This window comes from Cryptomeria japonica, chromosome 3 (assembly GCF_030272615.1).
Source record: "Cryptomeria japonica chromosome 3, Sugi_1.0, whole genome shotgun sequence".
In the NCBI taxonomy this organism is placed as follows: Eukaryota; Viridiplantae; Streptophyta; class Pinopsida; order Cupressales; family Cupressaceae; genus Cryptomeria; species Cryptomeria japonica.
The window spans coordinates 615,945,611-616,017,699 of record NC_081407.1 but is presented as its reverse complement, the minus strand read 5'-3'; positions in this window follow the sequence as shown (position 1 = coordinate 616,017,699).

The following is a 72,089-nucleotide window of genomic DNA, read 5'->3' as shown; positions in this document are numbered from 1 at the left end:
GATTTACTTATAAATTGTTTTTATTGTAATATCTTTTAGAGCCAACCTACTAAAATTGGTCTTAGGTTATGGTATATATGTAAGATCTTATTTGTAAGATCGATATTTGAATGTGAGAAGAATTGTAATTTGATATATGTGAGAATAAGCAGAGCTATACATGCATACATCATTTGAAGGTGAAGCAAGATTTTTGTGAAGGCATATCAGAACTGAACCGGTACTGAATCCAGCATATGAAGATGCTATTTTGAGTAGTACATCATTATTGGATTTAACCATCCAATTATAGTCAGTGTGACTCCTATTTGTGTTTGAGCAGTGAGCTCTAGGCACTTGGTCTTTCTGCATGTGTAGACCCTATTTGTATACACATACTATCTTCAGTAGTATCATCTAAATGTGGGTAAGGTTTCCCACCATGGTTTTTCCCATTACAGGGTTTCCACATACAAATATTGGTGTTATGTGTTGTGGAAGTTATTGTCTTTTTGTTTCATGCATTAATCTTTACTTGTACTACAATTAACTAATAAATTGTCTATCAGCATAAAGTTTGGTTTACTAGTATTAAGCATTAAGGTTGGTTAAGTAGTTTTTGGTTTGAATTTATTTGAAAATAGATTCACCCCCCCCCGTCATCACAGTTGTCTCTAGGACCTAACAATTGGTATCAGAGCTTAGTCCTCTTTTTGTAAAAGTTTAACAGCTTGAGGAGATCCATTGTCTACTAACTATTTCAGGAAGGACAGTCCTAAACTTGATGGAACCAACTATGGCATATGGAAGATCAGGATGGAGACACATCTAAATTGCATTGGAAAGGACATCTGGGATGCTACAAAGAATGACTATACTGCTCCTACTCAAAATCAACCTAATCCACCTACCTTAGGAAAAGATGAAGAAAATGATTGCAAAGCAAGGGAAGCAGTTTTGAGTGCATTATTAGATCAACAAATCATGGGATTATCAGATAGATCTACCACTAAAGCTATTTGGGACCATTTGGAAACATTGAATGAAGGAGATTCCATAGTCAAAATTGCAAAATTGGAAAGCTTCTGGGTCAGCTATGAAAATCTGAAAATGGAAGAAGATGAAAGGATTTATGCTTTTATGGAAAGAGTTAATGAAATTGTTTTGGGTATTAAATATTGTGGAGTAACCTTAAGTGAAGATGAAATTGTTTCAAAAGTTTTAAGGGGATTGTCAGCGACATGTAAAATGAAATTTACTGCTATAAATGAGTTAAGAACAATGCCTAATACATCAGTAACTAGGGACACATTGATTAGAAAACTTTTAGCTTTTGAAATTGAGGAATTTGGTCTTGTTGCTACTATAAAAACAAACTTATCTTTTAAGGCATCAACATCATTTGCACCATCATTTGACAAATCTGATTGGAAATCCTTTTATGCAAGAGAAATTGAAGAAAGTAGGAGAGAAAATGAAGAACTTGAAGCAGTATTTGCAAGGAAAATGCCTAAAGGTCCAGTTGGAAGTAAGTATGAAGCTAAAACACCCTTTAAATGTTTTAACTATAATAAGATTGGTCATATGGCTTCAAGATGCCCTGATAGACATGCTAGATTGAGAGAAGAAAATAGAAGAACATACAAGCCTAACCCTAAATATCAAAGATAAAAATTTAAGAAGAATAAAGACAAGTCTTGTTATCTTGATGATGAAGGAGTCACCAATGATTCTGATGAGGATCCGACAAACAATGGATGGGTCTTTGTTGCTATAATAGAAGATCAACCGACACCTATTGTTCAACTGGTATATCAGGCTCTAGCAGCTAAAATTGAAGTTAAGGATGAATGGATCATTGATTCGGGATGTTCACATCATATGACTGGTGATAAAAGTAGATTCTTGAATTTTTAGGAATATAATGGAGGTCTGGTAAGATTTGGAGATGATAAAGCTTGCTTGATCAAAGGAAAAGGTACTATATCTCTTAATGGTAAGCATAATACTGACAATGTTTATTATGTTGAAGGTTTAAAGCATAATCTATTGAGTGTTGGTCAATTAGTTGAAAAAGGAGTTCAGTTACAATTCAAGAATGGAAAATGCAAAATTATGAACAGAACTGGTTTGGAAATTGCAACTGGTAATCAAACTAGACTTAATATCTTTCATTTGAATAACAATGAAAAGACATGCTTGATTGCACATATTGATGAAAGTTGGCTATGGTATAAGAGACTCTATCATGTAAATTTTGATTGCATTGTGAAAATCAGTACAACCAAAGTAGTTAGAGATTTATCTAAGATTGTTAAACCTCACAATCCGGTATGTAAGGAATATCAATTTGGAAAACAAGTTAGAGCATCTTTCAAAAGTATTCCAAAAAAATCCAATAATGCTCTTGACTTAATTCATACTGATTTATGTGGTCTAGCTAGAACTAAAAGCTTACAGGGTGATAGATATTTCATGCTAATCATTGATGACTATTCTAGAATGTGTTGGGTTACGTTTCTCAAAGAAAAATCAAAAGCACTTGGGAAGTTCAAACTATTCAAGGTGATTGTAGAAAATGAAACTGGTAAGAAAATTAAATGTCTGAGATTAGATCAAGGAAGTGAATTTACATCTAAGGAATTAAATACATTTTGTGAAGTGAATAGAATCAGAAGACAGTTATCAACACCCCAGACACCCCAACAGAATGGAGTCATAGAAAGGAAAAACAAAACTATCTTAGATGCAGCTAGAAGTATGTTATTAGAAGCAAATCTACCACATGTATATTGGAGAGAGGTAGTAAGCACAATAGTCTATACATTCAACAAAGTTCACATCAAAGGTGAAACTGGTAAGACCCCTCATGAACTATGGTTTGGCATTACTCCTACTCTTAAATATTTTAGAATATTTGCAAGTAAATTTTATATTAGCAGAGATGAGTATATTGGAAAATTTGATCCTAGAAGTGATGAAGGAATATTTATTGGTTATTCATCTAAGAGAAAAGCATATAGATGTTTTAACAAGAGATTGCAAAAAATTGTTGAGAATACAAATGTGAAGATTGATGAATAGTTTAGAGGAACTTCAAGGTATATAGACTCTGAACTGACAATAGAGATACTAACAAATGAACCTACATTGAACCCACCAATACAGAATGAAGATCCAATTACACTAGTATCATCTAAAAATTCCACTATAACTAAGGAACAACAGCAAACAAAGACACCTCGGTATGTAAGACTGAATCACTCTGAAGATCAGATAATTGGGAACAAGTATCAAGGAGTTATGACAAGAGGAAGACTGGAAAATGAAGAGGTATGTCTTATTTCTCAAATTGAACCATTATCAATTAATGAGGCAAGTGAAGATAAGATCTCGATTAAAGCTATGGAAGAAGAATTAGAACAAATTGAAAAGAATAACACATGGACATTAGTTCCCTGACCTAAAGACAAAAATGTAATTGGAACATGATGGGTATTCAGAAACAAACTTAATGAAGATGGTAAGGTAATAAAAAATAAAGCAAGACTAGTTTGTAAGGGATATTCACAGAAAGATGGAATTTATTACAATGAAACCTTTGCACTGGTAGCTAGAATTGATGCAGTCAGATTATTCTCAGCTTTTGCAGCACACAAGAACTACAAAGTATATCAAATTAATATTAAATGTGCATTTTTGAATAGATATCTTGAAGAAGAAGTTTACATTGAACAACCTGATGGATTTTCTTTGATAGATAACAAAGATATGGTTTGCAGGTTAAGGAAAGCTTTGTATGGGTTGAAGCAAGCTCCAAGAGATTGGTATGCTAGATTGGACAAATATCTTTTGAACATTGGTTTTTCTAAAGGTAATGCTGATAGCAACTTATATTATAAAATTACTAATGATGACATCTTGGTTATAGAAGTTTTTGTTGATGATATAATCTTTGGAGGAGAAGATGGGTTATGTAAAGACTTTTCTATTGAAATGCAACAAGAATTTGAAATGTCTATGATTGGAGAGATAAAATTCTTTTTAGGATTGGAGATTTCATAGATTGATAAAGGTATATTCTTGAGTCAATCCAAGTACTTGAAGGAGTTACTAAAGAAATTTGGGATGGAAAACTCTAAACCAGTAAGCACACCTATGAATACAAATGACAAATGATCACTAAGGAATGAATCTACACCTGTTAATCTGACTAGGTACAAATCTATGATAGGAGGCCTACTATATTTGACATAAACAAGACCTAATATTATGAATGCAGTATGTATTGTTTCAATAATTTAGAGTAATCCTAAAGAAAAGCATGAATCAATAATAAAAAGGATTTTCTGGTACTTACAAGGCACTAGAAATCTTTGCTTATGGTATCCTAGAGATGGAAACTTTGAATTATGTGCATACACAGATGCAAATTGGGAAGGAGATGTGGATGACAAAAAAAGCACCATCGACAGAGCATTTTTTCTTGGAAGCAGATTAATTTCTTAGTTGAGTAAGAAATAAAGTTGCATATCTTTATCAACAGCTGAATCAGAATATGTTGCAGCAGCAACTAATTGTACACAGGTATTATGGCTTAAGCAAATGTTGAAGGACATAAAGGTAAAATGTAAGGAACCTATAACTATCTATTGTGATAACACTGCAGCAATTGATATATCTAAGAATCTGGTACTACATTCCAAAACCAAACATTTTTCTATCAAACTAAATTTTCTAAACGAGAATGTTCAAGCAAAAGAAGTAAAACTGGTTTATGTGAATACTAAAGAGCAGATTGCAGATATTTTCACTAAGCCTTTGCCTAAGGAGACTTTTGAATATCTCAGAGATCAGCTTGGGGTCATACCCCCACCAATAGAGACTTAGATAGTTGATATTTGTCATCAACTGACAGAATTAACAAAGAAATCTTTTATTCCAGCTTTGATGAGGTGAGCTACTTCTCAGGGGGAGTAGTTGGTATACTGAATTGGTTGGTATTTTGTATTTGAATCTAATTTTTGTATTGGATTTGGTAGTTGATGTCAAAGGGGGAGAGATTGATATGGAAAAACAAAAGGAAAACTTATGTTACTCCTATGGGGAGTGATTTTTACTTTGGAGAGATTGATTACTCTCTATATCTGAATTTTGATTTTTGGTTATGATCTCTTTTTGGAGATTGTTGGTTTTTGGTATTTGGCATTTCTGTTTAGGCACTTTGATAGCTTTTCCATCTTGTGTTGCCATCAATGCCAAAGGGGGAGATTGTTGGTATTTTTGATATGTTGATATGGTTTTGTCATTGATGTCAACACCTATTAACACTTATCAACTCTGGCACTTTCGAGAATTGGCAATGTTCACCAGCAAGCAAGTGACTTAAGCATAGTCACTGGTATCTAGTTCACCGACAATATATATTGTTCACCGGCACTTGAAATGACATGGAAAACACTTGGTTATGTTGAAGACATCGTTTGGACACTTTGTCTTGGAGATTTGTTCATTGGTATATTCGTGTTTGCATATTTGTTGTTACCGGCAAATAGGTCCAGAATAAGCACCGACAGGCTTATCTATTCCAAATCAGCACAACACGCTTTGGAGATGATTTTGTTATTATTATAAATGCATTAAGCCAACATGTTGAATCAGATATTGCATCAATTATTGATTTACTTATAAATTTTTTTTATCGTAATATCTTTTAGAGCCGACCTACTAAAATTGGTCTTAGATTATGGTATATATGTAAGATCTTATTTGTAAGATTGATATGTGAATGTGAGAAGAATTGTAATTTGGTATATGCGAGAATAAGAAGAGCTATACACACAGACATAATTTGAAGGTGAAGAAAGGTTTTTGTGAAAGCATATCAGAATTGAACTGATACTAAATCTAGGATATAAAGATTCTATTTTGAGCAGTACATCATTATTGGATTTAACCATCCAATTGTAGTCAATGTGACTCCTATTTGTGTTTGAGAAGTGAGCTCTAGGTGCTTGGCCTTTCTGCATGTGAAGACCCTATTTGTATACACATACTATTTCTAGTAGTATCATTTGATTGTGGCTAAGGTTTCCCACCGTGCTTTTTCTCCTTTCAGGGTTTCCACATACAAATATTGGTGTTATGTGTTGTGGATGTTATTGTCTTTCTGTTTCATGCATTAATCTTTACCAGTACTACAATTAACTGATAAAATGTCTACTGACATAAAGTTTGGTTTACCAATATTAAGCATTAAGGTTGGTTAAGTAGTTTTTGGTTTGAATTAATTTGACAACTAATTCACCCCCCCTCTCATTTGTCTCTAGGACCTAACAAAAATAGTTTTACATGAGGTACTAATACAAGAAGATTTGATTAGGAATTGTATATCTTATCAAGACATTGTGTAGAGAAGAAATAAATGGCATGTTTTGATGAATTTGGAAGAAGAAAAGAAGAAAAAGGACCTCACTTTCATTAGAATTTTTAATGATGAAGAAGATGAATTGAAGGAAATTGATCTCTGTTTAGACAACTTTGAAAGAATTTATGGGAAATCAATAGGCGGTGGATCTCCACCAAAAAAGGCCACTGCTCCAAAGAAATCATAGGGAGTTATTATCCATGATGTATCTAATGATGAAAATGTACGTGATACTTCTCCTACTTGTCCCCCAATCAAAAACAAAGAGTATAAAATCAGGATCCCCTTGTACCCTATGAAAAATCAGAAGGAGAAGGAGACACTGATAAGGCCATCAGTGTAGTAAGGGCTCGAAAAGGAGATGAAGAAGTGGAACAATCATAGATGTCTCCACCAAGATATGAAGAGGAGACACATAGAGATGAAGCTAGGGTGGAAGAAGGCATAAAGTGAGTGAATCATGTTGATTAGAGGGTGGCCATGTCAATTAGGTTTATAGAGGATGATGTATTCATGAATACTCTAGAGTTCAATTTTTTTTAAATGAAAATAAAAATGGAGTGTGAGTAGACAAAATAGATGAACCTCATGGGTGTGGATGAATCTAGGAATGAGGAGGTTATCTCACAAACGTTCAAAGAGATAAAATTTGATCACATACATGTCACTCCAGTAGAAGAAAGGGAAGTGCTCCTAAAAAGTAACATGCTAAGTATCACAGGGTTAACCCTAAAACAAATGTTCCTATTAGACCAAGTAAGGCACCAAGAGGACCCCATGTGTTACTACTTATCAAGTTGCCATTAGTTTTATGTCAAAGTTATACTATATACTCTAGTCAGTTACTACTACAAAAATATTTAGTCGGTATGAACAATCTAGTCAGTTACAGAAGAGAGTAGTCTTAGAGCGCAGTATACACTAAGTTGTCCACCAAGTATCATTCCATGTCTACCGAGCAGCAAAGATGACACACTGAGTTGTTATACACTGAGTGAAACATGTTACCAGATTCATTGAACCTGGACATGCATATGAAAACGTGTTACAAGATCGAGGCACATAAAACCGTTATCGCATTGGAAATTGCACCTAAAGATTGTGTATGATTTTGAGGTCATCTAACCAATGAAATATTTTGCATGGTTATTCATTCGATAAAACATGTTTGCAAGATCGAAGCAATGAATTGAATCACTATCATAAGAGATCTATTTATACAACATGACTTGAGATCAGACATATACATGTAGCATGACATAAAGGAAGATATAGAGATATATGAATTAAGACATGTGAAAGCACCAAGTGTTATGACTGTTACAGAGACACAGAGGTCACCGAGAAGGATTTCAAAGAATAGTCAAAGAACAGAGTAAATAGAAGGCTTTACCGAGTTGCTATATGGGTTATCGAGGTATGCTATAAGCAAGGTAATCTATTATGAGCACATAGAATCTACTATAACATTCCAGATGTAAAGTTGCAGATATTTGTAATGATTTTATTGTAATATTTTGAAGTTGTAAGAGAAACCTTTAACAGGGTAAAAGACTCTAACCAAGTCTATAAATTGTAAAGCCTCTAACCAAGTGCAACATTTAGATTAAGTGTTGTAAAATATTTTAGCAAGGTAGATCTAATAGATCTTGTTACTCCTAATAGTGTAAACTATCAGAAATAGCTAAACATGTAGCTCTAACCGAACACTCTTTATTATTGTAGTAGTGAAGATGTGGGTGCCATCCCCACCGTAGTTTTCTCTCTAACCAAGAGTTTCTGCATAACCAAAATATATGTGTTATGGAGTGAATCATGTATGATTGTTATCTATTTGTTTTATCTTTATATTATGTTACTACACTATTCGGTTTATGCATAATAGTAAAGTTATTGTTGAAGAAATTTTTTGAAGTATTGATTCACCCCTCCCCTCTTAGTACATTAGCTTTCCATATTTAGCCTAACAATTGGTATCAGAGCTTGAATCTTGGAAAAGGGTTTAACTACCTAAAGAGAAAGATCTTATCAATGGAAGGCCATAAACAATCTCAGAGGATTGTGTATCTGCAAGAAGAACTGGATCATGCTAATAAAGTGATTGCAGACATGCAAAGGCAAATGCAAAAATCTCTGAAAGTGAGAAGAAGATTATCTGATTTTTTGCAGGATTCTCAAGAGTTAGTGGAATAAATTGAGACATCATCTGAGAATAGCATATTTGAAGAGACTGAAGAAATGATTGGAGTATTGAAAGAAAAGAACAAAGCACTGGTTGATCAACTAAAAGCAATGAAAAGAGATCATGAACATTTCAGCACACAGATGACTGAAAATCTTGATGCATTGAGGACAGCTGAAGATAAAGTAAGAGATCTACAAAGAGAGAAACAACAACTTGAAGCCTTAGTATCTGATAAGAATGATGCAATCACAAGGTTGACTGGAATTCAACAAAACCTGTCAGATCAACTAGGTTATGCACATAATGAAGCAAATCTGAAAGATGGTGAGAATCAAGCATTGAAAATTGAAGTATCAAGGTTAACCGATGAACTTGAAGAAGAGTTATGAAGCATCAAAGATGTTGGATGAGCAACTAAATACAAGATGACCCAACAAAGATGCAGGACTCGGTTACAAAGGAAAAGACTCTACCAAGAAGGGAATTCATACTACCAAGAGAGGAGAATCATCAAAGCAAGCTGGAAACAATAATAACATCAAAAGAAAGAAGCCTATTTGCAACTACTATGGAAATCAAGGTCACACTGCCAACATGTGCCAAATCAAAAAAGGTAAGCAACCAAATGTCATTAAGTCCAATGGTTATTGTTACAACTGCAAAAAATATGGTCACACATCTAATCAATGTAGGACAAAGTCTGTTAACAATTATTAGAAGGCAAAATTCAAATGGTTTTGTAAAAACTGCAATAGATATGGACATAGTATCGAGAAGTGTTAGTTTAAGCAAAAGAACTATATGTGGTCTTAACACCAAGCAAATGCTAGAGGTTACCAAACTCACACAAATCCTTACTAATAGTATTCTGCAGTACCATAGGATTACAATACAAGGATATGGTGTGAATGTTGTGGGAGATATGGACATATAAGTGCCAACTACTTTATAAGGTTTGGTATGTACAACCAAAGATCATGGAGAAATCTTGGTATGGCATGTTTTCATTGTCACAGAGTTGGACACTTAGCTGGAGATTGCAGAGATCAACCTAGAAAAGACACTGAAGAAATAAAAGACAAATTAAAGATGATTTGGAAAAAGAAGGAAATTATGTCAAATGAAGAAAGCACCTTACCTACCGAGTTAGGTGCTCCTATTCCAAATTAATCGGTAAAGGTATGAAGGGACTGCATTCTGTCAAGGTTAAATCTTAACAGTTCCTATTTTATTATGTACTTATTCAAATTTGCATAATTAAGATGTATTGGTGAGATTGAAGTTCTATCAAAGTCTTTTGAAGCACTTTACAGGAAACCTGTCTAGTCAGTGAATGAAGTTTGGTTACTCGGTTAAAGCAATAAAAGGAAAGAAAGTTAAGTGGAACCGAGTGCATTTAATGTTTTTGACCTAACCCGCATGGAGATAAGTTATATTGTGTACTTAAAAAGCATTTTTTGTAGTCATTTTCACTTACCAAGTTTTTGAGAGAGTAGAGCAAGCAAATCTAAGGCGACCAAACCTCCTACAAAGAAAATTCAAGGTATTTACATTAATCTCAATGCATTGTTAAGTTGGTTTACCAATCTTATCAAGTTATTATTATCTGCTAAGTATAAAACGTCAGTCGTTTGAAATCTTGAAACCCTAAGGATCCTTTGTTAGCTTTTATTTGAAATCTACAATGGTGCCCAAGATCCAATATCCCATTGTTGTCAATAATATAGAGAAGTCCTCATTAAAATACTCTTTGACTCCCAAAGTTGCTTCTGAACTAGATGACAAAACCACTTTTTCACTCATCCTGGATAGAGTGTTATTAGTCGAGGATGTGAGATTCTTCACCAAATGTCATGTTGAAGAACCCAGTCATGTTGAAATTAGAGACACCTATGATGAGTTGTGTACTGATTGTAAATTGAATAGCAAGTATGAGCACATTAAGATCAAGGGATTAACTAAAGCCCTAACCTATCCCCATGTGTTCAAACCCCAGTGGGTCAAGTTTTCTCTGAGTAGAGTTCATGATGATTTCATGTGGCTAGAAGAGAAACCATTTAAAATTACCAAGGAAATCATTCATCTGATTACCGGTTACCTCATTTATGATCATGCCCAAGCCCAAAAGATGATATCACAGAAGGAATTGATCAGTTTAACCAGAGTGGAATCAGATTGCAGAGGATTGAAATTGAACAATGTCATAGATGAAGAACTAAAATTTTCCATTAGTGTAATGGGCTACTGTTTCTTCCAATCGGCAAGGGAAAATAGTGTACCCTGTGCAGCAGTAGACCTGGCTTACAAAATTGTGAAAAAGGCAATGAAAATTGACCTACGTGAGGTGTTGCTGAAGAGCCTATTTGAGAATCTGAACACCATCAAGAAGCTGAAGAAGAACAAGTTGGTGAATACACTAAAGTTTGGATCATTACTGGTATGCAAGTTTTTTTATTTTGATAATTCTTTCCATCAGTCGGTAAAGTTATTTGGGAACTACATCGACCAATCACCCATCAGATAAATGACTTCATTAAGAAGTTAGGTGATAATTTCAATGATATTATGGATGATTACTTCAGTAAATTTCAAGAGAAAATGCATAACAGATATAGGATTCCACCCGAGCTAGTAGAGAAATACAAAAATGATATATGTTTTGAAGTTGACACCGATTACTGTTATCTGAATGCTGTGGAACCGAGAACTCAATCGTTGTCACCTATGGGTTAGGAGATTGATTTTGACATCACACAACAACAAATTGATGCATTTCTTACATTACCGAGGCATGCTACTGAGCTGAGGTATGGAACCTATGAGGAAGTGAAGGAAAAGGTAAAGATGAGCATTGTAGTACCCAAAGCTACAAGAAAGGCATCAAAGATGATAAAGGCATTATCAGAGAAATTTGGAGAAGACTCTTCCTCTACACCTATCAAAGGAACCATTGCCATTACCGAAGAGGAATCTGAAGCCCAAGAGGTAGCTATGACACTGAGCACTGAATTGCCTAAGGGTAAAGTGTTGAAAAGAAAGAAACAGGACACATCAAAGGCCTCACCAACTCCACGTCCAAAGCGACCTAACACTAGAGCATCTATAGCTTCACTGAGTAAGAAAACAAAGAGTGTTACTATTCCCAAGGTAACAAAGACATACAAGAAATCTACTTGGAGACTCATTTTGGCAAAAGAGTCTAGTGATACAGAAACTGAAGATGCAAGCAAATTTCAGATTATCAAAAGCAAGAAGGTAAATATACATAGTGTTGAAAACTTATGTGCTAATCTAAAAGAATATGGAGGATTTGGAGGATTCAAATATGTAAAGTATGAAACCAGGAATAATGATGAGAAGAGACAAATTGAAGAAGCTGTCATTTGTACACTTCTAAAATTCCGGTTAGCTCCATTGGAACTAGCTAAGTCACTCCCGAATGAACTTTATTTGCATATTGATAATAGGTGGAAGTATGCAATAGATTCAGAGAAACAGATCAGAGAAAGAAGTTTGGTACATCTCTTTCCTAACATGTCAGTAGCTAAAATAAAGGAACATGTGACAACCTACAACTCAAAGTTTCTTGTCAAACAAAGAGCCTTAAAACTAATGAATGGGCTATATATTGAAGTTGAAAATGAGACAAAAGCAAAGTGGCAAGAAATCTTTAAAATCAAGGATGTTGGTGAGAAAGCTATAGTTGAAATCATTGATGTCACCAAACAAGATCCTGATGTCACCGAGAAAGGTCCTGATGTTACCAAACAAGACCCTGTTGACACCATTCAAACAGATGAAGATGTCATGGATATAGAGGCACCAGAATAGGAAATGATAGAAGGCAATGCATATGAAAAAATTGTATCTAGTAAATCAATCTTGGAACAAGTTCAGCCTTATCCACTGGTCAACCAACCTGTCTCAATTGAAATCCCTCAAGATATGGATCAAGGCATTGAATGTCATAAGTCTATAGCAGGAGAAGGTACTACTCAAGAACAGACATCTCAAGCACCTTCTAGCACTACAAATGTTGAAACTGAGACACCAAGTACTGAGACACCAAAGGACTCTACAAAGGCTAAAGTAACCGATCAAAGTGTTGCCTCTACCAAGTAGCCTACAAAGGGTCATCAAGCCTCACAAGCCATTGTCTTAGTTCAATCGGTGAAAGGTAAAGAGAAGAAGATGAAAAAACATAGTTTTAAAGTTGATTTGTCAAAACCAATAGTGTTGCCCAATGTAGACATATCAAAATTAAAGGGGCAAGCACTCATTGATTTTGGTGAACTATGCAAAGCAAAGGCCAAACAAGAGAAGCAAATGGCAATTCAAAATAAAAATAAAGTACTTCAGAAGGTGAAAGAACTCTTAATAGATATGCTACCTAAAGCTATAGTGTCAACAGATGCAACCATCCACATTCAACTAGATGAAATCCTAACAAAGATAGAGACATCTGGAGTAGATGCATCAGAATATTTGAGTAAACTAAAAGATAAAGAGCTCACTTCAAAAATGATAGAAGAGGTACAGAAAGCTATAGCTATTGGAAAAGTTAAACTTATCAAATTTATTGCTGAGTTGACTCCTCAACTCAAGCACATTCATTATTTATTTCAGAAACTCTACACATTTTCTTTATTCATTAAAGACATCAAAAATCAAACAAAGGCAATTGAGAAAGAGATCACCGATCTCTCAAATAAGTTGACCACAAAGCCTAATTTAGTTCAAAAAATTTATACAAAGCTACAGCAGCTCATGTCTTAACAATTGGACCTAAGAAATGAAGAACACAAGATCCGGATGGACATAATGACACTTTAGACATTATTCCTTCCTCATCTTTCCTCTGTCCAAGAACAGATCAACTGAGCCACATCCCTATCTACTACACAAGAAGGAAGCACTCTAGATGGCTTAATATCATTATTGGCTAATATTCAAGAAAAGAATTATTTAATGGACAGTGTAAAGAATGCCCTCTCTGTCGCTCTCACCGATGCCCAGACCAAGTACAAATCCATTTTTGACCAACTACCACCCCCAAATGGTAATTAAGTTTTGATGTTTGTCAAAAAGGGGGAGTGATATAGTATTGATATAGTATTGGGGGAGCAATATAGTATTCAAAGTATCAAACAAAAGGAGTATAGTATACAGGGGGAGTATACTAAGTAGAGTAAGCAGAGTATCCAAGAGCATTGAACCGAGTAGTGTATAGAACAGTAAGCAAAGAATAAGAACAGATCACCGAGCATGCAAAAGTAGAGTTTTGCATAGTATATTGATAAAGGGAGTATATCTGGATATATTATTTTATTGACTATTGTATATACTATCAGTATAGTCAATTTTGCAAGTATATAGATTTTTGAGTTATAACTTTGAAATTAGTTTTTTGTAAAACATCTCAACTAATGTCAAAAGGGGAGATTGTTACTACTTATCAAGTTGCCATTAGTTTTATGTCAAAGTTATACTATATACTCTAGTTGGTTACTACTACCGAAATATTCAGTCAGTATGAACAATCTAGTCAGTTACAGAAGAGAGTAGTCTTAGAGCGCAGTATACACTGAGCTGTCTACCGAGTAGCAAAGATGACACACTCAGTGAAACGTGTTACCAGATTCATTGAACCTGGACATGCATATGAAAATGTGTTACAAGATCGAGGCACATAGATCCATTATCACATTGGAAATTGTACCTAAAGATTGTGTATGATTTTGAGGTCATCTAACCAATGAAATATTTTGCATGGTTATTCATTCGATAAAACATGTTTGTAAGATCGAAGCAATGAATTGAATCACCATCATAAGAAATCTATTTATACAACATGAATTGAGATTAGACATATACATGTAGCATGATAGAAAGGAAGATATAGAGATATATGAAGCAAGACATGTGAAAGCACCAAGTGTTATGACTGTTACAGAGACATAGAGGTCACCGAGAAGGATTTTAGAGAAAAGTCAAAGAACAGAGTAAATAGAAGGGTTTACCAAGTTGCTATATGGGTTACCAAGGTATGCTATAAGCAAGGTAATCTATTCTGAGCACATAGAATCTGCTATAACATTCCAGATGTAAAGTTGCAGATATTTGTAATGATTTTATTGTAATATTTTGAAGTTGTAAGAGAAACCTTTAACAGGGTAAAAGACTCTAACCAAGTCTATAAATTGTAAAGCCTCTAACTAGATGCATCATTTAGATTAAGTGTTGTAAAATCCTTTATAAGGTAGATCTAACAAATCTTGTTACTCCTAACAGGGCAAATACTATCAGAAATAGCTAAACATGTAGCTCTAACTGAGCACTCTTTATTATTGCAGTAGTGAAGTTGTGGGTGCCATCCCCACCGCAGTTTTTCTCTCTAACCAAGAGTTTCTGCATAGCCAAAATATATGTGTTATGGAGTGAATCATGTATGATTGTTATCTATTTGTTTTAGCTTTATATTATGTTACTCCACTATTCGGTTTATGCATAACAGTAAATTTATTATTGAAGAAAAGTTTTGAATTACTGATTCACCCCTCCCCTCTTAGTACATTAGCTTTCCATATTGGGCCTAACACCATGATGGTAGTAAATTTTGACTCTGAAGAAGGGATAATTGGCACAAGATATAATCCAAACACTAAAATACTAGTTTCCTGGATGAAATTCAAGAGTAGTAGCAAACCAAGTCTAGTGGATATGGTAAAAAATAACAAAAGGAACATCAATCCTAAAAACTATGATTGATACTTCCCCATTGGAGGTGACCATAATGACTATGGATTTTGTTATGTTTACAGGAGATGCAATAAAACATATGGAAAAAATAGTTGAGCTTGAACAAGGGCATATGGAGATGAATGACGAGATTAACAAATTGTATATTGAAAATGCTACATTGAAAGATAGGGTAAAAGGATAGCTTGATGACCAGAGAAAGGCCATCATCCTACATAGACATGCTCCTCTTGCACCTGTAGAAAACAACACATGAAATCAAGAGAAGAAAAAATATGAGAAGAAAATTTAGGACTCAAAAGAAGCCAATGAAGCAGCCCTACACAAAATACCATAGTGAATGTATAGCACTTTTGAGAAAATATTGGCTCATAGGGTAAAAGTGGTCCTTGAAAGGTTACATGATGTTTATAAGGGCTATGAGTCCCTATTGAAATGATGGATGTGTTTAAGAAAAACAAACTGAAGTTGGAATCTTTATCTAAAAGGTAGCACCCAACCCATCTTACTTTGATTACACTATTTAGAGTAACACAATGAGATCCTAATGCTCCACCCACAATAAAAGAAACTCAGAAAACAATCAGTGCAATCATTTAAGAGATAAGGTATGTTTCCAGTGAAGAGTAGAAAGTAAGGGCTAAAATTGATTCTTTTCATACATTCCAACATTGGAGCATACCTCATATCATGATAAGGATGAGCACTTGATGCATTTTGATGATTGGAAGATTGATTTCCATTAAATGGCCCCAAAGATAATAGCACATATGAAGGGGGAGAAAGATATGAGCATACAAAGTTTAAATTTATTCTAGGATAGGGTCATAACACTAGATGTTGGTTACACAAAATTTGTCATAGAGGTGTGATCAATGATAGATAAAAGGTGGAGGAATCATCTCACTAACATGCTTGCTATTCAGAGCTTTACATGGTCGAATGTTTATGAAGTGCACTAGTGGGAAACCACATATTTGAAGGTCTCAGATGATTAAGTTCTTAGAAGGTCCAGCCGATGAATGTGGAGCATGCCCAAATTAAAGTGAAACCTTTCCAGATGAAAGGGTCATGGGTTGCTACTCATATGGTCATGATAACGGGCTTACTCGCATTCACTAGCTATTCTCACATCTTATTGTTATGATATATTTTATGTTTGTTATAAAATTTACTCAAAAAGCATTGTAATGTTTAATCAAGTTTTCTTTTAGTTAAGCATTTATATAATTAGCTATGAAAAGTTGCAATTTAACAATCTAAAGCTTGTTACTTCTCCCCATTTTGGTATATAAGAGAGAAACTAGGACTAATTAAAAGGAGGAGATATAGAATATAAAAGAATAGGAGAAAATACTAAAACAAATTGTACTTCTTTGCAATTCCTAAATATAATAAAAGAATCCAAGTTTCATGTGCTCAGTTATTTTTTAATTGTGGAAGATAAAATATTGTGTGGTTGCCTCTAATATATTTTCTTTCTTATTTGTTTAACTTATAATATCAAGGATATTTCTAATTTATCAAAGAAACTTTCTTTGTTTTGTGTGATTTAGTTGATTCATATCTATAAGGAAGAATTGAATTTTATTTGATTGAATTACAACAATTTGGAAGATAATAATTGGATTAACAAGAAGAACTAGATAATATTATATTCCTACATGTTTATATAAAATTTAAACACATATGAGTGCCAAGAAACTTGAATTATCATGAGGAATTGGATGTATGTGACTTTGTAGCCTTGAAGGAGGCATTGGTCATAAGCAAATAAAATAATTTTTGTTCAAGATTTAGTTTTCTTTATTTATTATAGAAAAAATAAGTTGGAGTAGGATTAGTAAGGCATTAAGAATTCACTTAAAGTATATGTGCCATACCGAGTGGATCTGAAATAGGGTTTTAAATAAGATTATAAATTTGCTATATTTAAGGTATACCTGCCAAGGTTTTACAGAGCCTAAAGAGTAGAAGATACCTTCTTTTAGAAGATTCTTGTTCATTGGCCAAGTTAATTGGATAGCCTAAACATAGAACCTGGCACATTCTTAGGGTTTGTAATTTTTTGATTTGGGAACCAATAGATTGCATACTCTGTTTGAGAGACAATTGATAATTCTATTTGGGAAAAGAGTCAAGATCTTAGAAAAATATATGTCTGAGAACTGTTAAAGGTTAGAAAGGTGACTCTTCTATAGGAATAAAAAAGGAAAGAAATAATTCCCTAAAAAGGGTGCCAAATCTATCCCTGTTTATCAGAATCTTAGATATACTTAAGGAATTGATATAAAACTTTGAATGTTTGGAATGAGATCACTGCATAAAAAACAATCCTAATTATCACATGAAATTGGGACCAAAGAGAAATAAAAAGAAGAAGAAAAAAAAATTAAATCTAGAAGGGAATAAACCAAGTTGAGATGGAGCCTTAGATAGATAAGAATGGAAGGTATTACAACCAATACACTAATCCACTTGAAATGAAGAGGACTTCCATATAGAAGCTGAAAGAAATATATGAAGTCAATATGATGCAATGGTTTTACACCAAGCACATAGAGCTGCACACCAACATCAAGTGGGTGATGGTAATAATATGCAAAGACCTTTAGTGCTCCTCCAGGATTCTCAACACCTAGGAGTACTAGAAACAAATCATCCTCATCAGGTAGTTAGACACAAGGGTCTTTGGAGTGAGACCTGCAAGCTAAGATTGAATTTTTTGAAAAGGAATGAAGGAGATTGATGCTAATATAGAAGAGGGACATGATAGCTCAGGAAGTGGCCAACATGACTACACAATACATTCCCCATACATCTACCCAATTACAATAGAGTGTACCCATGGCCAGTAATTCATCACATTCTTCAATGACTACTTTAGTTGGAAATACTTTACAATACACCCAATATACCATGCCAATGACATTTGCTCCTGTTAGTTCAGCTGCAATTTCCAGACCATTTGCAACTAGTGTAGCCATGAGTCAAGGTGGAACGAGTTACCATAATAAGGGATATATTCCTTTTGGGACTAGATACTACATACCATAGTTTAATTATGGGGGGAATTATGAAAATCAGGAACATCAATAGTTCCAACAAGGTCCACAAATGCAAAAAACAAACACAATACCAACAATATCAATCAAATCAAAAGAAAAATCTATTTGCTAGGAGACCCATGAATATAACTAGGTTCAGATAGCTATATTTCTCTGGGATCCCAAGATAATCAAATCAGATTGACAATGAAATGATAAATGTGACACTTATATTTTTAAGGAAACCATGCCACTTCAATAAAAAATCATATTAGAGCCTTTGAAACAATCATGGATAATTTTTATGTACAATGTGAAGATGTATACATGAAGCTGTTTATCCAATCACTGGTTGAATATGCAAGAGATTGGTTTAACAATCTCCCTGATGCAACAATAAGTTCATGGAATGAATATTAAAGAGAAATATGTAGACCACTCGAACCCAAAATTTTCCTTCCATGAAATCATAAATGTTCAAAAAAAATCTCATTGAGCTAGTTTTAGAATTTAATTTGAGATTTATGAATCTATTAAATAAGGTTCCACCACACTTGAAATCTACTGATCCTATGTGAGTAGAATTTTACATGAATGTGTTTGACCCTAAAATGGGGTATGAATTGAGAATGAAAAATTCAAACGACCTGAATGAAGCATGCATATTTTCCTTGAAGATAGAAAATATCAAAAAAGCTTCAAGAAAGGTAGGAAAGAGAGAGGGAATAAAAATATTGTAGAACCCCATAAATAATAATAAAAAAAAAAACATAAGAAGAAGATAAGTTAGGAAAGGTTTGGAGAGTTGTAAAGGATTTATCTAATAAGGTGGCAAAAGGTGATATAACTACAACATATGGAAAACCTAATTTTCATAGACCAAGGTTTCATGATATGCCCTATAGGACTAATTGGAAAGATGACTAGCCTATTAAGGAAAACCAAACAATATCAAAGAGACTTTTGACCCAGTAAAAAAACATGGGGCAAATATGGTAGAGGATAACCCTGGTTGCATAGCTTGATAACAAAAGGAAGGAAACAAATGAAAGAGAGGTGATGAAAACCCCTAAAGTATATTTAGAAGACACCCTAACAAATAACCCTTCACAAATTGACCACTTTTATGCTACTTTGTTTATTAATAACAAATTGGTCAAAAATTGCATCATAGATTCATGAGCAGCAATAAATATCATGCCATTTGTAGTAATGAAGGAATTGTGACAGTGGGTGGATACCACCTATGGGAAATGTTGTGCCATGGACAAGTGGTCTATGCTGGTGATTGGAGTAATGTGGGACATAGAACTTAAATTAGCATCATACCCTAAAGCCTTTTATAAAACTAATGTTATAGTGGTTGATACTCCTCCATACTTTGGGATGCTCCTATCTAGACAATGGACAACTGCAGTAGGATGAAATGTCCAGTTAGATCTATCCTATGCAACAATACTAGTGAATGGAAAAGATGTAAAATTATATAGGGAATATAGGAAACCTAGAGTTGAACATGTAATTGAAAATGTTAATCCTAATTAGATTAATTTATTTTGTGATGTTGATTTAGCAAGCATCAATATCGAGCCTTCATAGCCACAACTTGAAAACACTCATCCAATTGATATAGAATTATAGTTGGATAAAGAAGGTGTGTGGTAGATGTATTTTGATGGAGCTTGCAACAAGGAGGGAAATGGGGCAAGTGTGATTTTTATTGCACCAAATGGTAAAACATTCAAATATTCCTTTTTATTATCATTTGAGTGCACAAATAATATAATTGAATATTAAGCACAAATGTTGGGGTTGTATTTGGCTATTAGACATGGCATATTATTACTAAGTGTTTTTAGGGATTCAAAATTGATAGTGTCACAAGTCAGATCTAAATATTCCTACAAAAATAAGAGGCTAAAGTAGTATAAACATGTAGTATGGGATTCAGTAAAAATGTTAGATTCTTTCTCAATTGATTGGGTTGATAAATCAAAAAACATAATGGTAGATTTCCTCAAAAATATTGCTCTAAGAAAAATGATTTAACTCTTGTTGGCATAACTAAGGTAGAAATTAAGACAAGGCCTTCAGTCCTAGATAATGTGTATTATTGGCAAGTCTTTAATGATGATCATGATTTATTTAAGTTTTTATAGTGTATGGACTAGTATGAGTCCCAAGAAATAGATTGTAATGCTTTAGTCCAAGTAGTGGATGGCAAGGAAACCACTTTTGGGAATGAGATAGTACAATTGAAGAAAAATAAAATACCTAAGGGGTTGGTAGTGTTAGAGAGGGCATTTGATGGAAATGATAGGATGAATACAAAAGTCACCCCGATTAACAATGGAGACCTAGAAGAGGTGAACTTGGGAACAAACAATGCTCCAAAGAAGGTCTATATTGGCATAAAAATCAGCCCAAAGGTCAGAAAGATGATTATAGATCTATTAATAAAATATAAGCATATATTTGTCTAGTCTTATAATAATCTAAAATCTTACAGAGAAAATATTTTTTAGCATGAAATACCAATGAAACCTGGTGCTAATCTGTTTAGACAAAAGAAGAGGCCCATTAACCCTACATTGGCCCCTAAGATGCAAGAAGAACTACAAAAACTCAGAGACGGTGGCATAATAAAACCAACTATGCATTCATCCTCTAACAAACAAAGAGGCCTTGTTGCAAAAGGTGATTGGGTGTGAATTGTTATCTATGATGGACGGATTCTCAAGGTACAATCAAGTTAAGGTTAAAGAATATGAACAATATAAAACAAGGTCACCACTCCTTGGGGAAAATAAGTTTATGTTAGAATTCCTTTTGGTTTGACAAATGCTGGTGCAACATTTCAAAGGGTGATGGATGTGGCTTTTGTTGATTTGATAAATATCATCATGGTACTGTATTAGGATGACTTGAATATGTATTCAAAGAAGGCTGAGGATCACAATATGAACTTGGAGAAAATATTTATTAAAGTATTAGAATATGGTATTTCATTGAATCCTAAAAAATATCATTTCATTGTTCTAGAGGGTAACTTGTTTGGGCACATAGTATCTAAGGGGTCAGGATTGATCCTGAAAGAGTTGAAGCCATAAATAAGATTCATATCCCCCAGATAGTGAAGGCTATCCAATCTTTCTTTGGACAAATTAATTTTGTTAGAAGGTTCATTTCTAACTTTGCATAAATTGTCAATCCAATATCAAAAATGTTGAAGAAAGGAGCAAATAGTGACTGGACATTTGAGGAAATTGAGGTATTTGCATCTATAAAAAGGGCTATTAAAGAAGCCCTTGTACTAAAATCACTAGACTTTAGCAAACCCTTCCAATTTTTTCATTTGCATCCTTTCACAACACTGTAGCTACCATGCTATAGAAGAATGATAGAAATGAGCAACCAATCTTGTTCCTTAGTAAGTCATTGCAGGAAACTGAGTTGAAATATGACATTATTGAGAAATAGGCCTATGCTTTGGTTAAGGCAATAAAATTTTTTTAGATCATATTTGGTAGGACCACAAGTAGTGGCTTATGTGCCAAATGCAATAGTTAAAGATGTTGTTTTTCAAACAAAGGTCATGTGTAGGAGGTGTAGATGGATAAATGGAATCTAGGAGTTCAACATCTGTTGGTATTTTGGTATGGTTTTGTCATTGATGTCAACACCTATCAACACTTATCAACTTTGGCACCTTGGAGGATCAGCAATATTCACCGACAAGCAAGTGACTTATGCATAGTCACCTATATCTAGTACACTGGCACTTAGAATGATATGGAAAACATCTGGTTATGTCAAAGACATCATTTGGACACTTTCTCTTGGAGATTTTTTGATTGGCATATTTGTATTTGCATATTTGTTGTTACCAGCAAATAGGTCTAGGTTATGCACTGGCAGGCTTATCTATTCCAAATCAACATGGCACGCTTTGGAGATGATTTTGTTGTTATTGTAAATGCATCAAGCTGACGTTTTGAAATGGATATTGCATCAATTATTGATTTACTTGTAATTGTTTTATTGTAATAACTTTTAGAGCCGGCCTACTAAAATTGGTCTTAGGTTATGGTATATATGTAAGATCTTATTTGTAAGATCAATATGTGATAGGGATAAGGAATTGTAAGAAGGTATATGCAAGAATAAGCAGAGCTATACACGTAGACATCATTTGAAGGTGAAGCAAGGTATTTTTAAAGACAATCAAAACCACACTGATACTGAATCTAGCATATGAAGATACTATTTTGAGCAGTACATTCTTATTGGATTTAACCATCCAATTGTAGTCAGTGTGACTCCTATTTGTGTTTGAGCAGTGAGCTCTAGGCGCTTGGCCTTTCTGCATGTGTAGACCCCATTTGTATACACATACTATCTACAGTAGTATCATCTGATTGTGGGTAAGGTTTCCCACCGTGGTTTTTTCCCTTACAGGGTTTCCACATACAAATATTGTCGTTATGTGTTGTGGATTTTATTGTCTTTCTATTTCATGCATTAATCTTTACTAGTACTGTAATTAACTAATAAAATGTCTACCATCATAAAGTTTGGTTTACTGGTATTAAGCATTAAGGTTGGTTAAGTTGTTTTTTGTTTGAATTTATTTGACAACTGATTCACCCCCTACCCCCGGCTCTCAGTTGTCTCTGGGACCTAACAATTGGTATCAGAGCCTAGTCCTCTTTTTGCAAAAGTTTAACAACTTGAGGAGATCAAATGTCTACTAACTATTTCAGGAAGGACAATCTTAAACCTGATGAAACCAACTATGGCATATGAAAGATCAGAATGGAGACACATCTAAATTGCATTGGAAAGGACATTTGGGATGTTACAAAAAATGGCTATACAACTCCTACAACCTGTCATCCTAATCCACATACCTTAGGAAAAGATGAAGAAAATGATTGCAAAGCAAGAGAAGCACTTCTAAGTGCATTAACATATCAACAAATCATGAGATTATCAGATAGGTCTACTGCTAAAGCTATTTGGGATCATTTGGAAACATTTAATGAAGGAGATTCCATAGTTAAAATTGCAAAACTTGAAAGCTTCCAGGTCACGTATGAAAATCTAAAAAATGGAAGAAGATGAAAGGATTTATGCTTTTATGGAAAGAGTAAATGAAATTGTTTTGGGTATTAAATGTTGTGGAGGAGCCTTAAGTGAAGATGAAATTGTTTCAAAATTTTTAAGAGGATTGCCACTAGCATAGAAAATGAAAGTTACTTCTATAAATGAGTTGAGAATAATGCCTAATACATCAATAACTAGGGATACATTGATTGGAAAACTTTCAGCTTTTGGAATTGAGGAATTTGGTCCTATTGGTACTATAAAGATAGATTTAGCTTTTAAGGCATCAACATCATCTGCACCATCTTTTGAAAAATCTGATTAGATAGCCTTTTATGAAAGAGAACTTGAGGAAAGCATGAGAGAAAATGAAGAACTTGAAGAACTTGAAGCACTATTTGTAAGGAAAATGCCTAAAGGTCTAGTTGGAAGTAAGTATGAAGGTAAAGCACCCTTTAAATGTTTTAACTATAACAAGATTGGTCATATGGCCTCAATATTGCCTGATAGACATGCTAGACTAAGAGAAGAAGCCAGAAGAACATACAAGCCTAACCCTGAATATCAGAGATATAGATTTAAAAAGAATAAAGATAAATCTTGTTATCTTGCTGATGAAGAAGTCACTGATGATTCCAATGAAGATCCGGTAGACAATGGATAGGTTTTTGTTGCTATAACAGAAGATCAAATGACACCTATTGTTCAACTAGAAGGATAGGCCTTGATAGCTAAACTTAAAGTTAAGGATGAATGGATAATTGATTCAGGATGTTCACATCATATGACTGGTGATAAAGGTAAATTCTTGAACTTTCAGAAATATAATGGAGGTCTGGCAAGATTTACAGATGATAAAGCTTGTTTGATCAAAGGAAAAAGGTACTATATCTCTTGATGGTAAGCATAATACTAACAATGTTTACTATGTAGAAGGTTTAAAGCATAATCTTTTGAGTGTTGGTCAATTAGTTGAAAAGGGATTTCATTTACAATTCAAGAATGGTAAATGCAAAATTATGTACAGAACTAGTTTGGAAATTGCAACCGGTAATCAAACTAGAGATAATATCTTTCATTTGAATAACAATTAAAAGACATGCTTGATTGGACATATTGATGAAATTTGGCTATGGCATAAGAGACTCTATGATGTAATTTTTAATTGCATGGTAAAAATCAGTACTACTAAGGTAGTTAGAGATTGACCTAGGATTGTCAAGCTTCATAATCCGATATGTAAGGAATGTCTATTTGGGAAACAAGTTAGAGCATCTTTTAAAAGTATTCTAGAAAAATCCAATAATGCTCTTGACCTAATTCACATTGACTTATGTTGTCCAACTAGAACTAAAAGCTTACAAGGTCATAGATATTTTGTGCTAATCATTGATGACTATTCTACAATGTGTTGGGTTACTTTTCTCAGAGAAAAATTAGAAGCACTTGGGAAGTTCAAACTATTCAAAGCAATGGTAGAGAATGAAACCATTAAGAAAATCAAATGTTTGAGATCAGATCAAGGAGGTGAATTCACATCTAAGGAATTTAATACATTTTGTGAAGTGAATGTAATTAGAAGACAGCTATCAGCACCCTAGACACCACAATAGAATGGAGTTGTAGAAAGGAAAAATAGAACTATCTTGGATGGAGTTAGAAGTATGTTATCTAAAGAAAATCTACCACATGTATATTGGAGAGAGGAATTAAGCACAACGTTCTATACATTCAACAAAGTTCACATCAAAGGAGAAACCAGTAAGACCCTCATGAACTATGGTTTGGTATTACTCCTACTCTAAAATATTTTAGAATATTTGGAAGCAAATGCTATATTAGAAGAGATGAGTATATTGGCAAATTTGATCCTAGAAGTGATGAAGGAATATTTCTTGGTTATTCATCTAAGAGAAAGGCATATAGATGTTTTAACAAGATATTGTAGAAAATTGTTGAGAGTACAAATGTGAAGATTGATGAATAGTTTAGTGGAACTTCAAGGTATATAGACTCTGAACCAGCAATAGAGATACTGAAAAATGAACCTACATTGAATCCACCGGTACAAAATGAAGATCCAATTACATCGGTATCATCTGAAAATTCCACTATAACTAAGGAACAACAACAAATGAAGACACCTCAGTATGTAAGACTGAATCACTATGAAAATCAGATAATTGGGAACAAGTATCAAGGAGTTATGACAAGAGGAAGATTGGTAAATGAAGAGGTATGTCTTATTTCTCAAATTGAACCATCATCAATTAAGGAGGAATGTGAAGATAAACACTGGATTAAAGCTATGGAAGAGGAACTAGAACAAATTGAGAAAAATAACACATGGACATTAGTTCCCCGACCTAAAGACAAAAATGTGATTGGAACAAATGGGTATTTAGAAACAAACTTAATGAAGATGGTAAGGTAATTAGAAATAAAGCAAGACTAGAGTGTAAGGGATATTCTCAAAAAGAAGGAATTGATTATAATGAAACCTTTGCACCGGTAGCTAGAATTGAGGTAGTAGGATTATTCTTGGCTTTTGCAGCACACAAGAGCTACAAAGTAAATCAAATGGATATTAAATGTGCATTTTTGAATGGAGATCTTGAAGAAGAAGTTGACATTGAGCAACCTGATGGATTTTCTTTGACAGCTAATAAAGATATGGTTTGCAGGTTAAGGAAAGCTTTGTATGGGTTGAAGCAAGCTCCAAGAGCTTGGTATGCTAGATTGGATAAATATCTTTTAAAGATTGGTTTTTCTAAAGGTAATGTTGAAAACAACTTATACTATAAAGTGACTAATGATGATATTTTGGTTATAGAAGTTTTTGTTGATGATATAATCTTTGGAGGAGAAGATGAATTATGTAAAGACTTTTCTATTGAAATGCAACATGAATTTGAAATGTCTATGATTGGAGAGATAAAATTCTTTTTAGGATTGTAGATTTCACAGACTGATAAAGGTATATTCTTAAGTCAATCCAAGTACTTGAAGGAGTTACTAAAGAAATTTGGGATGAAGAACTCTAAATCGGTAAGCACACCTATGACTACAAATGACAAATTGTCACTAAGGGATGAATCTACACCTATTAATCTGACTAGGTACAAATCTATGATAGGAGGCCTATTGTATTTGACTCAAACAAGACTTGATATTATGAATGTAGTATGTATTGTTTCAAGATTTCAGAGTAATCCTTGAGAAAATCATGAATCAACTATATAAAGGATTTTTCGGTACTTACAAGGTACTACAAATCTTGGCTTATGGTATCCTAGAGATGAAAACTTTGAATTATGTGCATACATAGATGCAAATTGGGTAGGAGATGTGGATGATAGAAAAAGCACCACCAGTGGAGCATTTTTTCTTGGAAGCAGATTAATTTCTTGGTTGAGTAAGAAACAAAGTTGTACATCTATATCAACAACAAAATTAGAATATGTTGCAGCAACAACTAACTATACACAGGTATTATGGCTTAAGAAAATGTTGAAGGACATAAAGGTAAAATGCAAGGAACCTATAACTATCTATTGTGACAACACTGTAGCAATTGATATATCTAAGAATTCGGTACTACATTCTAAAACTAAACATGTTTCTATCAAATTGAATTTTCTGAAAGAGAATGTTGAAGCAAAAGAAGTAAAACTGGTTTATGTGAATACTAAAGAGCAAATTGTAGATATTTTCACTAAGCCTTTTCCTAAAGAAACCTTTGAATATCTTAGAGACCAGCTTGGGGTCATACCCCCACTAGTAGAAACTTAGACAGTTGATGATTGTCATCAACCGACAGAACTAACAGAGAAATATTTTACTCTGGCTTTGATGAGGAGAGCTACTTCTCAGGGGGAGTAGTTGGCATATTGAATTGGTTGGTATTCTGTATTTGAACTTGGATTTTGTATTGGCTTTGGCATTTGATGTCAAAGGGGAAGAGATTGATATGGATAAACACATGTTGGAAAAACACAAGGAAAACACATGTTACTCTCAGGGGGAGAAACTAATTCTGAATTTTGATTTTTGGGAGATTATTGGTTTATTGGTATTTGGCATTTATGTTTTGGCACTTTGATGATTTTTCCATCTTGTGTTGCCATCAATGCAAAAGGGGGAGATTTTTGGTATTTTGGTATGGTTTTGTCATTGATGTCAACACCTATCAGCACTTATCAACTCTGGCACCTTGGAGGATCAACAATGTTTACTGAGAAGCAAGTGACTTATGCACAACCATAGGTATTTGGTACACTGACACTTAGAATGATATGGAAAACATCTGGTTATGTTGAAGACATCATTTGGACACTTTGTTTTGGAGATTAGTTCATTGGCATATTCATATTTGCATATTTGTTGTTACCGACAAATAGGTCCAGGTTATGCACCAATAGGCTTATCTATTTCAGATCAGCATGACACGCTTTGGAGATGATTTTGTTGTTATTGTAAATGCATCAAGATGACATGTTGAATCAGATCTTGCATCGGTTATTGATTTACTTGTAATTGTTTTATTATAATATCTTTTAGAGCCAACCTACTAAAATTGGTGTTAGGTTATGGTATATATGTAAGATCTTATTTGTAAGATCGATATGCGATAGGGATAAGGAATTGTAAGAAGGTATATGCAAGAATAAGCAGAGCTATACATGTAGACATCATTTGAAGGTGAAGCAAGGTATTTGTAAAGACATTCAGAACTACACTGGTACTGAATCCAGCATATGAAGTTGCTATTTTGAGCAGTACATTCTTATTGGATTTAACCATCCAATTGTAGTCAATGTGACTCCTATTTGTGTTTGAGTAGTGAGCTCTAGGTGCTTGGCCTTTCTGCATGTATAGAACCCATTTTTATACACATACTATCTGCAATAGTATCATCTGATTATGGGTAAGGTTTCCCACCATGGTTTTTCCCCTTATAGGGTTTCCACATACAAATATTGGTGTTATGTGTTGTGGATGTTATTGTCTTTCTGTTTCATGCATTAATCTTTACTGGTACTATAATTAACTGATAAAATGTCTACCGGCATAAAGTTTGGTTTACCGATATTAAGCATTAAAGTTGGTTAAGTTTTTTTTGGTTTGGATTTATTTGACAACTAATTCACCCCCCCCTCTCAGTTGTCTCCAGGACCTAACAACATCAACATCCAAATCACTAAATTGGTAAGGGGGCAATGTCTAGAAAAACTAATGGATGAATCAAATTTTGAAGCAACACAGGTGAATAGCGTAGATATTGGAAATGGTGTTGTCTACAATATAGAAAATACTCTATGGTATACTAATGTAGTATACTATCTCAAAACACAAAAGTGCCTAGATAGTATGAAAAAAAACTAGAAAAGGACTTTGAAGCTCCAAGCCTCCAAATATGTCTAGTTAAAGGAGACTTGTTTCAGAAGGATAAAGATGCAGTCTTGGTCTTGTGCTTTGATGAAGGATAGGTTGGTGTTATTTTAAAAGAGATACATGAAGGAGTGTGTGGAGGACATTTCTCAGCTAAAACAACAACCCACAAAATACTAAGTGCAAGGTACTATTGGCCACTAGTATTCAAAGATTCTTATTAGTATGTAAGGAAATGTGAGTCTTTCCAAAAGTTTTATAGTAAGATAAAATACCATGAAGCTTTGTCTTTGAGACCTATGTAGGTTGAATCACCATTGCATCAATGAGGGGTTGATTCCATGGGAGTGATATATGATAAATCCATTAGAGGACACAAATGGATTTTAGTAGCTATAGATTACTTCATCAAGTGGGTGGAAGCTATCCCCACAAGATAGCCTACCAGTAAGGTAGTCATCAATTTCTTAATGGAAAACATCATTAACACTTTGGGGTACCTATCAAGATTGTTATGGACAATGGAGTAAGTTTAAGATCCTTGTTCAAGGGGTTTTGTGAATCATATGGCATTGTTGTCTCATATTCTTCACCTTATCATCCTTAAGGAAATGGACAAACTGAATCAAGTAACAAAAGTGTATTGAAAATAATCAGACAAATGCTTGAAAACAATAAGAAGGCTTGGAATTCAAAACTGAGACTGACTATTTGGGCAAATAGAATAATGGTAAATAAAGCGATTGGCAAGTCTCCTTTTGAATTAGCATATGGGTCATAGTCAAGAATGCTTGTATATAACATACTGCCAATCTACAAATTCATCTTGTAGGAGGATATAGATATACCTGAGCCCATGGAGGAAAGGATGGAGCAATTGGTAGAATTTGATGAAGTCAGAGCAGAGGCTCAAAAACAAAATATCAAGACATAGTAACAAGATAAATATCTACATGACAAAAGGGCTAAAGAAATAAAATTGAAAATTGATGACATGGTTCTCATGTGGAATTCTAGGAGTCAGGATAGAGGAAAGCATGGATAATTTGAAGCTTTATGGATAGGACCATTTGTCACCATAGAAAAATATGGAGAGGATTCTTACTACCTGTAGAACATGGTTGGTGAAAATCAAGATTTTCTAATGCATGGACAATTCTTGAAACACTTCTTTTACTAAAATAAGATATTTTGCATGCACAATAGTTTAGTTTTTTCTTTCCCTCTCCCCTTTTCTTGTTACCTTTTGGTCTGCACCCCAAAGATTCCCTAGATTCTTGTAATGACTTTAAAAACCATTCATCCCCAACCAAAGACACTGCTGGAACCTCCAAAATTTATATTCTTTACATAATTATAACATCCCAAAATACTTATATACCCCATTTATTATCTTACATGGACCATCATAAAGTAATACCACTAAATATCACTATTTCGCAAGGTTGTTATTCTATTATACTAAGAATCTTGGGAAATAGCGACAAAGAAAAATGAAAACTATAGTTATCACTATTTTGCAAGACTTACATCTCACTATACTAGGCAACCAATGAAACAATGATGAAGGGGGCAAAGCATGTTACGACATAACCATTTCATAGAACCCATGTTCCATCAAATTGGACATCCATAGTGACAAGGGGAATATAGTTCAAAACTGTATACCATTTCACGAGACCCACGTTCCATCATATTGGGAGATCTATGAAAAAGTGAAAAATGGAGCCAAGATAGTAAAAGCATAGCCATATTGCAAGAAGGGACTCAATGCAAAATGGAGACATTGTGATATAGTGATAATACACTATTATCACAATATTGCTAGAGAGGCTTAATAAAGGTATTATGATGTTGCGATATGGCGGTAACTCAAGAGGCCATCGCTACATCACAGGACAAAGATATCTAATGAAAAATAAAGTTGCGATATAGTGATGACGGTTACACTACATACCACCATAGAGATAGACTGCTAATTTTAGATTTATTTTTTGTGATAAATAAAAGGAAAAATGACATAATTTAATAAACTATATTCAGCAACTACATTAATCCAAATTTATTTAAATTAACCTTAGAGATAGGCATGTTAGATCTATTTAACCATGACATGTATTTGGGAATAAATAATTAGGAATAAATGATTAATATTCTCTTACTAACATGCAAGTTTATTACTTTACTCATTTCCATTATTTTACTATGCATAAGGAGATAAAATGAACATTTATTTTCAAAATAACATGTATACAACCAATATAATTTCAAGAACCATACATAACTTAAAATCCAACATAAACATTTCATTTTGTGATAAAATAATACTTTTCTTTCAAAGAATACTTAGAATACAAGATGGTCAACAATACATAGGGGTGAGATACCCATCTAGTATCTCATTTCTATTAAATAAGGACTTTAAATAAAATGAATGCATTTCTTTTTCAAAATGAATACAACATATAGCTTTTCCTTTACATTGCTGCAACTAAAATATGGTATTCCATTCCTTAATCTTTTTCGGCAAATCAAGTAAAACCAGCAACTCCTAGCTTGTCTTTTTCTTTTCTTTCCTAGCAATCTTGCAAATAAATCATAAGGTTTTCACCATAGAGAGCTCACCTCCCAGCCTAGGCTTACTAGAAGCCACCCCTGAGCTTGGAGAACCAAGCCCTAGACAAGTTACACACATGCAAACACAACAAGCAAAGGAAAAACATATAGCAAACACTTTCCCAACCAAGGCTACACTGCATCACAAAATGTGATATTTTTACATGGGTGGTAGTGGACCAAATACCCTGAGGAGACTATAAGAATGGTAGATCACAAAGCCACCTCATGGTAGACAAAGATATATCATAAGTTCATTAACCCCACATCCTTACACCCCCCAAGGCATTCATGCCATACTTTCTCCACTTATGACCCCAAAATGCCTAAACCAGGCCATGCAACAAGGGTCACATATACACCCCTTGAGTTCACTCTCGTAATGAGAGCCTCTCACTTGAGGGCTATCAAACTCCTACCAGCCACAAGACCATCCTACTCTCCCAAGAGAAAAAGGCCTTGGTTACTCCCAAATGATAGGAAATGCATAAAAGAATAAAAGATAGGTCGCATAATAATTTTCACAAAAGAAAATACAAGAAAACAACTTTTACATACAAACAAACTTTAAAACATAAACATGCAACACAAAAAGAAACAAAAGGCGAAGATGAACCAACCTCATGGGGGGGGTTTTGTTGCAGGTAGTGGTGGTGGCGGAGGTGAGAGGAGTTCATGGAGGGGAGGCTCCCTACAGGGACAGCCGCAGCTGTTCCTATGGGTCGCAGCCCACAGAGGTGGCCTTGGCCGCCACTGTGAGATGTGTCCTGCAGCCCGGTTGCACCATCGCTATGCGGTGCAGCCCATAGAGGGGGGTGAAGCCTCCCTGACTATGGGTTGTGGCCCATAGTGGCGGCTACGTCCACCGCTAGGGGTCACCGCCCACAGCGCAGGGGTGGTCGAGGCTCCCCCATTTTGCTTTTCTTTTTTTTGAAAAATAAATTAAATCTCCTCTTTTTTTTTTTTTTTTATATATATAAATATATATATATATATTTATATATATATATATATATATGTATATGTATATGTATATGTATATATATATAGATAAATATATTTTTCTGTGGTTATAATATTTTCAAACAAACAGTTTCATAGGCTGAAGATATTTTTGGATAAAATATGTAGTCTTTTATATATATATATATATATATATATATATATACACACACACACTTAAGCAATCTATATATATATATATTTTCTTAACCTTTTTAAATCGTGCAGAAATTAATAAAACATTGACTGCATCGGAATAGGGGTAAATTTTTATTTTTTTTACTTTAAACAATCTATTTATATTATTTTTTTTTTCCTAAAATCACATAAAGCGGGTTTTCAAAACTAACAGATTTCAATAAAGCATTACTTTTTTTTTATTGACAATCTAGATACTAACTTTAGAGATAGACTGCTAATTTTAGATTTATTTTCTGCGATAAATAAAAGGGGAAATGACATAATTTAATAAACTATATTCAACAACTACATTAATCTAGAATTATTTAAATTAACCTTAGAGATAGGCATGTTAAATCTATTAAACCATGATTTGTATTTGGGAATAAATGATTAGGACTAAATGCTAAATTTCCTCTTACTAACATGCAAGCTTACTACTTTATTCATTTCCATTATTTCAATATGCATAAGGAAATAAACTGAACTTTTATTTTCAGAAATAACATGCATACAACAAATATTATTTCCATAACTATAGGAACTTAATCCAAAAACAAACATTTTATTTTTTGCAATAATAGCTTGATAAAAATAATGCATTTCTTTAAAGCATATTTAAAATACAATATAGTCAACATTACAAATGGGTGAGATACCCATCTAGTCTCTCATTCCTATTAAACGAGGACTTTAAACAAAATGAATACATTTCTTTTTCAAATAAATACAACATATAGTTTTCCCTTTTTTTTTTTACATTGTTGTATCTAAAATATAATAAATCCCATTCCCTAATCTTTTTCTGCAAATCAAGTAAATCCAACAACTCCTAGCTTGTCTTTTTCTTTTCTTTCCAAGCAACCTGCAAATAAATCATGAGGCTATGACCATGGAGTGCTCACCTCCCAACCTAGGATTTCTAGAAGCCACCCTTGAGCTTGGAGAACCTAGCCCTAGATAGGTTACACACATGCAAACACAACAATCAAGAGAAAAATATACAACAAACACTTCCCCAACCAAGGCTACACTTCATCACAAAATGTGATGTTTTTACATTTGTGGTAGTGGACCAAATACCCTGAGGAGACTGCAAGAATGGTAGATCACAAATCCATCTCATGGAAAATAAAGATATATCATAAGTTCATTAACACCACATCCTTATGCCCCCCAAGGCATTCATTCCATAATTTCTCCCCTTATGACCCCAAAATGCATAAACCAGGCCATGCAGCAAGGGTCACATATACACCCCTTGAGTTCAGTCTCATAATGAGAGCCTCTCACTCAAGGGTTGTCAAACTTCTACCACCCACAAGACCATCCTACTCTCCTAAGAGTAGAAGGCCTTGGTTGCTCCCAAATCACAAGAAAATGCATAAAAGAAGTAACAAGTAGGTCACATAATAATTTTCACAAAGGAAAATACAAGAAACAACTTTTACATACAAACAATGTTTCCAACATAAACATGCAATGTAAAAAGAAACAAAAGGAGAAGATGAACCAACCTTAAATCTGCCCAAAGGTTTGCTAGAACTAGTTTGAGGATGAGCAATCCAATTCCCCAAATCCTTTCTTCTACCCTTAGCCAAAATTCTATCCCAAAACTATTCTTTTCAAAATTGCATGGTCTCCAAAAATGGAGAGTGGGTGATTACCCACAAAGTCTCTCATTCTTGCCTAAAAAGATCTCAGTGAGAGTTCTCACAGGTTTCTAAAACTGAAAAAGGAATAAGTAAGAAAAAGTGGAAAAGGATCTCGCATCAAAAAGGAAGGTTATCTAACCTAGATGGCACCTTCTAATTTTGAATTTTCGCTCACCTTAGGAAACTCACTTTTTGAGGTGACTAAATAGTCACATGGGAGTAGACACATGCCTAAAAATACTCCTAACCCATAGGTATACCTTATGGACTTTAGGAAACACCTTTAAACTACCCCTAGGAGTTCATTTGACCCCTTATAAACCCATTTGAAGTTAACTTTCGGGCCAAACCTGAGTTGACCACTCCAAAGACTCTCTACCCAAGGAAAATTTAGAACCACATTCAAATGTTTGAAAAAGCTATGGTTGAAACGACTCCCTCCAAGAGACAAGTCAAAAATCAAGACATAAATCAACACGTGTCAAGTGACACAATAAAATACATTACAAAATTACACATGAAATTTGTCTCTTGTTGGATTTACACAAATTAATAAATTTAATTTAACGCACATGCATCATTTACTTTCATAAATAAAATATGATACATATGGGGTGTTGTCTCTCCAAATAGACAAACCCTGGTTTTACGAACGTACATAGGTCTAGGTTTGGTTCTCCATAATATTTCCATGGTCACATAGATAATTTTCCTGCACATCTCAATTACACATTAGTACTTCCAAATAACCTCATATAATATTTAAACACATGAATAAGAATACACGTCAAACACTCTGCATACAATTGACATTAAACAAAATCAATATATCTTGTATGAAAATAAATCCACATAAGTAATTATCATAATCCTCATAATTTTGATCTATACATAAGACATGCATCCTATTTCTATCATCATAGTAAAGTCCTGCAAATCCAATAATGACATACATAATGACAAAGTTATCCTATTCTAGAATCATATAGAGTTCTATATCTATAATGCATAGAAATGAAGCATCAATATATATCAATGTTATCCAAATCATGGAATCATATAAGTTCTAAATCCATAATGCATAAAAATAAAGCATCCATAATAGTCGCAACATGAAAATCATTGGAATGCTAGGATGAGTTGGCGTAGGGCCTCACACCACAAAACCCCCCCATGCGGTCCTCTCTTGGATTTGCATGCTTTAGGCCCTCCACCTCCCTGCATTAAACATAAAACCCTAACTTGACATGGGTTGGGGTATTCTAGTAGATATAAAAGAAATAAAAGAAAATGTTAGTATAGTTTATTTTATTTATAACATTAAAATTTTAGGGTTCATGGTTATTTTAAAATTTAAGAACTTAAAAGAAAAAAAAAATGTATTGGATATATATATATATATATATATATGTATAGTTGAATATATGAATGTATAAATCTAATTATAGTTTAAATTATTTTATTTATACATTCATATTTTATATACGTTTATATAAACATTTAAATATGATTTTTTAAATTTTAATTCTTTTGAAGCTTTATATTTTAGGAGATTATAATGATTTCTTTTGTATGATTTTTGGCCATAGGGGATTAACTTTAGTTCACCTAAATTTAGGCTTGTCGAGAATAAACTTTCTAGGGCAAATTTTATTATGGATTTATTTAGCCCTTTAGTCAAATTTTAGACACATTATAATTATTGTTAAATTAATCCATGGGATTTAAAAATCCAATTGCTAGAGTTAATTTAATTAATTCCTACAATAATTAAAAAAGAATAATTGAGATTAATAATATCTCTTGCCAATTAATTTAGGGGTTTTTGCTTAAATGATTTTATTATTTATTAATTGATGAGATAATAATAAATTCTTTTGGAGAGTTAATATTCCGCATTTAATTTAAATTATTTTTTGCTTACTTGAGTTAGTGGTTAGAGTTAACTCAAAACATAGTTAAGACAAAACTTGTTAGTGCGTTTCATATTAGCAAATTTAATGTTATTAGGTTGTTATTTAAAAAAAAAATTATTCTGTTCCTGCCCAAAAGTTTGGGCATGACATTTTGGTATTAGAGAAAGGTTTCCAACACTAGGAACCTTTCTCCATTATGTTTTTCTTTAATTAGTTAATTAATTAATTTTATTTTATTATATTTAATTTTAATTAATTAAATTTTTTCTCCAAAAAAATTATTTATTTATTTTATTTTATTTTATTTTCTCATAAGGATGCCTCCAACTATGCAACAAGCTTGCGGACGTGGTAGAGGTCCTAGGCATGAAAGTATGGCACGTGAAGAGGTTGATAGGGAGGAATCAGTTTCAAAAAGGAACCTAGAGGCCCCTCCCGAACAATCGGTTGACCCAAACCAGGACATCTTGTTAACGCTTCAGAACTTGATTGGTATAGTCTAGGATAGGCTTCCAGCAGTAGATCATCATGTTGAAAACCAAAACTCAGGGAGCCATAGATCGGCAGATAGGGAACGGAGTAGGAGTCCACCTCCTAATCCCATAGAGAGTTAGGTTGGGCATGAGCCCAAGTCCGTTCACCTACCAGGACCACCACCAATAGCAAAGCTAGTGTATTATGAGAGATCACGTTAGGATCCAGGGGATCTAATCAGAGAGGTTATGCACCTCCAGCCACCATCTTTTGGGGGATCTACTGATGGAGTAGAAGCTGAGGCTTGGCTTTTGAGCCTAGATAGGTGCTTCACATTGTGCTCTTACGAGAGCAATCTAAAGGCATGTGTAGCATTCCACCTATTGAGAGGGATGGCCTCCACATGGTGGAGATAGGAGGAATACAAGTGTGGTTTAGTTGCTGATACTCTCACATGGGAGATTTTTACAGAGAGGTTCAGGGAGAGGTACTTATCAAAGCATTACAGACAATGTAGGATAGATGAGTTCCATGACCTCTAGCAGAAGGGTCTCTCAGTGACCCAGTACAAGAGCAAGTTCTTTGAGCTCTTGCCATAAGTGGACTACCTAAAAGATGAGAAACTTTCTCGTCAACCATTTTATCAGAGGGCTAAATGCTGGTATAGTAGGACCAGTGAGGATGGCCACTCTAGGGAGCCTTTAGGTTGCCATGGAGAAGGCCTTGATAGTAGAGGAGATTTAGGTTAGGCCACAAGGTACAAGGGATCGATTCCAGGACTGAAACCCTATACCCCAGACATATAGTTTTCAGAAATCCCATTGGAAGGGTAATAATAGACACACATCAAGGTTCTCCAAACCCCCTCCTCTGTAGCAATCATAGAAGAACTAGAGGCAGAGGCCTCCGCAAAGTTAGCAGGGTGCAAAGCCCAAGCAGTGGCAATCTCAGGGTCAAAGGTGAGATCAATGATCCTAGGTTCCTTACACACCTCTAGCGAGGACTCATCAGTCCTCTAGAGTTGGGTATAGTGGATCTAGCAAGACAGGGGGACAGTCTTTCTCTAGACCTTAGGGCATCCAGTTTCGAGCATGTGGTGCTTGTTTCATGTGTGGAACCATGGGGCACATGGCGAGAGAGTGTCCTCAGGGTCAGATGGAAGAAAATCAGAAGATGGTAGCATCAGAGCCTACAATTGGAGATATGGGCAAGTCCCATAGAGTCTTTGCAGTAGTTGATGACCGCCAGGCAGAGCACCAGGCCACAGTCATTGAGGCTGCAGGTAAGATTAGAGGTAGCAGAGTATCTATATTATTTGATTCAGGAGCTACTGACTCCTTTATATCTCCATTGGTTGTGGAGAATTGCGGGCTAGTCGCAACTAGACAAGGTGTCAGTTAGGAAGTGGAGTTAGCTTCAGAGGCTAGAGTGTCAGTGCAATCAGAGGTTAGGGCATGTAAGCTTTAGATTGGCAATACCACCACCTTAGTAGACCTTAGAGTTACACCACTTGGATCTTATGGTATCATACTTGGCATGGATTAGCTTTATGCCCATAGAGCCAAGATGGATTTCCATCAGAAAGAGAACGAGTGTGAGGATGATCAGGGTTCACCCATAGTAATCATTGGGATTCAGAGACCCATGTCTCTTCGTATGATTTCTGCAATGCAGATTAAGTGGAGCATGCGAAAGGGATGTCAGTTATTTGCCATCACCATTAGTGATAGAGAGGAAGAGGATGAGAAGGAAACATTGATAGACGACCATCCTATCCTTAAGGGATATCTAGGCATGTTTCCTTCAGAGCTACCTAGAATACCACCTCGTAGAGAAATTGACTTTCATATAGACCTTGTACCAGGAGCTGAGCTAGTTTCAAGAGCACCTTATAGGATGACCACAAATGAGCTTAATGAGCTCAAGATGCTACTTGAGGAACTCCTAGAGAAGGGTCACATATGTCCTAGTGTATCCCGTTGGGGTGCACCAGTCATCTTCATGAAGAAGAAGGACAGATCTCTTCGATTATGCATGGATTATTGTCAGTTGAACAAAGTAACCATCAAGAACCGATATCCCTTACCTAGGATCGATGATTTATTCGACCAACTTCAGGGTGCCAAAGTATTTTCTAAAATTAATCTGAAGTTGGGATACCATCAGTTGAGAATAGTGAAAATTGATATCCACAAGACCGTATTTCACACTAGATATAGCCACTATGAGTTCATCATGGTTCCATTTGGTCTTACAAATGCTCCAGCTATTTTCATGAGCCTCATGAATGGGGTATTCTGCATATTTCTTGACTATTTTGTTATTGTGTTCCTCAATGACATATTGATATATTCTCAGAATGAGAAGGAGCATGAGGAGCACCTAAGACAGGTTTTGCAGTGTTTGAGGGACAATTAGTTGTATGGCAATTTGTTGAAGTGTGCATTCTTTCATTCAGAGGTCAAGTACCTTGGACATGTTATTTTTGGTGATGGGATCTCAGTTGACCCATCAAAGATCAGAGCTATTATGGATTGGCTGGCGCCACCAGTGTGATAGAGGTTAGGAGCTTCATGGGCTTAGTAGGTTATTACTGATGCTTTGTTGAGGGATTCTCTAGAGTTGCATATCCTATTACTTCTCTTTGGCATAAAGGGAAGAAATTTGAGTGGACAGAGAAGTGAAAGAGGGCCTTTCAGGAACTCAAAAAGGCACTTACTAGTGCACCTATCCTTGTAGTGCCGGATCCCTTAGCTGACTTCATGGTTTGCACAGATGCTTCCTTAGAGGGTTTAGGAGTAGTCCTTATGCAAGATGGTAGGGCTATAGCTTTTGAGTCTAGGAAACTTAAGACTCATGAGCTTAACTACCCTACTCATGACCTTGAGCTTATAGCAATAGTGCATGCACTTGTGAGGTGGAGACACTTCCTTTTGGGTCATCATTTTGAGCTTCATTCAGACCATTAGAGCCTTCAGTACATATTCACTTAGTCGAACCTTAATGCACATCATAGGAGATGGATGGAGTTCTTGTGCGAGTATGATTTTGACGTTCACTACATCAAAGGGAAAGAAAATGTAGTTGTAGATGCTTTGAGTAGGTGACATCATGAGGTATACACCATATCTATGGGCACGGATTTGAGAGATCGTATATTGCAACAGTTGCCAGAGGATGGATGGTACTTAGAGGTTTGTCAGATGATTTGATCTCAGGATACTCTAGAAGGGAAATATGTGGATTATTCCTTAGAGTCCGATGGGCTACTATGCCATAGAGGGTGCATCTATGTACCTTCTTCTGGGGGATTGTGAGAGTTCATTGTCACGGAGGCTCATAGAGCTCCTTATGCAACACATCCCAGAGTTAAGAAGATGCATGCGGACTTGAGATAGTTATATCATTGGCTAGGAATGTGGCAGCTCATTGCTAAGTTAGTAGCCCAATGCCTCGAGTGTCAAAGAGTCAAGGCGGAGCACCGCCATCCAGGTGGGTTGCTCTAGTCTCATGCTATACCAGAGTGGAAGTGGGATACTATATCCATGGATTTCATCATTGGTCTCCCTATGTCATCTTGTCGCCATGATGCCATCTTGGTGACAGTTGACAAGCTGACCAAAGTGGCCCACTTTTCATCAGTTCCGACTACCTTCACAACACCAGTAGTAACACAAGTGTTCTTGCGAGACATTGTTAGACTTCATGGTGTTCCACGCAAGATTTTTTCTAATAGGGATTCCCTCTCTACTTCTTCTTTTTGGAAGGCATTACAGGCAGCTATGGGCACCAAGCTCAATTGTAGTACAGCCTATCATCCAAAAATGGATGGTTAGACAAAGAGGGTTAACCAGGTGTTAGAGGATATGCTTCGCATATATGTCATGGATCATCGGACTAGATGGGAAGAGTACCTTCCCTTGGTGGAGTTTTCCTATAACAATGTGCATCACACTTCGTTGGGGATGCCACCCTATCAAGCATTATATGATAGGCCCTGTAGGACACCATTGAGTTGGGACCACATAGAGGATAGCGTTGCTATTGGTCCTGAGATAGTTTGGGATATGGAACAGTAGGTGGATTTGATTAGGCATCATCTTAGAGAGGCACGTGATAGACAGAAGAAGTATGTAGATGTGAAGAGGATAGATTGTAGCTACTTGGTTGGAGACAGAGTTTTCTTGAGAGTGCGGCTGCATAAGAGTCCAATCTATTATGGAAAGGGTTCTAAGCTTGCACCTCACTTTGTAGGACCATTTGAGATCCTTGAGAGGATAGGACCAGTTGCCTATCATTTAGCATTACCACCTAGCCTATCACGCATCCACGATGTGTTTCATGTATCAGTTTTGAGGATGTATATCTATGATGAGTCTCATATTTTAGATTGGGATGCCTTGCAGGTGGAGTCGGACGGATAGCTAGCTTTGGAGCCCATTCGCATTTTGGCATGCCAGACGCTAGCCCTTCAAGGTCAAGAGCTGGACCAAGTTAGGATCCAGTGGGATTGCTATGATGAGGTTACGGCTTCATGGGAGGACATAACACGTATGAGATCATAGTACCCCCATCTTTTTGATGAACTCCAGGAGGAAGTTCATTCCTAGAGGGGGAGGGTGTGAGGCCCTACCCCGACTCATCCTAGCATTCTAGTGATTTTCATGTTGAGAATATTATGGATGTTTTATTTTTATGCATTATGGATTTAGAACTTATATGACTCCATGATCTGGATAACATTGATATATATTGATGCTTCATTTCTATGCATTATAGATATAGAACTCTATCTGATTCTAGAATAGGATAACTTTGTGATGATGTATGTCATTATTGGATTTGTAGGACTTTACTATGATGATAGAAATAGGATGCATGTCTTATGTATGGATCAAAATTATGAGGATTATGATAATTACTTATCTGGATTTATTTTGATACAAGATATATTGATTTTGTTTAATGTCAATTGTATGTAAAGTGTTTGATGTGTATTCTTATTCATGTGTTTAAATATTATATGAGGTTATTTGGAAGTACTAATGTGTAATTGAGATGCACAAGAAAATTATCCATGTGACCATGGAAATATTATGGAGAACCAAACCTAGACCTATGTACATTCGTAAAACCATGGTTTGTCTATTTGGAGAGACAACACCCCATATGTATCATATTTTATTTGTGAAAGTAAATGATGCATGTGTGTTAAATTGAATTTATTAATTTTTTTAAATCCAACAAGAGACAAATTTCATGTGTAATTTTGTAATGTATTTTATTGTGTCACTTGACACAAGTGTTGATTTATGTCTTGATTTTTGACTTGTCTCTTGGAGGGAGTTGTTTTAACCATATCTTTTTCAAACAATTGAATGCAGTTCTAAATTTTCCTTGGGTAGAGAGTCTTTGAAGTGGTCAACTCAGGTTTGACCCGAAAGTTAACTTCAGATGGGTTTATAAGGGGTCAAATAGACTCCTAGGGGCAGTTTAAAGGTGTTTCCTAAAGTCCATAAGGTATACCTATGGGTTAGGAGATTTTTTAGGCATGTGTCTACTCCCACGTGACTATTTAGTCACCTCAAAAAGTGAGTTTCCTAAGGTGAGCGAAAATTCAAAATTATAAGGTGCCATCTAGGTTAGATAACCTTCCTTTTTGATGTGAGATCCTTTTCCACTTTTTCTTACTTTTTCCTTTTTCAATTTTAGAAACTTGTGAGAACTCTCATTGAGGTCTTTTTAGGCAAGAATGAGAGACTTTGTGGGTAATCACCCACTCTCCATTTTTGGAGATCATGCAATTTTGAAAAGAATAGTTTTGGGATAGAATTTTGGCTAAAGGTAGAAAAAAGGATTTGGGGAATTGGGTTGCTCATCCTCAAACTAGTTCTAGCAAACCTTTGGGTAGATTGAAGGTTGGTTCATCTTCTCATTTTGTTTCTTTTTACGTTGCATGTTTATGTTGGAAAGATTGCTTGTATGTAAAAGTTGTTTCTTGCATTTTCCTTTGTGAAAATTATTATGTGACCTACCTATTACTTCTTTTATGCATTTTCTTGTGTTTTGGGACTAAACCAAGGCCTTCTACTCTTGGGAGAGTAGGATGGTTTTGTGGGTGGTAGAAGTTTGATAGCCCTCGAGTGAGAGGCTCTCATTATGAGAGTGAACTCAAGGGGTGTATATGTGACCCTTGTTGCATGGCCTAGTTTATGCATTTGGGGGTCATAAGGGGAGAAAGTATGGCATGAATGCCTTGGGGGGCATAAGGATGTGGGGTTAATGAAATTATGATATATCTTTTTTTTCCATGAGGTGGTTTTGTGATCTACCATTCTTCCAGTCTTCTTAGGGTATTTGGTCCACTACCACCCATGTAAAAACATCACATTTTGTGATGAATTGTAGCCTTGGTTGGAAAAGTGTTTGTTGTATGTTTTTCCCTTGCTTGTTGTGTTTGCATGTGTGTAACCTGTCTAGGGTTGGGTTCTCCAAGCTCAAGGGTGGCTTCTAGAAAGCCTAGGCTAGGAGGTGAGCACTCCATGGTCATAGCCTCATGGTTATTTTGCAGGTTGCTCGAAAAGAAAAGAAAAAGACAAGCCAGGAGTTGTTGGATTTACTTGACTTGCAGAAAAAGATTAGGGAGTGGGATTTATTATATTTTAGTTGTAGCAATGTAAAAAAAAAAAAAGGGAGAACTATATGTTGTATTTATTTGAAAAAGAAATGTATTCATTTTGTTTAAAGTCCTCATTTAATAGGAATGAGAGACTAGATGGGTATCTCACCCATTTGTAATGTTGACTATATTGCATTTTAAATATGTTTTAAAGAAATGCATTATTTTTATTAAGCTATTACTACAAAAATGAAGTGTTTATTTTTGGATTAAGTTCCTATAGTTATGGAAATAATATTTGTTGTATGCATGTTATTTCTGAAAATAAAAGTTCAGTTGATTTCCTTATGCATATTGAAATAATGGAAATGAGTAAAGCAGTAAGCTTGCATGTTAGTAAGAGAAAATTTAGCATTTAGTCTTAATCATTTATTCCCAAATACAAATCATAGTTCAATATATTTAACATGCCTATCTCTAAGGTTAATTTAAATAATTCTAGATTAATGTAGTTGTTGAATATAGTTTATTAAATTATTTCATTTCCCCTTTTATTTATCACAGAAAATAAATCTAAAATTAGCAGTCTATCTCTAAAGTTAGTATCTGGATTGTCAATAGGAAAAAAAGAAATGCTTTATTTAAATCTGTTAGTTTTGAAAACATGCTTTATGTGATTTTGGGAAAAAAAATAATATAAACAAATTGTTTAATGTAAATTAAAAAAAAAATTTACCCCTATTTCCATTCAGTCAATATTTAATTAATTTCTACATGATTTAAAAAGGTTAAGAAAAATATATATAGATTGCTTAAGTGTACATATATATATATATATATATATATATATATATATATATATATATATATATATATATGTGTGTGTGTGTGTGTATATATATATATATATATATATATATATATATGTATATATATATATATATAAACAAAAAAAAGAGGAGGTTTAATTTATTTTAAAAAAAAAAAAGGAAAATGGGGGAGCCTCAGCCCCCCCATGCTGTGGGCGGCGACCCCCAACAGCGGCCACAGCCGCCACTGTGGGCTGCAACCCATAGTTGGGGAGGCTTTGGCCCCCCTGTGGGTGGTGCCCCATAGCAACGACGCAACCGCGCTATGGGCCATGTCTCACAACGACGGCCAAGGCCGCCTCTGTGGGTCGCGACCCTCAGGCACTGCTACAGCCATCCCTGCAGGGAGCCTCCCCCCATGAGCTCCTCTCACCTCCGCCACCGCTGCTACTTGCAATAAACCCTCCCCCCCCCCCCCCCCCCCCCATGCGGCCCTCTCTTGGATTCGCCATGCTTTCGACCCTCCACCTCTCTGCATTAAACATAAAACCCTAACCTGGCTTGGGTTAGGGTATTCTGGGAGATATAAAAGAAATAAAAGAAAATGTTAGTATAGTTTCTTTTATTTATAACACTAAAATTTTAGGGTTCATGGTTATTTTAAAATTTAAGAACTTAAAGAGAAAAAAAAAATGTGTTGGATATATATATATATATATATAGTTGAATATATGAATGTATAAATCTAATTATAGTTTAAATATTTTTATTTATACATTCATATTTTATGTACGTTTATATAAACATTTAAATATGATGTTTTAAATTTTAATTCTTTTGAAGCTTTATATTTTAGGAAATTATAACGATTTCTTTTGTATGAGTTTTGGCCATAGGGGATTAACTTTAGTTAACCTAAATTTAGGCCTGTCAAGAATAAACTTTATAGGGTAAATTTTATTATGGATTTATTTAGCCCTTTAGTCAAATTTTAGACACATTATAATTATTGTTAAATTAATCCATGGGATTTAAAAGTCCAATTGCTAGAGTTAATTTAATTAATTCCTACAATAATTAAAAAATAATAATTGAGATTAATAATATCCCTTGCCAATTAATTTAGGGGTTTTTGCTTAAATGATTTTATTATTTATTAATTGATGAGATAATAATAAATTATTTTGCAGAGTTAATAATCCGCATTTAATTTAAATTATTTTTTTCTTACTTGAGTTAGTGGTTAGAGTTAACTCAAAATGTAGTTAAGATAAAACTTGTTAGTGCGTTTCATATTAGCAAATTTAATGTTATTAGGTTGTTATTTAATAAAAAAATTATTCTGTTCGTGCCCAAAAGTTTGGGCATGACAGAATTAGTGCAATAATTGAAGAGTTTAGGTATGTTTTCGATGAAGAGAAGAAAGTAAGGGATAAAATTGATTCTTTTCATACATTCCAACACTATACCATACCTCATATCAATTATAAGGATGAACACATGAGGGATTTCAAATATTAGAAGATTGATTTCTATCAAATGGTCCCAAAGATCATAGTGCACATGAAGGAGGAGAAAGACATGAGCATACAAAGTTTAAATTTGTTCTAGGATAGGGTTATGAAACTAGATGCTAGTTAGACAAAATTTGTCACAAAAGAGCGATCAATGATGGATAAAAGGTGGAGGGATCATCTCATTAATGTGGATGATATTCTTAGGTTTAAATGATTGAGTGATTATAAAGTGCACTAGTGGGAAATAACATATTTGAAGGTCTTGGATGATTAAGTGCTCATAAGGACCAGCCGATGAATGTGGAGCATGTCTAACTTAAAGTAGAATCTTGCTAGATGCAAGGTTCATGGGTTGCTACTCATATTAATGTTGGATATTGTTGCTACTAGGATATGTTGTTGTCATTGATGTCAACATATTTCTATGTTTGGGTGTCGTAGACAATTGTTTTGGTGATTTGGTGATTGCAGTGAGTTGATCTAATTGGTTTATCTATTTGGGATGTTGAATCAACTAGAGATACCTCATTCTTTTTTATTCTATGATCCTATGTGATAATTTAGTTGTGTTGTGGATTTTGGTATGGAGACTAGTTTTGCAGTGTTCAGTGTTGCAGAGTTCTGGTGTTTGATCCGTTGTGCTTTGGTATGATCATATCTTATGTTGTGGATTTGGGAGAGTGTTTGGAATTATCGTGTGTATCTTCATTTCAAATGGTTCATGATTTGGTGGTCCAAAAGCTATCTTTCTTATCAGAGTTGTTTTTGTTGAGTATTCTTGAGTGTTAGTGTGTTGATCAATTAAGATTTGAATTGGTGGTGTTGGTGCAACTATTGCAAAATATTATAACATGCTTTTTGGTGGTTCCTAATCACATCCTATTTGTTTTGGTGGTTTGCATTGATTATTGTTTGAGTTATTAATAATCTTCTTGGTTTGGTGACATTCTTTGTGTTATGCGGTTCTTTCGTGGTGTAACATGTTGCGGTTGATCTTGTCAAGATTCTCAGTGGTGGTGTGTGTTTGAAGAATTGATTTAGGTCCATTTTATGATTCATATGACATTGTATTGGTCTAGTGGTTGATTTATGTATCGTATGATGTAATTTTGTAATTAGGTGTTATGGGTTCGATCGACCTTGTAGTGAAGGTTGATGATTTGTATAAATAGGTGATCTATATTTGTGGATTGATGACATATGGTTGTTGAATCTACATTATCACAGAGTGGTGTATGTGCATTCAACTGAATTCATCTTTTGATGTGGTGCATTGAGTAGAAAATTGGTGTAAGGTAGACATTTGAGCTCAACCGGAATTGTCATTAGGCATTAGCAGATGCTACTTTTGTAGTTCATTCTTTCCGAATTGTAGTTTGATTCTTTTTGTAATCTTGTGAACCTTCCTTGAGGGTTGGAGCCTTTTGGATCATTGTAATTTGACCATTGAGCACTAGGTAGTGTGCGTAAATGCATGTGCATTTCCCATTGTAATATTTACACAAACTGCTATAGAGTATCATTGTTGGACACAATGGAACACTGAGAGGGGGGTGAATCAATGGTTTAAACACTTCTTCTACTGATCAAGGATATACTAGTACAATATAAAACAAATAAAGTGCTAACCGTTAAACCAAACAATGCAAACTAAGTGTGTGAAAGGATTTTTTATAACATCAATATAACACATACACAATAATGCATCACATAACACCAGATATATGAGGAAAACCCAATGTTGGAAAAACCTCAATGCGAATAGCTGCTGGAGATCTTCTGCTCCAATCTAGCCTCACAATGAAAATGATCCAATTACAATTTTAGGGCACCAACCCCTGATTTATGAGCACCAATCCCTGAATAATTTATAGGCTCAAACCCTTGCACTAAGCACCTACTTAGTGAATAAAATATGAAAATTCAAATACATAAGTAAATTCCCTGTTGCAAATGCACTTGTGCAACCTTCCAATATTCTTCTCTACTGGTTTCAATCTTACTCATCTGTGAAACCTCCATACACACTGCAACACTACCTTTATGCTGGTCCTTACTCTATTGAAACTTCTCTCCCTCTGATTGTTGGATTCACTTCACACTTGCCCACACTTTGCCAGGTTTTGTCTATGTCAGTTTGTTCTCTATCGGTTCACACACACCTTGTCAATTTATCCTTCAACACACAATCACTTAAGATTTTTCTTTTTTCTCACTTCAAACAATCTTTTCTACGTTACTTTCATTCACTAGCATCATCACATATCATTTAGCAGCAACAAACTCATCAATTTAGACTTGTATATTTATAAACAAGTCTTCCTGCCAAAAAATAATTCAAACTTCAGGTGGTTAGGGTTTCTTTCCTTTGACCAAATTTGTATCCAATCTGATTCAATCTTCCTTGGATCACTCACCTACTTTGGGGAGATGCATCTGTACATGTTTTTATTCATCCAATGCATGTTTTTATTTCACGAAGTTGTTTCTAACTGAAGTTCAATCTACAATTGGATTTCATACCTCGATCACAGAGCCAGCAACTGCTTGATCATTCTCTATCATCCATTCTTCCTCGAGCCACATCAATTTTTCATCAACCCATGATTTGTAGTTCTATCATTTAATGACCACCTACTACATAGACAACCATGTCGATGAACATTTCATCAATCTCTACATGTTTTCCACCTTAGCTCCATGGAGGACACATCAACATATATTCAACTCACTGACATAGGGTTAGTTCAAACTTGAACAACCGACAAACCCTTCTACGGATAGAACCTTACTAGTATGATCAACACACTGATCAATCACTCTTGCCGACAACATATCATCTTGAGAATTCATCCTCCTTTCGAGTATGTCTTCATGCCAATCTTTTATGTTCTTATCACTAGGTGTTGTTGTGATACATATAACATTATGCCTCTTCATCACAAACAACCAACCAACCTTCATACTAGTTGTAACTCAAGCATGCCAATAGACTCCTACCTCTCACCTCATACTAGTGGTATCACCTATCAACTCATAACATACTTCTCTTCTTTATGTCAATTCAATCTTCTTCATACTAGTTGGCACACTCTATCAGTAACCTACAATATCGGTTGACATCAATGACAACTCAATGCTAATAGTCTCCCCCTTTGGCATTTATGTCAACACATTTTGTTCTGGTTTTTCTCTCCCTTTGATAGAAATGGCAAAGGGAACTTTATTCTGACACCAATCATATTACCAGATTTTAGTCTTATTCTCTCCCTTTGTCAACAACCGGTAGGGGACATTCTCCCCCTGTTTCCATGCTTCTTGATTCAAGAGTCATAAGATAGTAATGGCAGTTGACTCCCCTAAACCATACATCTACCTACACATTTAAGTGTTGTCAAATGGTGGGACAACTCCCATATTTTGATTTAAGTACTCAAATGTTCCCAAAGGAAGTGACTTGGTAAATATGTCAGCAATCTGCTCACTGGTTGGAAAATACTCTACTATGACCTCCTTGTCTACTACCTTCTCCCTCAAGAAGTGATACTTGATTGTAATGTGTTTTGTTCTTGAGTGCATTATCGGATTCTTGGAGATGTTGATTGCACTTGAGTTATCACACCAAATTGGAATAGGTTCTGGTATCTCCACCTGAATGTCCTTCAGTGTCTACTTCATCCATAATGCCTATGAACAACATGTAGGAGCTGCTATATACTCAACCTCAGAAGTAGATAAGGACACTAAATCTTGCTTCTTGTTGTGCCATGATACTAACCGGTCTCCTAAGTAGAAAGCACCTTTTCTTGTACTCTTCATACATCCTACCCAATCTGCATCTGTATAAGCTTGCATAGTGAAGTCTCCTTTTTTTGGATACCACAGATCATAACTGATTGTTTCTTGTAGGTATCTAAAGATTCTCTTGACTACATTTAAGTGAGAATGTTTAAGGGTAGCTTGGAATCTTGCAACCATGCAAACTGCTTGTACAATATCTAGTCTATATTTTGTTAAATATAACAGACTACCAATCATAGACCTATACAGTGTCTGCTCTACTTCTGGTGACTCATCTAGTTTGCTCAATTTACAACCGGTAACCATGGGAGTACTTACCGGTTTGTTGTCCTCCATTTAAATTTTTTTCAACATGTCTTTAACATACTTGGTTTGTGAGATGAAAATTCCTTTCTCTTGATGTGAGATCTACAAACCAAGAAAATAGGACAACTCACCCAGCATGGACATCTCAAAATTTGTCTTCATCCAATCTACAAATTCTTTGCACATGATGTCCTTGTCTCTACCAAAGATAATGTCATCCACATATACAACAACTATAATCATATGATCTCCATTTACATTAATATATAAGTTTTTGTCTGCATTCCCTTTTTGGAATCCTTGCTCTTTCAAGTATTTGTCTAACCAGGAATACCATGCTCTTGGGGCTTGCTTCAAACCATACAAGGATTTCTTCAACCAGCATACAAAACTCTCATCATCATGTAATAGATATCCTTCTGATTGTTCCATATACACTTCGTCTTCAAGATTACCATTCAGAAATGTAGATTTGACATCCATTTGGTAAACCTTGTATCCTTTATAGACAGAGAAAGATTAAAACATTCTTATTGCCTCTAACCTAGCAACCGGTACAAAGGTTTCTTCAATGTCAATACCTTCCACTTGAGCATACCCTTTGAAAACTAACCTTTCTTTATGCCAGATTATCTTGCCTTCTTCATTCATTTTGTTTTAGTAGACCCACTTGGTACCTATGACATTCTTATCTACCGGTCTAAAAACAAGTTCCCAAGTTTGATTTTTCTCAATTTGTTTTAGCTCTTCATCCATGGCATCTACCCACATTTCACTTTTTCTAGCTTCATCAAAAGTCTTGGGGTTAAGTTCTATCATGAGGTGGAAATTCACCTGCTCATCATCCCAGGCTAGTCTCCTTTTGGTCTGCACACCTTCATTTTTATCTATTATGATATGTTATTTCGGATGATTCTTCTACACATACCAGTTGGGGTTCTTGTTTGGTGCCTCTTCTACTAGTCCATTATCAGTTTGTTCTTCATACTCAATATCTGAATCATCAATGTAGGGTGTTGGTGCAAATTTTGTCTTATGTAGGTCTTCATCTATTCTCACATTTATACTATCAACCATTTTTCTTAATCTCTTGTTGTAGCATTTGTAGGCTTTTCTATTGGTTGAGTAACCCAAGAAGATTCCTTCATCACTTCGGGAATCAAAAAATCCTTATCCATCAACATCTCTTTTGATGAAACACTTACTTCCAAACACTCTAAAATTCTTGAGCGATGGTTTTCGGTCATACCATAATGATGAGGATGTTGGCATTGACAAAACTAGTTAATCCAGAGAAATGGTATATTAGCTAAGATTTTTCATTGATGTCTAACACTAATCAATGGAGTGGTATTGATGAAGTGGTGTATCTCAGTAGTAAAAGTGTTGACTTGTAAACACATGGAAACAACATAAGAGATAGATGACCCAAAAGTTTCAATCAACTCAAGGGAAGACAGACTAAGTTAATCAATTTGTCACTCAAGAAGATCGGTGTTGAGGTCAGATCTTCAAGTTGGTCATTCTGATGATGATGAAGTCACAAAAGGTGACTTAGGCAAGATGACTTGATGCTGTATGTAAACCAGAACCTCATTGGAAAATAGGAAAATAGAATTGATGTAAGCACAACAAACTGATAATCAAAGGTTGAACTGGTAATGAAGAGCATAGTGGTATATCGGTACACCAGTGAGGCAGAAGGAAGATAGGTGATCACCATAAATCTTTGAGCAGTGATCAGTTATTCAATTGTAGTGGAAAAAGGTGAGTTGGTGAGCTTGTGTTTATAGCAAACTAAAGGTTGGTGAAGTCAACTTCAGTCATCATGCAATTAAGCCATGATTACTTGTAGATTTTCTAATTCATATTTATAAGACTGAACCCAACCTAGAAGTCACTATTTTTGGGGGATGCGATGGTAGAATTGGTTGAGTAGTTGGCGGAATTGTTGCATGGTGTACAAAGAAAGAGAGGGAAGATTTGAATTCTAAATCTATTGAAAATATTTGATTGCATTGACTAAGAAAACACCTAAAGGTGATGGAAAAAAAAATTGTATAAAGTATTTTGAGTTCATTCAAAATATTCTTGATCGTAAAATTTGAAAAGTATAGATAATTTGCAAGGCGATCCAAAAAGTGTAGAGTAGAGTGTGAGGAAGTGCTAATAGATTTAGCAGAGCAGAGAGTGTCTGAGGTAGACTGGCAGAGTGCAGAACTAAGGATAAGAAGACCGACAGAGTGTAGAGCTGAAAGTATAAGCAAAAAACTAGTGTTGTGCAGAGCAAACATAACCAGTGTGGATAGAGTATGATTTACATTGTTATTTGATCATGCTATCAGTAGCTACTTCAACAGATCATGTTTCTATTTCTTTCTAACTGTTTCAACTTAAATCCCTTAACTGGGTGGACTTTAATAGGTCCCTTTGTAAAATCCCTTAACCAGGTGATATCTTAATTGATGTTCCTAAGTCTTTTAACCAAGCTACCTTTAATGGGGTAAAGGCACTAACAGGCCTTAAACAAAATCCCTTAACTAGGTGGCACCTAACAATGTATTTGTAGTCTCCTAACAAGGATGGCTCATCACCTGGCATACTCCAAAAGAGTACAAATTTTGTGAGTTCCTACTCATACCATGTGTAAAGCAGAAAATCGAACCCTAGGTGTTCCCCCACTCCAAGGAGAGAGAAAGGAGGTCACTAGGATTGACAGTTTTCACTTAGGAGAGACTTTACATTCAAAAGAGGGGTTGAAACTCATAAGATCCAATCCCACACAATGCAAGATTGAATTCTAAATGAGTTTCAAGGGTTGAGACAGCAAGGATACCCTCTTTTGTAAAGAATGTAGATAGAAGGATTGAACTAGGAGTGTATGTGAAAGTAAGAAAGATTCACTTGTAGATGGAGATAGAGACATGGGATGAAGTTGCGGACCTAAAATTAGTAGTAAAATGTTGAGACGATGCTATCCTGCAAGTTTGAGCAAAAGTTGACGGGATGATGGTGCCCGGAGTGCACACGGTCCTCCGAAAAATCCGCGAAACGAAGGGGGATTTGTTCGTCTCTGCACAAGGATTCCAGATCTTCAATTACAGCCACGTACCAGCAACCTACACATAGAAAAGAGAGGATGATTGGGGGGTTAGGGATTAGGGGTTTGCCTTCAAGTCAAACCCCAGTTTTGGAATTAACCAAGAAATGAGAATGCTGTAAATGTAAATGTTTGTAATGTAATCAAGTACTGATACCTTGTTGTAAGAATGTTTGTATTCTTACATGCGAAGGTGTAATGATGTTGTGTGTTGTAGGTGATCTCCTCTTCAATGGTTGAATCCTTGTCTTGAATGCAACACCTAGCCTTGAATGGAGACCTAGAATGCTCAATTGCTTGAAGGAATGCTTGAATGTTTTAATGTTTTAATGTTTTAATGTTTGCCTATCGCTTCCACCTCTTGCACACATCTATTTTTCCTTTTTCAAATGGGAGGGGAAATGTAGTTTATATACTTGTCAATTAGGGTTAGGAGACTGATTTTTCCGACCTTAGATCGACCTAGGAACATTATTTTCCAAGTTGCAAACTTGAAGACCTGATGCCTAATAAGAGATCGGGCCCAAAATAGGGCCAGGGACCAGGGCGCTGGGCGCCATGGTCCCACCTCTCGGGACAATGGGGTGCAAGGAGGATCAGACCAAGGTGCAGAAAGATGTAGTTTTTGATGTTGCAAACAGGTTTCGGGGTCTCCATTCAGGTTCAACATTGCACCGCCATCGTGAAGACCCAAATGCAGTCGAAATTGCAAGTGTCACAATTTTACGATGCTACATTTAGCCCCCACTTTAGCGGGAGTATAAGCATATGCCCATACTTTCAGTAAAGTACAAGGAAATAACATTGAAAGACTTTCACCATGTCAAGGAGGCAAGATACACCAAGCCCCTAGTGGACTAAGGATCTTACGACTTTGATTGACAAAGTAAAAGGGAAGATCATGAGGGAGAACCATGACTGTCAGTAGTAAGGTTCCCTCACTATGAGTCATGCAAGAAAAATACCAAAAATTTTCAAGGCAAAGCTAAATTTGCCAAGAAATTTTCAAGAATCTTGAAGAGATATGAACGAAGTGTATGCCCCCTACATTAAAGCGATCTCACATGCCTCATCGGGGGTGACTGCTTTAAGGTAGTGATACACATAAGAAATGAGAAGGGAAAGGAGCATGTTATCACAAAGATTTAGCCCCCAAGTGTGAGATAAACCCAAGGATAATAGACACAAAACACAAATCACAAGGTGACTTCGCTTTCCTTGGGGTCAATATGCTATATGATAATTCATGTATATCATATGTATGTATGCATAATTGTTCTTCATTCCCCAATCAAGGAAGGTCACCTAGAAGAAGGGAACACATGTGTCTTTTGAGTCAACATGAGAGAGACCAAAAGAGATCTCAATGCTTTGCATCATCCTCAAGTAGACAACACTAAGGACAACAAATAGGAGAATGAGAATAACACATAGAAGAAGTAACAAAAGAGATCAAGAGAGGAAGAGAGAGTCTGCTATGCTAATGAACTAGTCTAGGACATCATCCACCCCCCGATCTTGCTGATCAATATTTCGGGAAGGCAGGAAACATGCTAGAGGAGGAACATCCAACATAGCAGATGGAGCTATCACAAGATCCAAACAAGGGCTATGTTCATGTTCCAAGCCACGTTGTTCTTGTCTAGGAGCTAGGATAAGTGCTTTAGAAAATTCTTTAGATAAATGGTTATCAATATCAACATATTCATATTCACTATCAGAAGAAAGAGGAGTAACATTTTCATCATGAATAACATTTTCATCTATATCATCATCAAGATTTATAAAAATAGGATCTTTAACTCGCACAGGATCAAAACCATCATGCATCTTATGCTTAGGAGATTTTGGCTCATTTTTTGGCTGAGGAGAAAATGGAATAATGCTAGTTGAAGGTGTTTTTGGGGATTGCAAAGTTTGAGAAGTAGCTGCACAAGCTCTAAGATGACGCTTTTGTCGGCATTCACGTGTAGAACGATTTTGTCTAGTCTTAGTAGGAAGTTGAGAAGATTGAGGAGGAGGAATGTTCTCATCCTTATCACTTGGGTGTTTAGGTTGTGGTCTCTTAGGTTGGATAAGAGGAGAAGAGGAAGGTCTCTTCTCTTTATAAGAGGAAGGAGGAGGAACTGCTCCATATAAAGGAGGAATATTTGGTTTAGGAAGGAGACCAAGTCCATCATGACAAGGAGGTATAGGTCTACTTTTAGAAAGTTTATTAGACATAGACATAGTCACATCCATAGGAATGGGTTGGGAATGTTCTTGAGGAAAGACATTAGTTTTATCTTTCAAAGGAAGAACTTCCTTCTCAAGAATGATAGGAATACCAAGTTTGGGTGTTCGAGGTTCACTTAGAGATAGGATCATATCTTTTTTCCACTTTTGATAAGATTTGAAAAGATTATCACTTCGCAGTGGAAGAGATTGGAATTGTTTAGGCCAAAAATAATCAATAGGAACGCTAGAAGTTCTTTCAGCTAGTTTAAAGAGACTATGATAGACAGTAACAACTTCACCATTATGGGGAAATTTCAAACACTTGTGAATAGGATAAGCAATAGCTTTCATGGAAGATAGCCAAGGATAGCCTAGCTTCACACGAAATTGTTTGGATGATGGAATAATAGCAAAGCTCACATCAAGGGATTGCTTATGGACCTCAATAGGTAATGTAATAGAACCAATTGCAGGAGAAGAAAATGCATCAAATAATTTCACAACCACATTTTTTTTGTCATAGATCACTTGATTCAATTGCAAAGTAAAAAGAAATTCTTCAGTAATGACATTAACCAAGCAAGAAGGATCAATAAGCACTCCACGGCAAGGTGTATTCTTGACTTTTTCAACTATATATAAAGGACCATCAGGTGCCCTGATAGTTTCACTAGAATCAAATGTGATGGAAGGTTCTTTAGGGATTTTCTACTACTCTACAAAGTTAATCACATTCCGAGTCATAGACACAAGACCATCAGGTGAGAAAGAGGAATCATTAGTCTCAATCACATTAGAGGTATGAGAAGGTAATGGATCAGTAAAAATCTTAAGATTTTGGTTAGGAAGAGCTACAGATGTGTTGCCTTTATCATTCACACTTGAAACAGAGATAGTATTATTATCAATCAAATCCTGAATTTTACCCTTTAAAGCAAAACATTTTTCAGTATCATGCCCAGGTTGACGATGAAATTGACAAAAAGATTTGTTATCAAAATAGGGTGAATTAATCTTTGCAGGATCTATTTGCTTTATAGGAGGGAGAGTAAGCACATTATATTCCAATAACTTATTCATAATACTATGCAATGATTCATTCAAAGGAGTAAACTCTCTTTCTTTCTTGAAAAACGTAGAAATAGGAGGCACACCTGATGCTCCATTCACATTGTTGTTGGTGATGTTTTCATTGAACTTAACGAATCTTCTATTCGGTTTAAACTTCCCAAATGGTTGTTGACTAATATCACCCTTATCACTTGGAGCCATAGGATTTGCTTGTTCCATTTGACTCACAGTCAGTTGATAATTGTGAAGAGTTGCACACAACTGTTGGAAAGAAGTAAACTCAGAAAATAGAAGCTTTTCTCTAATATCTTTTTGTAAATTAGAAATAAAGATTCTTTGAATATCATTGTCAGGTACTGGAAAAGAAATTTGAGCACACAAATGCTTATATCTACCAATGGAATCAGTCACTTTTTCTTTAACACCTTGTTTACAATGCATTAAATCAATCAAAGTAACTTTAGGACTTATATTGTTTTGAAATTGTTGAATAAAAGCATTTGCAAGTTGTTGGAAAGAAGTAATAGAATAGGAAGGCAATGAGCAATACCATTGTAGAGCCTTATCTCTTAATGTTCTAGTAAACAGTTTTGCAAGCAACCTTTGGTCATGAGCAAAATCAGTACATATTGTTTGAAAGGTCTTAACATGTGTTAGAGGATCACCTTTACCATTATAAAGCTCCAACTATGGGATTTCAACATGCTTAGGGGGGATAGCTCGAACAATGTCAAGAGAAAGTGGGCTTGCAACATCAAATGTGGGCACACTAAACCTAGATTGATTCATAGAGGCAATTTGTTGCTATAACGAAGAGACAGTTTGTGCAAGATTGTTAATGGTCGCTTCAGTTGAAGAGTTCATATTAGACATGTTAGATTGTGATGGAGGTATTATGTTATTGAAAGAAGGTATTGATTGAGAGTAAGGTGGTGGGACACTATGATAGTTAGTCATAGGAGATGATTGGAAAGGAGGAACACTACAAGGAGGAATGGAATGGTTGAATGAATTACCCCCTTGTGTCATGTTCATTTGTGGAGATGTAATAGGGACACTCATTGAAGGAATGAATGAAGAAGTCGGATTGAATGAAGGAAGAGGGTTGATTGAAGAGGAAGGATTTCCCCCATGACTGGTGATCATAGGTGGAATGTTTTGTATTGAATTAGTCATTATGTTTGATGTAAAAGTAGGTATACTAGCAATAGAAGTTGTCAAAGGAATAGAATGATTGACTTGAGTAGGAGGTTGTGTATAACCTAAAGTTTCAGCACAACTCTTCATAGGAATCACATTCAAATCCACAATGTGTGCAATACTATGCAAAATATCAATTCCATTCTTATCACTTTGAACCATATGTTTTAGACCCTCAATTAATGAAAGAGCTTGACTATCGGGGTATTCTTGAGACATCCATTGCTGAAAATCATCAAATTGGTTATCCAATTTCGAAAGTTGTTCTACCGAAACCTCATGGAGAGCTTCTTCATCTTTAAGAGGATTAGAGGAATTACCCATGTCCTCGTTAAAAAGGCCATTCAAATTAGGTTCCATCTCCTCGGTAATTAAACCTTGGAAAGACTTAATTCTAAGGCTTCGTCTAACGGGAATAGTGTAAGTAGGGCTTATTGTTGTAAAACTCATGCACTAGAGAGAGAGAGAAGATTTTGAATTTTGAAAACAAAGTTGGCAAAATTGAACAATGAGATAATGATTATCCAATTTGAACTTTGTGAAAGAAGAGGTAAACACAACTTCCAAGAAAGGTAGGCACAATTGAAAATTAGGGCCAAGGGGGGGAGCTCTTAATTTTAATTGTTATCTTGAAAATTGAAATCTTAAATTTTGAATTTATTTTTGAATTTAGAGGTAGCAAATTTCAATAAAATCAGCCAATCTCCTAGATTTAAGTTGTTAAATGCAATCATGACAATCTCCCAAAATTTCAGAAAAAATGTCAGGGACCGTGGCAAACGGAGTGCACACGGTCCTCGCAACTTTTTTCAAAATTTTCAGGGATGAAAGTTATGATGATTTTAAAGCTAATCTAAAAAAATTGAGTGATTTTATGATCTATAGATAGGCCAAATTAAATTTGCAATCTCAAAATTGAACCCTACCAAGATTGTTGAAAAATGTAAGATTTGAATTTTGAAAAAGAGAGGGAAACTGAAATTTTGATTTTTATGATTTTAGAGGGAATACTAAAAGCAATGCAAGCTTTGAAATTCAAAAGTTGACTCAATTTCATGCAAAATTCAATTTTGAAAGCGGAAATCAAAGTTGCTGCAATTAAACACTTAATTTCAAAAGTCACAAATTGCAAAAATTTGAATAAAGCACTGAAACTTCGAATGAATGCCAACACACTTTTCAGATTTAGGACAATAAGAAACACTATTTTGACACAAAATTTGAATTTCACCAATTTTTGAATGATTAGAAGCCTTAATTCAAGCAATCACTAGACCAACTTTGACTTTAATTTTGAAAGTGTTAGAATTGATGAAATCAGCCAAGATTCTGGATTCTAGCAGAAAAATACAGTAAGATCTAGCTCTCGAAATTTCAAAAAAAATGTCGGGGACAATGGCGCTTGGGGTGCACACGGTCCTCGCAACTTTTTTCAAAATTTTCAGGGATGAGAGATATTATGATTTTTTTGCGGAATCCAAAGTTACAGCCGATTTGGAGGTGTTCTGATCAGTGAAATCATTGGTCAAAGGTTCAATCAAGAGGGTTTTAAAAATTAGGGTTTTGACACTTAACCACCTAATTTTTAGAATTAAAGCACAAATATGAATTGACGATTTGCAATAGAAGGGTAGATCTAAAACAAGCATTAACAATTAAACATTTCACAAGCTCAATCACTAAAAAGAAAATTTAGGGTTTTTATGCAATTAACCTCTAAAATTTGCAAAAGATCAAACATGGAAATGTAATTAAGGAAGCAAATTTTTTTTAGATCTAACCATGAATAATCAGAATTAGGATGTTCACATCGGGTTCACCAAAATGTAAAGCAAAAAATTGAACCCTAGGTGTTCCCCCACTCCAAGGAGAGAGAAAGGAGGTCACTAGGATTGACAGTTTTCACTTAGGAGAGACTTTACATTCAAAAGAGGGGTTGAAACTCACAAGATCCAATCCCACACAATGCAAGATTGAATTCTAAATGAGTTTCAAGGGTTGAGATAGCAAGGATACCCTCTTTTGTAAAGAATGTAGATAGAAGGATTGAACTAGGAGTGTATGTGAAAGTAAGAAAGATTCACTTGTAGATGGAGATAGAGACACAGGATGAAGCTATAGACCTGAAATTAGCAATAAAATGTCGAGACGATGCTGTCCTACAAGTTTGAGCGAAAGTTGAGAGGACGATGGCGCCCAGAGTGCACACGGTCCTCCAAAAAATCTGTGAAACGAAGGGGGATCTGTTCGTCTCTGCACAAGGATTCCAGATCTTCAATTACAGCCACGTACCTGCAACCTACACACAGAAAAGAGAGGATGATTGGGGGGTTAGGGATTAGGGGTTTTCCTTCAGGTCAAACCCCAGTTTTGGAATTGCTGTAAATGTAAATGTTTGTAATGTAATCAAGTACTAAAACCTTGTTGTAAGAATGTTTGTATTCTTACATGCGAAGGTGTAATGATGTTGTGTGTTGTAGGTGATCTCCTCTTCAATGGTTGAATCCTTGTCTTGAATGCAACACCTAGCCTTGAATGGAGACCTAGAATGCTCAATTGCTTGAAGGAATGCTTGAATGTTTGAATGTTTGCCTATCGCTTCCGCCTCTTGCACACATCTATTTTTCCTCTTTCAAATGGGAGGGGAAATGTAGTTTATATACTTGTCAATTAGGGTTAGGAGACTGATTTTTCCAACCTTAGGCCAACCTAGGAACATTATTTTCCAAATTGCAAACTTGAAGACCTGATGCCCAACAAGAGACCGGGCCCAAAATAGGGCCAGGGACCAGGGCGCTGGGTGCCATGGTCCTGAGGGACCAGGGTGCTAGGCACCATGGTCCTGAAGGACCAGGGCACTAGGCACCATGGTCCCACCTCTTGAGACAATGGGGTGCAAGGAGGATCAGGCCAAGGTGTAGAAAGATGCAGTTTTTGATGTCACAAATAGGTTTCGGGGTCTCCATTCAGGTTCAACATTGCGCCGCCATCATGAAGACCCAAATGTAGTCAAAATTGCAAGTGTCACAATTTTACGATGCTACACCATGGTTTTCTCCCATTTGGGTTTCCTCGAGATAAATCTTGGTGTCATTGTATATCTTTTCATGCATGCATATTCTTCTGTATTAATTATGTATATTGATAAATATTAAGTTAGTGTAGATTTGAGTTAAAAGTTTTAATTGTGAAGAATTGATAAAGTGTTGATTCACCCCTCCCCTCTCAACACCGGTTGGACTAACAAAGGAGGCAATAGAGTGGAAGAATAATCTTGAACCAACCAACCTCTAAGGCTCACAAACTCAACCAAATCCCTACTTCCAAAGATGCTTACACAACATGAAGTCAAATAATGGTTCAAAAGACACTAAAAAACACCTCAAAGACTCAAAGGCTCCAATATGTCCACTTACAAACAACTAACACTCTCAAGTCTTGTGCGACTACACATACCCTTGCATACATGAGTGGGCTACTACTAGGCTTTAGGGGTTTGAATAGCCCACTTGACCAATTCAATACAACAAAACTTGGAGGGGTGTTATCACAAAACCTTAACACAAATGAAATAGGATTTCATGGTTTAAACCCATCGGGATACCAATTTTGACTCACTTGCCCACAAACAGAACTGGTTGCAATTAGGCCTCCATTTGAAGGAAACATGTGATAAATTTTGACACCTTGAGGATCTAGGAACACAAATTATATTTTCAGACACCCTTTTGGGAGTTCTCAACAATATCTTAGTTTTTGGTACCAGACTAATGTGCAAATATCCCAACCTATACCGCACTAATAGACCTAATAGGGCTATTAGACCTATTTGACTGAACGCCTTCCACAAATTGGTTTGGTTCTCCTAGTAAATGACCATCAATGACCATGAAATGTTATGTCAACCTCAAAATTTCTCTTCTACCATATTCAAACCTCTTTCTAGTGCTCTACCACTCAATCCTCATGCACTGCACTCATCAAACTGGTATGTCATGTAGAGATGCCAAACCTAGGGTTAGTTCTCCATCCTCTTTTCCCTGTTGTGTCCTCTTGATGGCTTTAGTAATTGACATATGATATAGTGGCCTATCATCTCCTATAACAAAATATTTTTTAGTTAAGGATTGATAGGCCAAAACCCATTATTGCAGTCAAACCCTAGGGGTTTGAGGGTTTTAGGCTACCCGGTAGAGATTTTCTTATAGAATGAGGAAGTGATCACTTCAAGACTTCACACCAAATGCAAAAAAAAAAGGTAAAATGATCTAGTTTCAAGATCTATGTGAAGATAATTCTTTCCAATCCACCTTTAGTATGCAATCAACAAAAATTAGACGATTTGTCGAGTTTCCAACAGTTTTGATGCTTCAATTTCCTTCTCAAAACAATCAAATCAACCAACTTACATCTTTTAGTGTTTGGGATCCTTAAAGGTGTCACACAAAATGAAAAAAACCTCCTCCAACCATTTTTCAAATTGAACAGACCATTGGAGAATCACAACTTACAAAAAGTGCAAAATTGTCATGACAACAAATTGATAATATGACAATTTTTGCATTATTCAACCAACTTAGACTCTTGACTATCATAGTCCCCCAAAATGATTATATTTTATTCTAAAACATAAAAAAATACTCAAATAAACCTTTGGCCACTTGATCCCTTAATTTAGATCATTTTGACCCTTATTGATTCAATTTGCTCTTCAAGACCCTAGATGACAATTTGACCCATATATAGACAAACTTGTCACACTCCTAGGATAATGAAATATAAAAAAGGACCCATAGGGTCTTATTAAATTCATTATAGGCTAATATAATATCATCTTGTTCTTGGTTTATTCCTCCATAGGTAGGTGCTCCTGCACCATACTCTTTGGGTGAAATTTATCTCAAGTCCTTTTAGAGACCAACTTTTGCAAATCACCACCCTACTTTTTGATATCTTCCTCCAACATCCATGTAGCTTATGAGTGAGGAAAGCCTTTCCATTTAATGACATGCTCAAAATAATTCATGCACCTTGTCTTCTTGTCTTCCTTGTTATCCAAGATGCACTCCATCTTAGGTGGCTCCTTAGGTGGTAAGTGCTTTATCCATTCTTCACCTTCCTAAATAGATTCACCTGCACTTTCTCTTGTAGTAGGACTCCTATAAAATGTTAGATCAGAAACATTAAATATAGGTGAAATAGAAATATCATCTAGGAGTTCAAATTTATAAGCATTAGGAGCATATTTCTCAAAAAATTTACAAGGTCCAATCCTTCTCATCATCAACTTGATATGGCTTCCCTTTGGTAACCTGTCCTTTCTAAAATGAACCATGACCATGTTGCCCACTTGGTACTGCACATATCTCCTTCTCTAATCCACTCTTGCCTTAATATTTTGACTATTCTTGTGTAGGGTATCTCTGACTTGTTGGTGCACCTCTTTCATAGCCTCTACAAATTCATCAACATGTCCACTCCTCTTGTCCAACCCCTGAACATCTCTAAATTCAAAAACTCCTCTTGGATGACTACCATACACAATTTCAAAAGGACTCAGACCTGTACTTTTGTTTATTGAATAATTATAGGCATACTCTGCCTAAGGTATCACCACATCCCAACTACTTCCATGCTCCTTTGTCAAGCATCTAAGAAGATTTCTCAATGACCTATTCACAACCTCAGTTTGGCCATGAGTCTAAGGGTGATAGGCTGAGCTAAAAGACAAAATTGGACCCAACCTTTTCCACAAGGTTCTGCAAAAATGCCCTACAAACTTGATTTCCCTGTCAGATACAATACTCAAAGGCAATCCATGGATTCTAACAATATCTATGAAGAACAATCTTGTAATAAAGCTAGCATCATTGGTGGTTTTACAAGGAATAAAGTGAGCCATATTACTGAACCTGTCTACCACAACAAACATAATGTCATGACCTATCTTTATCTTGGGTAATTACATCACAAATTCCATACTCAAACTTTCCCATGGTATACTTGGTAGAGGCAAAGGTTGGTACAACCCTGCATTGGTTGAGACCCCCTTTTCTCTCTGACACACAGTACAACTCTCCACAAAATTTTTGATATTAGTTTACATCCTTGGCCAAAAGTAAAATCTCCTAACTAGGTCTAAGGTCTTATTTAGTCCAAAGTGACCTCCTAAACCACCACTATGTTTCTCCTTCACTACATTATCCCTCATTGAACACCTCAAGATACATAATTGACACCCCTTGAACAAAAGACCATCCTACAAGGTGTAGTCAAAAAATTCTCAATGAAAAGCATTTGCAAACTCATTGCATACCTTATATACCTCCTTGAAATATTGGTCATCTTCATACAATCCTTTGAGTGCTTCAACACCCATACTTTGCAACTATACTTATTGTACTATCAACACCCTCCTACTTAGAGAATTTGCAACCTTATTGGCTACCCCTTTCTTATGCTTGATGATGAAGGTGTATGCTTGAAGACTTTCAACCCATTTCATATGCCTATGATTGAGCTTCTCCTACCCGTTCAAAAAACTAAGAGCATGATTGTCAGTATACACAATAAATTCCTTAGGGGGCAAGTAATGCCTCCACTTTTTGAGAGCTTGTACCATGGCATACAACTCTAAATCATATGAGGAATACTTCCTCTTTGCTTCATTTAGTTTTTCACTAAAAAAGGCCATCGATCTCCCCTCTTGGCTCCATACTTCTCCTATAGCCAACCCACTTGCATCACATTCAATGGTGAAGACCTTACTAAAATCAGGCAATACTAGGATTGGGTACTTGGCAGCTTTCTGTTTTAAACACTCAAAACTCTTATCTTCTTCTTTGGTCCACACAAAATTCACCTTACCACCACCCTTGATCCTTATTCTTCTCAATATTAATTAAATTTAATCTAATTAATATTGTCACTATAGTCCAATGATTGATTTATTTAATAAATCAATTTTCCTTTCTTCTTCTAAGGCAATCAAAATTAATTCTTCCTAATTCCCCCCTTTTAATTAATTAATCTCAATTAATTAATTAATCCTTGTGATTCCTACAAATTACCTTTTTCTAATCCATCATTAGTCTAATTAATTCTTCTAGAAAATCTCTTAATCCTACTTAGCATTAATATTCCTCATTTTTTAATTGCCTCCACTCATTCTCTCTCCAAGTCAAATCCTCCTACAAATCCCACTTTCTCTAATCCCACCTAATCCCTCTTCCAATTTATTCTAATCACTCTTATAATGGGTTGCTAGTGGCTAATCCCCATGATTAGCCACAAAGTCAACCCCTAGCCTTTCTAGGTTAGATCTTCTTGTCCTCTCATCCAACCACTTACTTAAATGCTCCTTTCCTAGGTGAATGTGAGATTTTCAAAAATCTCACATTCCTCTATGCAACCCTTCACCCAAGGAATTTTTAATTCCTTTTTATTCGTCAAATCCCCATGCTCCCTTTTTGGAGAATTTTTAAATCTTTCATCCCATAATCCAAGGAATATTGTATTCCTTTTGTCTTTCCTAGGTGCATTGGGAAGCCTTCCCAATGAACCTTGAGGAGTGTGGAGACAAGAAAAGCCTTTATGGCATATCTCTTGGATTCCACACTTGTCATATCAGTCTCTCTTGATCCATGTGTGGGCTCACATGCAATCTTGGCCTTCCATCTTAGATTGATCCTATCCCTTGATTTCTCCTCCCCTTTTTCTATAAATTGGGGACTCCCCCCCTTCATTGATCATCTCCAAGTTTAGTAAGTTCATGTTGTCATTTTGAGTCCAAATATCCATCCAAGCACCTAGACTATAGAAAATTTTTGACTTATCCATCACTTAGCCATCTACCTTGCATATCCATTCCATTTTCAACCCATCCATCTCATCATCCTTTTAATCATTTTGTGCACATTTGGAGATCCACCATATTCAATCAAGGAGCACATCCAATTAGGTTGGAGAATGGGCACTACTTTAACCTCATCCCCCTTAATTCAAGGAAGAAGGTCAAAATGAAGGTATAACTTCATTATTTGGTTGATTGAGTGTATTTGTTGTTTTTTAACTATGTTATTTTCTTCCACCATTTTAACCTGCTTCATTTTCGCACACCTGGTGGGACCCACATCCCTAGATTAACTTTTTTCTTTAAGTTTTTTGTGAGTTTTTATTGAAGGTCAAGAATTAGCATGAGCGACTGCAGTCCAATGCGAGCAATACAGGTTTAGCATGAGCGATACAGGTTTCAGTGTGAGTGCTCACGTTTTGATGTGTTTGCCTTTAAATTTGAATTTTCCTTCCCGCCTTTGTAATAGTCTATATTTCAGTGTGAGTACTGCAATAATAGCGTGTCCACTTGCAACCTCTCTTCATTCATTTCCCTATTCTTACTTTCACTCATTCTTCCTTTCTATTTTTCTAACTAATTGTTAAAAAACATATAAAAAGGATAAATTCACCTAAAATTAATAAATATATTAGTTAGCCTATTTTATTTAGTTTTTTCTTTTGCTAATGTCATTTTAGTGTGAGCACTTTGCGAATAGCATGAGCGCCTTAGAGAATATCGCGCCTCTTTTTAAAAATTTAAATTTTTAAATTTGTTGTTGATTGCTAATGTTTTTGTCTCTGGCACAAGTGCTTGCACTTTGGCGTGACTGACTTTAGAAGATCGTGACTGCTGGTATTACTTTTTATCTACTAAATTTTTATTTTTGTTTACTGTCTATCAACTTTTCTACTAGATTTAGCATGAGTGCTTGCAGTGTGGCGCTAGCATCTATAGAACAACATGAGCACTATATCTACATAATTTTGTGTTACTGATTAGTTTTTTGAGTTTTGCAGACTTCATCCGAGCAGTCCAAGGCCTTACTTAAGATTACTAATATGTTTTATTTGTAGGACATTATATAGAAGACAATATTCCCACTAGATTAGTTCTTGTGTGCATTTTTTTTTATAGTTAGATAACACTTGGTTTTGTTTAAGGGAATTGACCACTTATCTTTCATATTTTATTTTCATTTTGTTTTCATGATTTTTACCTTTAGCGAGCCTACCCTCTTGATTTGCCTAGTACACTAGTACACAAATTGGTGAGAGGGGAATGACCCAAGTGAGTACGGCTGAACCTGAGTATTCCAACTCACTATAATCAAATTGCCTTTTGAGATGAAAATATTGGAGGATGGAGCTATCTGAGTTTACACTCATATCAAACACTTTGTAAGGCCCTTGAGGTCTAAATCATGCTTGTGTGACTACTATTGTGCTTGGTATTTTGTTGGGCTATAGGCCTCAATTACGCTTACACGACTACAAAGGATAGTCTTCAAATGAAAACCCTTACTAAGAACTCTAGGAATAGAGGCTACCTGGTTCACCTCCAAGAGGTGGATAATATTTGTGCAAGGGAGATAGTAACTCCCCCAAGAGACTTGTCATATCATGCCCCCATTAATGTTTGGAGTCAACTAATATAGTGTTGAGGACCCATTGTGTGAGACTCAACTACCATATTATAATTAGCTATTAGGTGTGTACCTGAGTCAGCAAGAAAAGGTTTTCCTCCTCAACAAACTTCCTAGGATAGTGTGTTGTGCTTGGAGTCTCTATTTGCATCAATGGCTAATGTATTTTCTATGTCTTCTTTCCAAGAGTAGAATTAGTATATCCTAGTCAACATCCTAGTCATCATTATAGTACAAGCCTAAGTCAACCTTTGTCACATTATAATCCAAGTCAAGCATAGTCCAAGTCATAGTCCTTATTCATCCTTAAGTCATGTCCTAGTCATCCTGAGTCATGTACAAGTTGTCATCCTAGTCATGTCCTAGTTTTGTCTTATCCATATCTTAGTCAAATTTTGAGTCAAACTTAGTCATGTCCAAGGCACACTCAAGTCCAAATTTTCCAACAAGTCAAAAATACATCGAAGCTCCATCTATTTGATGTATCACACACTTAAGTTGTATAACCATCCTTAGAAGTCAATATATTGTACATTCAAGAAAAAGAAGCTCACACAAGCACAACTCATTAGATGTTAAGAGTTTTGGTATACCAACTGCAAACTCTTTCTTAAACATAAGACCTTTTTACATTGATATCACAATTACACCCATGGTCATAGCAATGAGTTTGATGCTATTTATGAACTAAGAGTCCACACCCTACACCAAGGATCAGGCTTATATTTCAATACCAACTATCATCAAAATTGGGGTGGTCACATACCTTCATACAATTTTCCATCCAAACCTATCACTTATTGAGTTATTTCCATTCCAAGGATAATCTAGTCATCAAGTTCTTATAGTCATCATTATTTCCCTCCTTTGATATTTCATCACTAACATTTTCTAAAGACTTAGCACATCAATCAATCCTAAATAAATCATCCTTAATCAATCATCTTCAATCAAATCAATCCTTAATCAATCCTCCTTAATCAATAATCCTTCAATCAAATCAACCTCACTCTAAGGTTTTATACCTTGTGAAGTTTTATTTAGACCTCATCTTTAATCAATTAATCATTCAGCCTTTATTCTTGGGAAAGAATCTCCCCCAAGTATCTTTGCCTCATCTTTTGAGTCGATCAAGACTCCTATCCTATGCCTTTATTTTTCTTAGGATCATTAGTCAATCCTTAGTAGAAGAGAGACTTTGATCATTATTCTAAGGTCTAAATTTTACCCAACTTGGTTGTCACCTTGTTTGTGGGATCATCAAAATCTCCCACCTAAAATCCTCATCCAAGGACTAAGGTGCAATCTTAATCAGCCTCTTGTCCTAATCCAATAACAACATCAATCATTCAATTCAACTTCATCAAATCCAAATCACATCAAAATGAAAAATCCAAGCTAATTCCTTTCATCAAAACCTTTCTTCCAATAATTTTTCCGAGGATTATTCTTGCATGGTCAGAACTTGATCCCAAAAGAAGAATATGGCCAAACAACAATATGGCATGCCAGACATTATTGTCCTATATCAAGATCCTACACAAGATCCTATGCAAGTAAAAAGTGTGCAACCAGATATTCAAGATCCACAACCACAAGGGGATCCTAACGTGGTTGATCAAGATGACCTCTTCCTAGAAGTGTGAACATTCCTAGAGGATTATTACAATCAAGAAATGATGGAGAAATTCATCTGACATAATCCTAGTGGTCTTCTAAAGACTCTTATTGAAAATGGAGCTCACCTTTCCCTTTATTTCAATAGATCCATTATCGATCAACAACCACAAGGAGAATTTTCTCCTACTCACATTGTTACACCTATCATTGAACCACAATCAACTGCACCCCACCTATCTTTCAACCTCAATCAATAGCACCTACGGTATCTGCCCTTGTAGTGTCCATCCAACCTTCTTCCTTCTTAACATCCATATCATTATCAAATCCAATCATGTCTATTCTCCAACATGCTTCTATGCCATCTTCTTCTACCTTACCACATGTTTCTATTCCATAATCCTCCATTCCTCTTAACAATGCCACTAATTTCATTCATGCTTCACTTCCTCCCATCATAACAATTCATGGGTTGCAACCAATTGTCACTCAAGTCCCCATTACATCGGTCATCACATCTCACATTCCCGCTTCTTCATAATATCAATATATTAGTGGTGGTAGTATACCTCCCATGACTCACCAGATACTAGAGGAAAACATGGTCCATCATGTCCAAGATCTGCAACATGATATAATCAAAGAAATCCAGGTCATGAAAAACATCATCGAAAACATGAAGGAAGGGACTAACAAGAGAAAATCTTATTCATTTGAGGACTTTTTTCCTTGTCCTTATGATCCTTCGATATCAGTTGCACCTTACCCACCAGGGTTTGAGATGCCTAAGTTCACAAAGTATGGGGGTCAAGGGGACCCTCGAGACCATGTCCGTGAGTTTTATATCTTATGCCAAGAAGTCTCTTATAGTTACTTATATCTTTGTAGGCTCTTCCCTAAGAGTCTCATGGGAGATTCTCTTTCATGGTTCTCATCCTTCCCACAAGGTTCTATCACCTCCTTCCTAGACTTAGTAGAAAATTTTGTGGCCCACTATGCTTATAACATTGTCAATGATGTTTCCATGATGGACCTTTGTAACACAAAACAGAGGCCTAGAGAAACTTTCACTAACTTATTGCATAGGTGGTGACATCTTATCAATAAATTCCAGTGGGATATGCCAGAACAACACCAAATTGAATTATTTTAGAAAAATATCATGCCTAAACTATCAAAACCCTTGACATCTCAATGCATAAAGTCTTTCAAGAATTTGACTAACAAGGGCCTAGCCCTTGATTAATGTGTCTTGTTAGAGGAAGGTACCTTAAAGCATTATAAAAAATCAATTTAGAATTCCTCCTCTTATCACAATGACAAACCAAAATTTCAGTCTAAGAACAAGAACGTAGTCAATGATGGTGTCACTAATGCAAAACAAGTTCAGATCGTGGCCGCTCCTCCAAAATCCACCACCACTAATCACCAATTCAATACTCATCAAAACAATCAAAATCAATCTCAAAGGTATTCCAACAATGTCTCAGTTCAGGGGTGACCACCCTGGTCTAACAATCAGCCTCCAAGAGAGTATACTCCCCTTGTTGAGCCCATTGAGGTGTGTTCTAAAAGCTTGTCCAAGCGGGTGTAGTCATCTTTCCAATAACTCTCTCGTTTGATCCTAATCAACCCAAACCTAGGTGGTATAATAAGAATAAGTATTGTGATTATCATCGCATCAATGGGAATGCTACATGAAAGTGTATGAAACTGAAGAACTATATACAATAGCTCATTGATAAGGGTGATATTGAGGTAGCAACAACAAAACCTGGTAACAATAATGACAAATTCAAGATGTACTAGGAATCTCTCCTGAAGCATGACAAAGGCAAGGGCTCATCATCTAATGTCGTGAACTATGATTATGCCAATCATATAACTGACTTTGACTTTTTGGTGGGTCACATTGAGCCTGTAGATAACCATGTCAATGTCATCATTGTCCAGGGAACTAATCCTCCCCCCTCCCAAAGCAGACCTAGGATCACTATTCAAGGTGATCTTGCCCCTCCTCAATCAACAAGAAGACTTAACCCTGATAAGACAACCATTTAAGGTGTCACACCTTACACTCCCCACTCTCAAAATTACTACAATGTAACTACCCATCATGGGAGGGTAATTGTCCAAGGAGCCCCTCCTCAACCAAGCCCTCCTCCCATGTTATCCACTCATCGATATGATCTCCTTGACCATCTTGGGAAGACCCCCAAATAGATATCCATCCTAGAGCTCCTCAAGACCTCCCTTATCCATAGGGAGATTTTGGAATAATCTCTCCTCGAGTCATGTGTCCTTGAAAACATCAATGTTGCCCAATTTGAAGCCCTCATTGGAAACCTCACTACCTAGCAACACCTAGTTTTCACCTCCAATGATGTTGCTATGGATGATGATTATAATTAGCCATTGCATATTGAATCCCTTATCTAGAAACACAATGTTAAACACATCTTGATAGATGGTGGATCTAGACTCAATCTTTGTACATATAAGTTAATAAAGCAATTGGGGCTTTCTAAGGACCTAGTTGATACGTTAGGACGAATCCCAATCAAAGCCTATGATGATGTACAAGGGGTTTCCAAAGGAATGATCACTTTGCCTCTTCAAGTGGGCCCTATTAAAATTGAGATCCCTTGCCAAGTTCTAGATCTTGATCTCCCTTATAAAATTCTCCTCGGATGCCTATGGATTCATTCCCTTCAAGCTGTTTTGTCCACTTACCATTAATGCATTAAATTTCCCTTAAATGGTGGGTAAATCACTATCAGAGGTGATCCACAACTCTTTTAGTATTACAATCTCCTAGAAGGGAAACATCTATAACATTTCCCATTAAAAAAACCTACTCCAACTCCCCCATCTGATGCATCTAAAGTCATCTCCACCAAAGTCAAGATCCTAGACAATGGTTGTGGAGAATACAAACTTGAGGATGTCTTTTTAGTAGGTAATCTCCCCTTGTCTCCTAAGTCATTTGGAAAGCCCAAGGAAATAAAAAAATATCAGAAACCTATTATACAATGTAAGGATACCACCTTCAAGCAATGGGGTCCACTTGATGAGGAAAGCCTTGAGACAAATGTTTCTTCATGGTTGTACTATGAAGAAGATGAAGATCTAGCAAAAATACCCAAGAAGATGTATCCAAAAGTATCAACCATAGTGAATAAGATGGGTTATAAAGGACACGGCCTGGGGACGGAAGAGAAAGGAATCAAAGCACCAATAAATCCCATCTCATACAGGTATAATAGGGGCTTGGTTTATACTATAGTACCTAAGATCACTATCAGTGGTACCCCTTCAAGTCCTTCCTTGGATGTCAAAGACTCTAATGAAGAGGAATTCGATGAAATGCCTTTTGAGAATGAAGATGACATCTTATTTGACACCCACATCAACAAAATCACCCCTATAACCCCTTCCACCCCGCATGAGCTACAACTTGTTCACCCCAATCTTATAGATTGGGACTAATGAGACAAACCCGCTTTAGACAACTATGCTGATGAGAGTGCTCTCATGAATCTCTTGGCTATGTGTAAATTAGAAGACTGCAACAAGGTTCATGGGATTTAATTACATGAGAATGGATACTTTG